The sequence below is a fragment of the Haliotis rufescens genome, unplaced genomic scaffold (assembly GCF_023055435.1).
Source record: "Haliotis rufescens isolate VD_foot unplaced genomic scaffold, xgHalRufe1.0.p SCAF_20, whole genome shotgun sequence".
NCBI classification, from domain to species: domain Eukaryota; kingdom Metazoa; phylum Mollusca; class Gastropoda; order Lepetellida; family Haliotidae; genus Haliotis; species Haliotis rufescens.
The window spans coordinates 20288678-20358027 of NW_025963891.1; the positions used below are offsets into that span (position 1 = coordinate 20288678).

At 38.7% G+C, this 69350-nt stretch overlaps 4 protein-coding genes, 1 long non-coding RNA gene and 2 pseudogenes across 6 annotated transcripts; 1 reads left to right on the forward strand and 6 right to left on the reverse strand.

Annotated features, from left to right (window-relative positions):
* Positions 1 to 9802: 9802 nt before the first annotated feature.
* LOC124137468 lies at positions 9803 to 21158 on the reverse strand (annotated as a pseudogene).
* LOC124137483 (astacin-like metalloprotease toxin 1) lies at positions 20691 to 32493 on the reverse strand. Of its 2 annotated transcripts, none has more exons than XM_048400926.1 (7): positions 32370 to 32493; positions 31955 to 31970; positions 31263 to 31286; positions 30730 to 30776; positions 22361 to 22439; positions 21973 to 22108; positions 20691 to 20828 (listed from the first exon to the last, which is right to left on the reverse strand). In XM_048400926.1, the coding sequence occupies exons 1-6, from the start codon at positions 32475 to 32477 to the stop codon at positions 21987 to 21989; spliced, it is 396 nt and encodes a 131-aa protein (XP_048256883.1). In that variant the 5' UTR covers positions 32478 to 32493; the 3' UTR covers positions 20691 to 20828; positions 21973 to 21986. The 2 variants fall into 2 exon arrangements, with proteins under 2 accessions (XP_048256883.1, XP_046359758.2); XM_046503802.2 differs by lacking the exons at positions 30730 to 30776; positions 31263 to 31286; positions 31955 to 31970; positions 32370 to 32493 and adding exons at positions 22581 to 22627; positions 23101 to 23124; positions 23793 to 23808; positions 24209 to 24293.
* Positions 32494 to 37014: 4521 nt separating this feature from the next.
* LOC125382685 lies at positions 37015 to 38898 on the reverse strand. The gene is made up of 3 exons (XR_007222543.1): positions 38817 to 38898; positions 38380 to 38515; positions 37015 to 37053 (listed from the first exon to the last, which is right to left on the reverse strand). It is a non-coding gene; the product is annotated as an uncharacterized LOC125382685 (long non-coding RNA).
* Positions 38899 to 42778: 3880 nt separating this feature from the next.
* On the reverse strand, positions 42779 to 49899 carry LOC124137456 (hatching enzyme 1.2-like). The gene is made up of 11 exons (XM_046503751.2): positions 49823 to 49899; positions 49377 to 49392; positions 48702 to 48725; positions 48160 to 48206; positions 47940 to 48018; positions 47501 to 47636; positions 45919 to 46094; positions 45004 to 45258; positions 44265 to 44399; positions 43470 to 43717; positions 42779 to 42953 (listed from the first exon to the last, which is right to left on the reverse strand). The coding sequence occupies exons 1-11, from the start codon at positions 49880 to 49882 to the stop codon at positions 42861 to 42863; spliced, it is 1269 nt and encodes a 422-aa protein (XP_046359707.2). The 5' UTR covers positions 49883 to 49899; the 3' UTR covers positions 42779 to 42860.
* A 915-nt stretch (positions 49900 to 50814) lies between these two features.
* Positions 50815 to 52719, forward strand: LOC124140225 (annotated as a pseudogene).
* Positions 52720 to 55159: 2440 nt separating this feature from the next.
* On the reverse strand, positions 55160 to 57658 carry LOC124137515. The gene is made up of 5 exons (XM_048400927.1): positions 57047 to 57658; positions 56687 to 56839; positions 56250 to 56288; positions 55797 to 55887; positions 55160 to 55397 (listed from the first exon to the last, which is right to left on the reverse strand). The coding sequence occupies exons 2-5, from the start codon at positions 56805 to 56807 to the stop codon at positions 55358 to 55360; spliced, it is 291 nt and encodes a 96-aa protein (XP_048256884.1). The 5' UTR covers positions 56808 to 56839; positions 57047 to 57658; the 3' UTR covers positions 55160 to 55357.
* A 5281-nt stretch (positions 57659 to 62939) lies between these two features.
* On the reverse strand, positions 62940 to 69344 carry LOC125382684 (astacin-like). Its single transcript, XM_048400925.1, has 11 exons — positions 69213 to 69344; positions 68781 to 68796; positions 68185 to 68208; positions 67901 to 67947; positions 67680 to 67758; positions 67245 to 67380; positions 66050 to 66225; positions 65179 to 65433; positions 64369 to 64503; positions 63572 to 63819; positions 62940 to 63114 (listed from the first exon to the last, which is right to left on the reverse strand). Exons 1-11 carry the CDS (start codon positions 69300 to 69302, stop codon positions 63022 to 63024), a joined length of 1299 nt encoding a protein of 432 aa, XP_048256882.1. The 5' UTR covers positions 69303 to 69344; the 3' UTR covers positions 62940 to 63021.
* Positions 69345 to 69350: the final 6 nt, after the last annotated feature.

A 69350-nucleotide genomic window follows, 5' to 3' on the forward strand; every position in this document is an offset into this window, starting at 1 on the left:
ACGGCGGCTACAGCACTGGGACACAGGATCAGTCGACAGACCGTCTACAGGAGACTACGGCAGTATGGTATCCGGCCACGTCATCCCTACCGCGGACCGCTCCTGACGCCTCGACACCGGAACAACAGACTGATCTGGGCCAGGCGAGTTCGACGTTGGCAACGGCGGGACTGGGCACGTGTTATGTTCTCTGATGAGAGCAGATTCCTCATCTTCAGAAACGATGGACGGCAGCTTGTATACCGACGATTTGGTGAACGTTTGGCGCCTAACTGTATCCAACAGGTGCGGCCGTTTGGAGGTGGAGGGTTAATGGTTTGGGGTGGCATATGTGGTGACGTCAAAACTATGCTTGTCGTAATTCGTGGAAACCTGAATGCACAGCGTTATCTTGATGACATCCTACGGCCTGTTGTGGTGCCCTTTATTCAGCAACAGCCTCGTGGACTCCTTTTCCAACATGACAATGCAAGGCCACACACAGCAAGATTGACACAGAACGTCCTTGCCAACGCCAACGTACAGGTTTTGCCATGGCCCGCATGTTCACCGGACATGAATCCCATCGAGCACTTATGGGACCACCTCGATCGGCAAATCCGACGTCGCCGTGTGCCTCAAGTCAACGTCCAGGACTTGGAACGATGTCTCCTCGAGGAATGGCAACGCATCACTCCCAATGTCATCAGACGTTTGACGTCATCAGTCCGTAGGAGTGGTCTGGCATGTATTGATGCTCACGGTGGACATACCCGCTACTGACTTGACTTTGAGACGTGTGGTGTGACATTTCCCGTTGTTTCTGTGATCAGTGCTCTAACGAAATGTTCATTTTTCGACCCCACCCATCTTTAAAGGCTTGTCATATTGGTTGTACAGATTTTATTGAAATGAAATTTTTGTACAGATGTTGTGAAAGGATTTCTCAAAAGCATAACACCAATCCTAAACTTCTGCATTGTTTAGTTTTTCTTTTATGTCGTTGCAAACAGGTGGTATCGTTTCTTTTGGACACTAGTTTATATAAGACATATGGATAAGATCAAGTGTTTTGCTTGCATCTTTTATTTTATGCCAGGTGTGAATATATATTTTGCTAACATATATATTGTATTCATATTTGAAAAAATACGTACTTTGGTAAAAGGTTTTATGTAGGCTAACTATAAATTATTAGTACTGAGGGTACATACACACTTGCGGAATCGACAAACAGCAAGCACTGAACGCTTAAAGAGATAGAAACGAATTGAAATCACCAAATCACAAATACATAGAACGTTTTCTTTTAATGATATCGCACAATCTGTTCGCATTTCGCGTGTAACACGAGTGTTTTTTCGATTGTTGGGATTGGCTATAGTGGCTGGAATGACAGAATCTCCTTCCCAACGTGTGCTCAGATTTCCTTATCCGGACAGGTGTAGGAGGGGACATCAGACAGTTTGGAGCCTGACATATCTAGGTTGTTATGCTTACGTGACACATATATTAGTATTGAGTCCAGTGTCTTGTTGATAATTGACTTCGACTCTGATGTACTCTTCTCCCTAATATATTGCTGTTTATGCGGAGGTTACCCCACCATATGCCACAATTAAACGTTGGGTGAAGGAATATCAGCGTGGGGGAGAGTTTTGAAGATGATCCCTGCACTGTTCAACCCACCGCCAGCATCACAAAGAAAACTCTGATGCCGTCCACAGCCTGGAACTCAACAATAGGCGCATTACATTCTAGATGGTTTAAGGCGGTCGGGTATATCGGTATATATATGTACTAAGAGCGAGGTCACAATGTCATCAAACGTCTGCCGGCGGGGCTAACGCAACAGGGTATTGCTGAGGCCATGATTGTGGACCGGGTGACCTGGTTGTGGATGCTCAGGACAGGATGACTCCTGCAACTTATATCATATTCTATATTATATTCCATTACCTTTGTGACACACTTTCATTTAGGCGGCATACATTATCTTCATGAGGTCAGAATCCGTACTTAGTCTCCTTGAGTGAAGATAATTCATGGGAGCGAACAGATGTTGAACAACATTTAATGATTCATCCCATTATTCGAGTAAAGTCACGATATGAGACTTCCATGTTTTATCTGATTTGTGTGAATGTGTTTTATTCGTGACTGTACATGGCCTTTTTGTTTTTGTGTCTTTTAAGAGGAGATACTGTTTGATGAAAGTCAATAGTGACTTTTGCCATGACACTAGAGGCCCAAAGTGAAACCTTATAATAGTAAATAAGAGCGACAAAACCTTTTCCATATTCATCAGAAATCTCTGCCAAAAGGCAGAGTAGGTTGTACGATTCCGACTATATCATGAGCATGTGTTTATGAATCACTATCGAATAGTGATGATGCCAGGTGTTCGCGAAAGGTAAGCGCATCCTGCGCAAATGGTGGCAACCGTCACAAACACATGCAAAGGCACGTCAATTGTGAACCTTGGGAAAAAAACACGGGAACATATGGTAGAAGTCACAATATGGAACAGCATCGGACATCACGTTTTCACTAGATAGGCAAATATGGAAATGTCCCTTACATGTCAACCATAATAAATGTTGAATGCTTTACTGGGGCCTTGAATGTTGTAACCGTGATCAAACAACTTCTGCGCAAGAGTCGTATGACGCTCTTTGAAATTGGGGTAGATAAGCCTGCTCGACTGTACCCCAAAAGTTGTGACCCTAAGGCTGGTGCTACTGGAATACATTGCTGATTATTTGAATGTTGAAGTTATCCCTCTTGTGGATTGTTTTTGTCACTCTGGATCGTTATTTATTGATCTAAATATGAAGCAGATTAGGCTGTTTCACTGGTCTATTCTATGTCTATTGAGGTGGGTAAATCGCTGGAAGGGAACTGCCTATCTGACCATTAGGGAAGAGAATTTATGGATGTCAACTTCTTTATTATGAGGAATACAACGTTTCGGAGTATATACTTACACCTTTTATTATCAAGTGAATAGATGCTACGAAGCAGAGAAAATATATATGTACATGTGAGAACAACAAAAGTCATAAGATAACAAAGTTCAAACTTAACAAGAGAAGCCAACAGTCATTTGGCGCTGAAAGGTGATTAGCAATGGACATGGAAGCCAGGACTTAAATTATCACAGCATCGGACATCGGGAGACGGGGTAATTAGCACTGATGGTGTCCTCCCAAAACGCCTACATGCCAAAACACATACAGCTTATAACAACAAAGTTCACAGTTGAATGCACACCTAATCCCCTGCCTGTTACCTTTGTCATTTTAGAGAATATTTATATACATTTTATTGTACTAATCAGTCAGATGATAATCACAATAAGTCACGAGTCAAGTTTCAATAGATGACCAACAGCATCCAAGTATGGGATGGATGTTGTTAATCCCTGGGCCAAATGTTCTTTTAAGCGGCACAAGCGATTCTCTACCCCGCGTTAGACTCGTTAGTCTCGTTTTCTACTCCTGGGCCCACTTGCACAAAGCGATCTTAGCGCTAAGATGATCGTAACTCCCATACCTTAACATAGGCTTACAATAGTCGTAGCGCTAAGATCGCTTTGTGCAAGTGGGCCCTGAGGGCAGCACCAAAGTCGATCTGCGAAATCTTGGCTCGATCAGCATGTTCTTCCTTCTTGATGACTTCAGTGAAGTGGCAGATGTTGGCCAGCTGGATAATTAGCACAGACTGGTGTCTCCTAATGTCGGTGGCTTCTTGTAGTTTTCTTTGCCGCCAGTTGTTGTTGGTGGACTGGACTTTGGTGGCTTCCCACAAGATGTAATGGTCTTGGTTCTCGAGAATGTGTTGGGAAATAGCTGATTTCAGGTCTAGTTTGTTCTAGGTCTGATGTTCATTTCCGAACACATCCGCAAGAACCAAGACAATACCATCACGTGGGACACTGCGGGTCTTCATTAACCCATGCTTGCCGTAAGAGGCGACTATGCTAGCCGTAAGAGGCGACTAACGGGATTGGGTGGTCAGGCTCGCTGACTTGGTGTAATGCATCTCATCGTATTCCAATTGCGTAGATCAATGATCATGAGATCAATCACTTGATTGTCTGGTCCAGGTTGATTATTTACAGACATATATAGTTTGAATAGTGCTGAGTGCGGCGTTAAACAACAAACATACGAACTTACGATTGAAAACTATGCCATTTAGCATTTAGCACCACTCGTCCGCTCCGTAATCTACAAGATCCCAAGAAGGAAATAAGGAAATAATGTGCCGATAATTTGCGAACGGCTATAGGCATCATACGTTAAATTCGCGAGTACGCAATGACAGCCTATGGGGTATTTGTTTTTTGGAGGATATGTGAGGTGTGGAAGTAGTACTGTAGGGATAACTACACTGGCGTCATGAGGATGAGTCAGATTTGAATCATATCTGCGTAGGTAGGTGTCTTGGGGACAGTTTCCTCTAGCCAACGTTTCCGTCTCCAACCCACTTCTTCCTGCTCTCGACATTTTTGTGTGAAAAATTACTGCACCTGAACCTTGACAAATACATTTATATGTATGAGTAAGGGATAACCACACACACACACACACACACATACACACACATGCACGCACGCACGCACGCACGCACGCACGCACGCACACACACACACACACACGCACACCTACACATGCAGTACTTAGCCACACTGGTAATTATAACCTAACTGGTTCATGCCAAAATATGTTCCACAGCAGATAGTTCTCGGAACGGCAAATTTTAATGCTTTCTTGATACATGTATGTCAATCCTCATTAATATGCCTGATACAGTTCATCCCTGTGCAAAATAATTAAAATTACTGAATCGAATAATTTTTGAAAATAATATACGCATTTCTAGATATCTGCATTCTCATTAATATGCCTAATAAAGTTCATCCCAGTGCAAAATAAATTAAAATTACTGAATCGAATGAATAAAATATACACATTTCTGGAGACATGCTTTCCATTAATATGCCTAATAAAGTTCATCCCAGTGCAAAATAATTAAAGTTATTGAATCGATTAAATATTTTAGATGGATGTTTATTAGATGCCATTTATAAACCCTTTGGACCAATGTAAGTTGAAACCTGAATTTTTTTTATTTCATTAACTGGCGTTTATCACAAAGTATGCACCACCGCATGCCATCTGTAGTAAAAACGTATTGAAAACTCTCAACATAACTCGTCTCTTGGATTATCAAAAGACATAGCGTGTAAAGCTGATAGACCACTGAGAGGAGCTTATGCACGCCCGCTGCCTGTTGCTAACCTGACATCAGATGACAGTGCTTCCTTGGCGTATCGTCCAACAGAAGCCCACAAGCATACAGACTCACAGGCATTACATATTACCAAGCAAGTAGATCTCAGTGAGAAGTCTTACACGATGTACTGCGGTTATTGTGACATAACTATGTATTATTATTATCGCGTATGGCAAATATATGAGTTTGGTGTGTACATGTAACCTAAAGGTAATACTTTCCCTCGCTTATGGCATCTGTATAAAAAAATGCGCATTGCTGTAGTGTCTGAATTTGCTTTATCAAATGACACCCCTTTTCAAGGACGCCAGAAAGATGTGCAAATGCCCACCAATACATTGTGTCCTGGGGATTGTAACATCAATTTGACGCCAGGGATGCTGATGTTTCTGGGGCACTTCTCAAACGTAAACGTCAGTGATTTAATTTAAAAGTGCTTTCCCCAAGTGTGTTACATAAACGGGTTATTCTTTCTATTCTTATAAACAGCAGAATCTCTGCAGTTGTAAACAGCAGACGTAATTCAAATTAATATATCATTTTAAATTTCCACAAAACAGTTACACTGTATTTTCTGATCCATTTACAGGCCGCCGTCGCATGGCAGGAGTACTGCTGTACGAGGTCAGGCAACAAATGAATGCAGTAAAGTACGGTGATAACGAACTCAAAGGGACTACTAATTTTAGTTCGTTATAACCATAGTTCGTTATAAGCATATATACAATAAACTTCAGCAAATAGTCGGGGAAAAAAGAGTAAGTTCGTTATATCCGTAAGTTCGTTATAAGCGTGTTCGTTATAACCGTAGTTTACTGTACTTTGTCATACAAAGTGTGTGAGTGGCGAGTGCTAGGGCAGGGCAGGGCAGGGCAGGGCAGGGCAGGGCAGGGCAGGGCATGTTTACACTTTTTGCGAACCTCTGGTGTCATCACTGATTTTCAGTATTTTTACGCATAATTAAATCTGTTGCGGTGGAAAATCGATACTGTTCATTCTCTGGCGTTGACGTTTTATATTCTAAAAAACTACTAGCCTTGAATTTATGTCATTCTCATCGTACCGTACCGCCGGAATGAATGCCGTTTTACTTTACAACGTAGACCGACAGTGTGGTTTCCTACTCAGGACGTTACGAACTGTTGAAGCTTATTATTTCAAATCTTTGAAAGACATTTTAGAAATGATACACATGAGGAAGAGAATATATGGATGTCAACTTCTTTATTATGAGGAAACACAACGTTTCGGAGTATATGCTTACTCCTTCATCAGGTGAATGAATGCTATGAGACAGAGAGCATATATATGTACATGTAAGGACAACAAAGGTAATAAGATAACAAAAGGTGGAAACTAACAAGGGAGACCAACAGATAACTGCCGCTGATGGGCCATCAACAAAAGACAATAGAAGCCAACACTTTACAGTAATTAGCGCTGATGGTTATGGACAGCTGGAAGCTAGCCCTTATATTATCATTGATTGGTAATTATTTCACTAATACAACGACATACATGCATGTGGATGTGTGGCTGCTTGTCTTTACTAGACCGGACGTATGCCTGTTTTATACCTGTGCTAGAACACTGAGATACCAGACTTTACCATGGATATCCATTCTACGAGGTTCGAGCAGACCATTCCTTGTTTTATCCTCTTATTGTCCAGGCAGGGTAACAAACTTTAAACATCGTTTAGTATGACGTTCCTAGGGACCGTCCCTCCGGCTCAGGTCCGACGCTCTATTCAATACACGGAGGCGGTTGGTTGGTGAGGGAAGATGCATTACGTCGAACTATGTACTTGCCATTTTGGATCGTGAAGTGATGATGAAGTACGTTCCTCTCAATGCTACAATGTGAGTTTAAAAAGGTCATTCTTCAGAGCTGGCTTGCGAGAAAACTAAGTTTGAACTTTGTAATAACAGCAAAAGAGTGGTTTTAACATAACAGAATGCCAACCAATATGTCGCATCCGAGACACTGGCTTTAAATTCAGTGATTTATGGGAATGGTAATGAAACAAAATCTGTCAATTTAGATATTTTGAACTCGGTCCATATGTACATCCTGCGTTCTGGTAGATTTGCACTGATGTAATAACTTAAGACTTAATTCATATTTTAATATAGGTACTAAGATTTGCTTTTCTTAGTAATTGAACATTTTTCCATCATCTGCACCAAGCTGTTGACCACTCGTGTTTGTTCGGTTTTAATGTATATGTATAACCTGTACAACTAAATGTATGTATACTCAAACACAAAAGATACGAAAGTGGTTTTAAGCAAATAGGTAACAAACACGGAACCATAAATTGATACGAGTTTTAGCATGTAGGAAGCCCGAGTAAAAACGCAACATAAAAAACGAATCGCCAAAACGCACCATTTCAATGAATATGTGGGTATCATGCACCCATTTCTCGCGAAATCGAAAATGCACGAACTGTCACGAACTGTAGTGGGTATAAACTGTGGCCGATTCTTGGACCTACCACTCCTTGGTCAATAATGCCACGCCTAACTCAAATTCAGAGAAACTAGGCTTTCGGACGTTTGGAAGCTGGGGAGTCTGTCCAAGATGTTGCCCGTCATTTCAACATTAACATAACAACAATTTACAGTCTCCTGCATCGATACAATGCTACACAGACCACAGATCGCCTTCCTCGGAGCGGTCGTCCTAGGGTCACCATACCTCGACAAGATCGGCAGATTACCCGTCAACATCAGCGACATCCGTACCTAACTGCAAGTGATAGTGCTCGACAGACCATAGGAACACATAATCCGACGTCTCCGTTCCAACAACCTCGGATGTCGCCGACCAGCACGTCGTCCTGTTCTCCAACCACGGCATCAACAAGCACGATTTCAGTGGGCACAGGGTCATCACAATTGGCGTCATCGTGAGTGGAGGCGTGTCATCTTCTCTGATGAAAGTCGCTTTTGTGTCTCCTATGCAGACGGAAGAGTCAGAATTTGGCGGCGTCGAGGTGATCGTTTCGCTGACAGAAACGTTGTGGAAAGGGATCCATGGGGTGGACCTAGCGTCATGATTGGACTTCATGCGAGACTTGGACCCATGTGCTTTCTTAATGTTGGTCAAGGTCGGGGACACGGCGTCACTGCTCAGCGGTATATCGACCAAGTGATCAGACCCCACGTTGTTCCATTTTTTGCACAACATCAACAACACATTTTCCAGCAGGACAACGCTCGTCCCCATGTTGCCAGGGCTACCATGGCATTTCTGCAACAACACTACCGTGGCCAGCCCTCAGCCTTGATCTGAACCCCATCGAACACTTGTGGGATGAGGTTCAAAGGTGTCTGCACAATGTGCGCCCAGTCCCTACAAGTGCCGATGAACTACGCACTGCTGTTCTGGATGTGTGCAGGAGGAGCCTTCGCAAATCGTCTGATCCACTCAATGTACAGGAGATGTGTGGCAGTGATCAATGCTAATGGTGGTCACACCAGGTATTGACTGACATTTTGGGTATTGACCCGAAACTGTGTAAGCCCTTTAAAAAAAAACAATTACGTCATCTGCCTTTTAATCCATTAATCTGTCTTCAGTCACATTTTTGTCAATCTTGCCCTATTAGTATTTCTTGTCTTTACTGTTGAAAATAAATAGCATGTATACTGCATACTCGACTTGCGGTTTTTTTGCGTGTGAGTATATTAGTTTGTACGGAGCTGTGTTAACATAAGTCAGATGACTTGTTTACCAATCTAGAATCTTGAATAAATATATGTTTTAATCAAGACAATGGCTTCCTGAAAAGACTCCAAAATGCTTTGGTGTTGGACATGCCTGATACCTTGTCCAAGTGTCTAATTTATCCGCACAACACAAGAGGACCATCTCCACCACACACCTGCCCAAACCCAAACCAACCAGATCAGAATCCGCCCCAATCACAATCACCCTCCCCTTCATTGTAAAGAACTTTTATCAAATCAGCAGATTACTTTAGCACCAACCCCCCCCCCCCCCCCCCCCTCATCCCTTAGGATTATCCTCAAAGCTAATTGCCGCACCCCCACCCCCACCTCCACCCTCTCGATTGTACATTTGGCTTCATCCAATTATCTGCTTGTTTTATATATACCTGTCATCACTTGGTTGCTCCAGCTTCATAACGGTGTAAGAATCTACATCAAAAAGTGGCTGTATGCATCAAACCAGAAGTTGTTATCCATTTATCCATAAAGTTTTTCTTGTCAAATTTATGTTTGTGCTTGAATATTGATTCGATGCGATTTAAAGGCTTGTTCCAGCGGGTAGATTATCCTGCCCGATGTCTATAGCGAGGTACTATTTATACCTGGTACATGAATATTTATTCTCTTTGCAACACATGTCCAACTTTTCACTCGCTTCGCAATCTGATGGCAACAGGCACAAATTGAGTTAATCTGGTGAACTAAATATTTTTTCACATAAGTTCATCAGGAATTCTTGGATAAACAATTTATGAGAAACAAAATGAAATAATAACGCTAACTGTATATCATTACAGTTTATTGACATTCCATGAAATAAGAATCATATCTTAATGAAGTCACGCTCGTCAGCTAGTAACTCTACTATAGTGAAGAACAGTCGCCTTTGGTAACAGTCAGATCATCAATGGCAATGTCACTTCTGTGGGCGCTGCCAATGTCGCCTTCTATTTTAACCTTAAACAAGGAAGATCGGCGTTACACATGAAGCAATAATACAAATGGTTAACGGTCAACTGGAGTGTCCATCCGCAAGACACATTACAGGGTGGCACAGGTGGCACCCGTCACAAACACATGACAAAAGACAAGTCAATTTCAAAGACAGCAAGACTGCATTTGTGATACGGTTTTCATGTTTGGCTCTTGGTATGGCTGTAACAGATCTCACGCATATCTCATCTCACTAAACAATTCAGTTTGAATTTTGAACCTGACAATTCAGCATTTGCAATCTGTTTGAGTGATATAGCATTGGTTCCATATCCTGTTAGGGACGTACCACGTCTAGCAGTTAACTCACCTTGAAGTCCCCAGTTTTAACTTCGAGGTTGGTCATGTAGTGATGCCACCCGTGACCCTGATCACCAGACACAGTGTGCAAGTTCGTATCATGGCCTCCTGTTTGCAACCCTACTTTCAGACTTCCTTCGTCGTGGCCATACATGCTGTAGTAGACGCTCAGACAGTAGTGGCCTGCAGCGAATGTCTCGGACAAGAGGTAGCCTTTCTTGTGTTCATTACTCGATGCTTCAAGGTAGGCATAGTAACCTGAAAGGTAATACATAATAAAGGGTTCTGTGCGTTTTCATAACTATATGTAATGAAAAGGCATTCATGGTCAGAATAAAATTCCACGGAAATAATAAATATTATTATTGCTTTGGGGTTTGTTTTCGTTTTTCAACTCGCCTAGATGTATTGTTTACTTATCGACTCCGGTGTAGAGTTTTTGTACTAAGCATCTGCTCGCTGAATCACTTCAAGAAACAAATCATAAATGTCACGATTTCCATAGCGTATAAGTATTACCTAACAAAACAAGAAATATTCGTCATTGGACAATAAATTGAATCATTGAATAGGTGAGTCTGGACGTGCTGCCCCAAAGGTGATATACTGCAGACAACCCACCTTTGTCTGGCTACCGTCAGCCAGGAAGCCTGGCTTCCTATGTATTTCTGTTTGGCATAACAAAATATCATTAAATCATATGACACAGCTTATATTCGTTAATTCGGAAATGTCCTTATGTGGAAGATTTTACGGGGTTTCAGAGTGTACCAATGGCACGCTAGTAACACCCCCCATCACTAACCGCTTGATGACCCGGAGTGATCAGTCGTGGGTCCTGTGTGTGAGGTCGGAGTGCTTCCTCTGGTACGGATCCAGTTAATGTCTCCACCATTCTGCCATTTGCAGAGATCAGTTTGGAAATTGCATGTTTCAGAGGCTACATGAAAAGATCAAAACACGCACAAATGATCGAATGTCCAAAGTTTCAAGGTTTCTTAATGGATACTAAAAGTAAAATTATGTTTGAGGATTATTGATGCGATTGCTCAGTAATATATTTCAGCTGTTGTGTTACACCGACCAAATGGGGATCGGTTGGTTCATATGCATAACTTGGCCGTGGGTAATCGCATCACGACGACGACATGCTAGAATTTTTCACAACATGTTTATCTTGGCCATTTTTTTAGACCACCTGAGATAAGGCACGTATGTTGGTAATGTTATTGTATTTAAAGATCACGAACGCTTTTGATATGGATATCAAACTTACACGTAGAAGGATTTGAGGTGTGTGTCCCCGAATGAGTTGCACAGTCGTAGTAGATTTGTATTTCCTTAATATCCCCAGGGCTAAGGTGGGTTCTCTGTCCAATCGTCACCCCTGTCTTTTTGACAATGATCGTTGGCTTCGAGCGGTCTATAGCGAAGCCATAGGCGCTGTAATGCATCACAGACTCGTAGTCATAAGGCATCCCATATGTGTCGGCTTCTACAGAGCTTTTACGGTCAAAGTTGTGTTCATGGCCTGAATCAATAAAAATCATTTGAAGTTTTGGTGAAGTGGTACGCTGAATTGAAGCTTTTGCCTTTTGATATTCATTGTATTGACACCGCCAAAGAGGTTTATTAAAAAGTATATATTAACTAATGAATCAGTTCATTTTAACGAAACATTTATGTTATTATCTAAAGATGAACTACAGTGAACTACGTTTTTTAACGAACACACTTATAATGAAGTGACGGATATAGCGAATTGTTGTTTGGATACCGGCCATTTGCGGTATCCTTTAGTTGAAACGCTTTTAACGAACTACGGTTATAACGAACAAAAAATATTGGTCCGTTTGAGTTCGTTATAACCGAAGTTTACTGTTATCGTGTTACATACATTAGCAGAAAACTAAAAAAAATGAAAGACGTTACCCACGTCATGTTGACTGAATTGAACAAAATAATTTGCAAAACGACCTTTCATTTTTGGACTTTTCTCTATAATGGGTTCGCGAGGTAACCGGATCTTTGTGCTGTTCCCAATAAACTTGTCACATAAAAATAACAAATTGAAGTCGCAATATCAAAATTGTAGCAGCAATTCGGATCTATCCCCTTACGGGGTGTTATATAAGAAAACATGTACCTTCCTTGATGTTGCTCCAAACAATAGTGATGTAATTATCTCTGTCGGGACGACTCTGCTCGTGCCAGAACCCCAGGGAGTGCATGGTCTCGTGCATGACGGTTCCTAACCTCATGCATCCACTGCCGAGAGTCACGACATCCAAGCCACTGTGACGTCCTACAGGAGTATGGCACCTGCACCAACATACATTTTATGGACTCAATGGTATGTTTCGAAATGTCCCATTTGTTATATCGGCACCGCAGTGCATGTTGCAGTTAAATCAATTTGTGCTGGAAGAGTGAAACCTGCATTGATCGTTGGAGATGTGCGATGAAGCATACCAAACCAAACCACTCGTTGTAACAATCCGTTCCCATTCCCAAACATAGGGTGATGGAGACATATTGTCCCCTATGACTTTGCCATGCATTACCCTTGATTTGCCATTTTTATTACACCTTCAGCGCAGTTACATGAACGAAATGCAACCCCTTGTTAAAATATTTCCAAACCAACCACATGTTTGGAGAGCTTTCATATCAGTTTAACATTCATGTTATTGCTGGAAGGACACACGATCAACCATTGTAATTTATCCTTCTTATGTATAGAGTACTTTGGTTATGTTTTGCATCACCTGTCATGCATCAGCTCATATATTTGCATGTTAACACCTCCTTCATTTGTTTCGTTTGTTGATTCACACCGCACTTAGCAATATTCCAGCTGTATGACGGCGGTCCGTAAATAATCGAGTCTAGACTAGACAATCCAGTGATTAACAACACTGATTAACACAGCATCGATCCACACAATTGGAATACGACGACATGCATCACCCAAGTCGCGAGCCTGACCAATCGATCCCGATAGTCGCCTCCCACGACAAGCATGGGTTGCTGAAGACCTATTTAACCCAGATCTTCACGGGTACAATCCCTCCTTCAAGTCAAGTGACACAAGTATATGTGTACCTTCTTTCTTGTATCCTCACATTTTGTATCGGAATGATGTCAAGTAAATTGATCAGATAATGAGTATGTAGAGCTTATGAAAGTTACATGCATACCATTATGCAAGCAATTTAACTGAATAGTACAGTTTTTGTTTCAAATGCATGATGAGTACAGCTAGTTCTACAAATGGACGACATGCAAGCACACACTCGTACAAGCGATATAACTGAATAGTGTAGTTTTTGTTTCAAATGCATGATGGGTAGGGATAGTTCAACAAATGGACGATATGCAAGCATACACTCGTACAAGCGATATAACTGAATAGTACAGTTTTGGTTTCAAATGCATGATGGGTACAGCTAGTTCTACAAATGGACTATGTGGTATTTACCCCGATCCTCCCGCGTATCGTATGTAGGCATGCTCGTTTGTGCGGGGTTTGAAAGTGATGCACGCTTTGCCATTGACCTTGGTCTTCTCATGAATTGTCTGCATGGCTGTATGTATGGTACTCTCCTCAGACGATGCTACATTAGAAATACTATGTCATTCCAAACAGAGGTATGCATAGCAACGTGTGTGAAGTGCTCTCTGATTACGTTAAAATTCATCGTTGTTACGGCAGCATTCATGTAGCTGTCCTATATTCAAAACTATGTCATTGAAACATTTGAAATTTTGAAAATAACTATTTTGGAATTATTTCAAATTATAAATGTGATATTTATTGTTTCAATTTCCAATTATTGTATTTATTCATGCACATGTATTGAAATCCAAATTCATCTTTAGTTGTTTATATTTGTTCAGAACAACTTTTCATTGCTTACAGAAATGATGGGTGTCAATTTCGAAAGGAACTTCGCCATTTGGCCATCGGTAGTTTTTGTCTCTTCTCGCATTTCTGTCCTGTAAAATAGACATGTTTTGACAATTCTGAAGTTTGCATATATCACAATGATTGAAAACATTCATGTTATGACATGATACTTAAAATACTTTTCCATTTTTCTCATCTTATTTAATTATATACAAAACAAAATGCCTTACGTTGGGGTTTTGTCCTGGCATGAGAATGATATCTCCCTCGAAGAGGCCTGGCAAAAACAAATATTCATTTGATTTATATAGTAAAATACTTTTATGACAAAAATGGATGCGTGGGTGGAAAGTGAATGCCTTTTTGAAAGAAACAATGACATCATGACTTCCTTATTTGCAAAATCGTTATCGCACTGATTCAAAATAAACAATGCCAGTGAGTATGGTCGGTTTTGGTCACATGAGACCCAAGAGACAAATGGTTCCCAACCATTTGATATCATGAACAAATGTCTATCGACATAGCAAACATTTGGAACACTTTCCACAAATCATTTGACTCATTTTTCTGTGAATCTTCAAAAGTACAGATATATGTCTGTCCACTCATTATTTAGGATCATATCATGAAACAGGTGCAGTGGAGAGGTGAAATGGAGTTCAATATCGCGTTCAAAATTATTGCACTTATATAGCGACGTGATAATTATAGCGACGTGATAATTAAAAAGACTTATACAAACTTTCGAAGAAAATCTTAATAATCTTAATTATTTGTGTACCTACCAGGGTTTTCTTCTGGATACGCCTCTAGAAAAATAAAAGAAGTTTTAAAGCTTTAATTTGTTATTGATAAAATTTGAAAACCGTTGTTTTTATAATGGTACCATTGTAGTGTTAATACGGAGGTCCGTACTTATTGCAGACAATGGATAAATGAACATTATCTTCAAATTTCACAAATTAATGCAAAAATTACAAAACAATTAAATGTTCATTTATATATCAATTTCAACAAACACCTTGTCACTGAGTCTATTGTAGCATATGTGTGTCATAACTGAGACTTAAAGTGGTGGATGGTGCATGTCATGGTATCCCAATTGCGTGGATCAATGGTCATGCTCAATCACTGGATTGTCTGGTCCAGACTCGTTTATTTACAGACCGTCGCTATATAGCTGGAATATTGCTGAGTGCGACGTTAAACAACAAACAAACAAAACTGAGATGACGGTATGTCCACATATCACAAACTGGCTTTTTGCATGCATTCACTTGTGATTGCCAGTCATTAGGATAAGGTTGTGTAGCCAGGTGACGTGGTATCACACCATAGATGAATGTTGCCTTACATCAGCCAAACAGTTGATAAACAGCTTTAGAAAAAGAATGTGATTCGTTTATAAATTAACGCTTGTAAAAGCTGTTTATGTATTATATTGCACTTACCATCGAAGTCTGGAAGCTGAATAAGAGAAACAAAGATTCTTTATTTCTTTACAAATAAGGTGTGACTCAAACTTTTGTTTAATGTTTCAAATTTGATCTTTAAGCATCTGGGGTATGTCGGTCTCTTTCCGTTAAGACAATTATCCATTCATCTTAAATTCAAACTTAATCAAGTGTTTACTTTGTATGGTTTTAGAAAAGTACGAACATTTAATCAATAAAGATCTATTAAGAGAGTGAGTGAGGTTTTACACCGCCTTTAGCAATATTCAGCAATATCACGGCGGGGGACACAAGAAATGGGCTTCACACAAGTCGGGAATTGAACCCGGGTCTTCGGCGTGACGAGCGACCGCTTTAACCACTAGGCTACCCGACCGCCCCTATCGCCTATTAAGAGCGGTATGTGTAATATACTGACCTGATCTATTGGTATAGCAAGAGCATGCCCAACGAATAGGATGAGAACAACTCCTAACATGGTGCCTTCAAGAAACCGTTCTGAAATAATAGTAAGTAAAGAAGCTAGTTATACTGATGATCTCTGTTCTTGATAAGGACCGTGGGAGCGGACGTTTGGCGATTGTCAAAGTGTTACGTGTTGATTCCAAAGGTCGCAATGTATATTTAACCTCTTTAAGTGACTACAAACCCTTTGAGATAAAAGGCAAGTGATCCTCTCAAAATATAGCAGACTTTGGTAACCGAACACTACAACCATACTCAACCTCAGTGTTAATGACATCAGAAATCGGCTAGGACTTGACATTCACAAAAGCATGGGGAGAAGTTTCTGATGTTTGTGATGAGCATGCGACGTGGCTTGTGACAATATCTACATCTAACAACTGACGAGAAATCTGAATCCTGTTTCGGATAAACGGGGGCATCTGGCTTTCCATGGAATAAACGAACCTGTCTGAACCGAAGAAACTGACCTTTCCTAATCTGAATTACCCTACTGACCTGAACATTCCTGGTAGTGACCGTACTGCCTAAAATCACCTGAGTGGCCGACTAACCATCTGTCATCTGTTGCAGACTGGTGAAAATATAGCATGTCAAGGCCAGAGAATAACCAGTCTCGATTATCCGTCGAAACAAATTCCATTGGTCGTAAAAGAGCGGTGACAATTATATGAATTAATAATGACAATGAGTGATGACACTGATGTTCACCTGCCCAAACCCAAACGAACCAGATCAGAATCCGCCCCAATCACAATCACCCTCCCCTACATCGGCAAGACCTCTCATCAAATCAGCAGATTACTTTAGCACCAAACAGGTATTGATACCATCTTCACTGACTCCCCATCCCTTAGAACTATCCTCCAAGCTAATTGCCGCACACTCACCCCCAACCCCACCCCCTCGACTGTACATTTGGCTTCATTCAATTATCAGCTTGTTTTAAATATACCTCTCATCACTTGGTTGCTCAAGCTTCATAACGGTGTAAGAATCTACATCAAAACGTGGCTGTATGCATCAAACCAGAAGTTGTTATCCATTTATCCATAAAGTTTTTCTTGTCAAATTTATGTTTGTGCTTGAATATTGATTCGATGCGATTTAAAGGTTTGTTCCAGCGGGCAGATTATCGTGTCCGATGTCTTTAGCGAGGTACTATTAATACCTGGTACATGCATATGTAGGTTCATGTGTATTTATTCTCTTTGCAACACATGCCCCACGTTTCACTCGCTTCGCAATCTGATGGCAACAGACACAAATTGAATTAATCTGGTGAACTAAATATTTTATTTCATAAGGTCATCAGGAATTCTTTGATAAACAATGTATGAAAAACAAAATGAAATAATAACGCTAACTGTATAACATTACAGTTTATTGACATTCCATGAAATAAGAATCATATCTTAATGAAGTCACGCTCGTCAGCTAGTAACTCTACTATAGTGAAGAACAGTCGCCTTTGGTAACAGTCAGATCATCAATGGCAATGTCACTTCTGTGGGCGTTGCCAATGTCGCCTTCTATTTTAACCTAAAACAAGGAAGATCGGCGTAACACATGAAGCAATAGTACAAATGGTTAACGGTCAACTGGAGAGTCCATCCGCAAGACTCACATTAAAGGGTTTCCATTGAGGTTGGCAAGAAAACGACAAAATCCTTTCCCTATTCATTAGAAATCTCTGCTAAAAGCAGAGTCTCTGAAAAGATTCCGACTATGTCATGAGTATATGTTTATGAATCGCTATCGAATAGGGGTGATACCAAGTGTCCACGAAAAGGTGAGTGTATCCTCCTCCACCGGTGACACCCGTCACAAACACATGGAAAGACAAGTCAATTTCAAAGAAAGCAAGACTGCATTTGTAATACGGTTTTCATGTTTGGCTCGTGGTATGGCTTTTACATATCTCACGCATATCTCATCTCACTAAACAACTCAGTTTGAATTTTGAACCTGACAATTCAGCATTTGCAATCTGTTTGAGTGATATAGCATTGGTTCCATATCCTGTTAGGGACGTACCACGTCTAGCAGTCAACTCACCTTGAAATCCCCAGTTTTAACTTCGAGGTTGGTCATGTAGTGATGCCACCCGTGACCCTGATCACCAGACACAGTGTGCAAGTTCGTATCATGGCCTCCTGTTTGCAACCCTACTTTCAGACTTCCTTCGTCGTGGCCATGTATGCTGTAGTAGACGCTCAGACAGTAGTTGCCTGCAGCGAATGTCTCGGACAAGAGGTAGCCTTTCTTGTGTTCATTTCCCGATGCTTCAAGGTAGGCACAGTAACCTGAAAGGTAATACATAATAAAGGGTTCTGTGCGTTTTCATAACTATATGTAATAAAAAGGCATTCATGGTCAGAATAAAATTCCACAGAAATAATAAATATTATTATTGCTTTGGGGTTTTTTTCGTTTTTCAACTCGCCCAGATGTATTATTTACTTATTGACTCCGGTATAGAGTTTTTGTACTAAGCATCTGCTCGCGGAAACACTTCAAGAAACAAATCATAAATTTTACATGAATTCCATAGCGTATAAGTATTACCTAACAAACCAAGAAATATTCGTCATTGGACACTAAATTGAATCATTGAATTGGTAAATCTGGACGTGCTGCGCCATAGGTGATATACTGCAGACAACCAACCTTTGTCTGGCTACCGTCAGCCAGGAAGCCTTGCTTCTTATGTATTTCTGTTTGGCATAACAAAATATCATTAAATCATATGACATAGCTTATATGCGTTAGTTCGGAAATGTCATTACGTGGAAGATTCTACGGGGTTTCAGAGTGTACCAATGGCACGCTAGTAACACCCCCATCACTCACCGCTTGATGACCCGGAGTGATCAGTCGTGGGTCCTGTGTGTGAGGTCGGAGTGCTTCCTCTGGTACGGATCCAGTTAATGTCTCCACCATTCTGCCATTTGCAGAGATCAGTTTGGAAATTGCATGTTTCAGAGGCTACATGAAAAGATCAAAACACGTACCATTAATGATCGAATGTCCAAAGTTTCTTAATGAATACTAAAAGTAAAATTATGTTTAAGCCTTATTGATGCGATTGCTCAGTAATATATTTCAGCTGTTGTGTTAGACATGCTCACATCCGACCGAATGGGGATCGGTTGGTTCGTATTCGACGTACGAAGCGCCCATGACGCTCTCAAATTAGAAATAGGGGACTCATATTAAAATATTATTTTGGTGAAAAAGATAAATTTATTGCCCATAATTAAGGTTTCATATAACACACGAGTGCATATCATACGCGAATAAATAAGTCTTGTGAACATTGATCAATCGGAAGGATGGCTAATTGGGATTGTTCACAAGACAATATATTCGCACATATCGCCGTGGGTGCTTATTAGAGCGTGGCGCTTATTACGTCGATTACGGTAACTTGGCCGTGTATTATCGCATCACGATGGCGTCGCTGCTTCCTAGTTTTTAACAACATGTTTATCTGGGGCATTTTTCAGACCACCTCAGATAAGGCACGTATGTTGGTAATGTTACTCCATTTAAAGATCACGAACGCTTTTGATATGGATATTAAACTTACACGAAGAAGGATTTGAGGCACGTTTCCCCGAATGAGTTGCACAGTCGTAGTAGGTTTGCATTTCCTGAATGTCCCCATGGCTGAGGTGGTCTCTCTGTCCAATCGACACCCCCTTCTTTTTGACGATGATCGTTGGCTTCGAGCGGTCTATAGCGAACTCATATGCGTTGTAATGCATCACAGACTCGTAGTCATAAGGTTTCCCAAATGTGTCGGCTTCTACAGAGCTTTTACGGTCAAAGTTGTGTTCATGGCCTGAAGTAATAAAAATCATTTGAAGTATGGGTGAAGTGGCATGCTGAATTGAAGATTTCGCCTTGTGATATTCATTGTATTGACACCGCCAAAGAGGTTTATTAAAAAGTGTATATTAACTAATGAATCAGTTCATTTTAACGAAACATTTATATTACTATCTAAAGAAAAACTACAGTGAACTACGTTTATAACGAACACACTTATAATGAAGTGACGGATATAACGAACTGTTGTTTTGGATCCCGGCCATTTGCGGTATCCTTTTGTTGAAACGCTTATAACGATCTACGGTTATAACGAACAAAAATATTGGTCCCTTTCAGTTCGTTATAACCAAAGTTTACTGTTATCGTGTTACATACATTAACAGTTAACAGCAGATAGATGTAGCCCCAAAAAACTAAAAAACTGAAAGACATTATCCATGTAATTTTGACTGAATTGAACAAAATAACTTCCAAAACGACCTTTCATAATGTGACTTTTCTCTATACTGGGTTAGCTGAAGTAACCGGATCTTTGTGCTGCTCCCTATAAACTTGTCACATAAAAATAACGAACTGAAGTCGCAATATCAAAATTCTCCACAGGGAGCAGCACAGATATTCGGATCTACACCAATATCCCCTTACGTGGTTTTATATAAAAAACATGTACCCTTCCTGATGTTGCTCCATTAAATACTGATGTAATTATCTCTGTCGGGACGACTCTGCTCGTGCCAGAACCCCAGGGAGTGCATGGTCTCGTGCATGACGGTTCCTAACTTCATGCATCCACTGCCGAGAGTCACGACATCCAAGCCACTGTGACGTCCTACAGGAGTATGGCACCTGCACCAACATACATTTTATGGAATCAATGGTATGTTTCGAAATGTCCCATTTGTTATATCGGCACCGCAGTGCATGTTGCAGTTAAATCAGTTTGTGCTGGAAGGATGAAACCTGCATTGATCGTTGGAGATGTGCGATGAAGCATACCAAACCAAGCCACTCATTGTAACAATCCGTTCCAATTTCCAAACATAGGGTGACGGAGACATATTGACCCTTTGGCTTTGCCATGTATTACCCTTGAATTTGCCATTTTTATTACACCTTCAGCGCAGTTAAATGAACGAAATGCAAACCCTTGTTAAAATATTTCCAAACCAACCACATGTTTGGAGAGCTTTCATATCAGTTTAAATTTCATGTTATTGCTGGAACGACACACGATCAGCCATTGTAATTTATCCTTCTTATGTATAGAGTACTTATATTTTGCATCACCTGTCATGCATCAGCTCATATATTTGCATGTTAACACCTCCTTCATTTGTTTGTTTGTCGATTCACACCGCAATCAGCAATATTCCAGCTGTATGACGGCGGTCCGTAAATAATCGAGTCTAGACTAGACAATCCAGTGATTAACAACATGAGCATCGATCCACACAATTGGAATACGATGACATGCATCACCCAAGTCGCGAGCCTGACCAATCGATCCCGATAGTCGCCTCCCACGACAAGCATGGGTTGCTGAAGACCTATTTAACCCAGATCTTCACGGGTACAATCCCTCCTTCAAGTCAAGTGACACAAGTATATGTGTACCTTCTTTCTTGTATCCTCACATTTTGTATCGGAATGATGTCAAGTAAATTGATCAGATAATGAGTATGTAGAGCTTTTGAAAGTTACATGCATACCATTATGCAAGCAATTTAACTGAATAGTACAGTTTTTGTTTCAAATGCATGATGGGTACAGATAGTTCTACATGTGGACGACATGCAAGCACACACTCGTACAAGCGATATGACTGAATAGTACAGTTTTTGTTTCCAATGCATGATGGGTACATCTAGTTCTACAAATTGACGATATGCAAGCATACACTCGTACAAGCGATATAACTGAATAGTACAGTTTTGGTTTCAAATGCATGATGGGTACAGCTAGTTCTACAAATGGACTATGTGGTATTTACCCCGATCCTCCCGCTTATCGTATGTAGGCATGCTCGTGGGTGCGGGGTTTGAAAGTGATGCACGCTTTGCCATTGACTTTGGTCTTCTCATGAATTGTCTGCATGGCAGTATGTATGGTTCTCTCCTCAGACGATGCTACATTAGAAATACTATGTCATTCCAAACAGAGGTATGCATAGCAACGTGTGTGAAGTGCTCTCTGATATCGTTAAAATTCATTGTTGTTACGGCAGCATTCATGTAGCTGTCCTATATTCAAAACTATGTCATTGAAACATTGTTTATTGTTTCAATTTCCAATTATTGTATTTATTCATGCACATGTATTGAAATCCGAATTCATCTTTAGTTGTTTATATTTGTTCAGAACAACTTTTCATTGCTTACAGAAATGATGGGTGTCAATTTCGAAAGGAACTTCGCCATTTGGCCATCGGTAGTTTTTGTCTCTTCTCGCATTTCTGTCCTGTAAAATAGACATGTTTTGACAATTCTGAAGTTTGCATATATCACAATGATTGAAAAAATTCATGTTATGACATGATACTTTAAATACTTTTCCATTTTTCTCATCTTATTTAATTATATACAAAACAAAATGCCTTACGTTGGGTTTTTGTCCTGGCATGAGAATGATATCTCCCTCGAAGAGGCCTTGCAATAACAAATATTCATTTGATTTATATAGTAAAATACTTTTATGACAAAAATGGATGCGTGGGTGGAAAGTGAATGCCTTTTTAAAAGAAACAATGACTTCTTTCTTTGCAAAATCATTATCGCACTGATTCAAAATAAACAATGCCGGTTTTGGTCACATGAGACCCAAGAGACAAATGGTTCCCAACCATTTGATATCATGAACAAATGTCTATCGACATAGCAAACATTTGGAACACTTTCCACAAATCATTTGACTCATTTTTCTGTGAATCTTCAAAAGTACAGATATATGTCTGTCCACTCATTATTTAGGATCATATCATGAAACAGGTGCAGTGGTGAGGTGAAATGGAGTTCAATATCGCGTTCAAAATTATTGCACTTATATAGCGACGTGATAATTAAAAAGACTTATACAAACTTTCGAAGAAAATCATAAAAATCTTAATTATTTGTGAACCTACCAGGGTTTTCTTCCGGATACGCCTCTAGAAAAATAAAAGAAGAATTAAGTTTTAAAGCTTTAATTTGATATTGACATAAATTTGAAAGTCGTGGTTTTTATTATGGTACCATTGTAGTGTTGATACGGAGGTCCGTACTTAATTGCAGACAATGAATAAATGAACATTATCTTCAAATTTCACAAATTAATGCAAAATTACAAAACAATTAAATGTTCATTTATATATCAATTTCAACAAACACCTTGTCACTGAGTCTATTGTAGCATATGTGTGTCATAACTGAGACTTAAAGTGGTGGATGGTGCATGTCATGGTATCCCAATTGCGTGGATCAATGGTCATGCTCAATCACTGGATTGTCTGGTCCAGACTCTTTTATTTACAGACCGTCGCTATATAGCTGGAACATTGCTGAGTGCGGCGTTCAACAACAAACAAACAAAACTGAGATGACGGTATGTCCACAAATCACAAACTGGCTGTTTGCATGCATTCACTTGTGATTGCCAGTCATTAGGATAAGGTTGTGTAGCCAGGTGACGTGGTATCACACCATACATGAATGTTGCCTTACATCAGCCAAACAATTGATCAACAGCTTTAGAAAAAGAATGTGATTCGTTTATAAATAAACGCTTGTAAAAGCGCTTACCTCAAAGCTATATGTTTATGCATCATATTGCACTTACCATCGAAGTCTGGAAGCTGAATAAGAGAAACAAAGATTTTTTATTTCTTCACAAATAAGGTGTGACTCAAACTTTTGTTTAATGTTTCAAATTTGAAGGGGTATGTCGGTCTCTTTCCGATAAGACAATTATCAATTAATCTTAAATTCAAACTTAATCAAGCGTTTACTTTGTATGGTTTTAATCAATAGTGACATGAAACAAATCGCCAATTAAGTGAGTGAGTGAGGTTTTACGCCGCTTTTAGCAATATTCCAGCAATATCACGGCGGGGGGACACATTAAATGGGCTTCACACATTGTACCCATGTCGGGAATCGAACCCGGGTCTTCGGCGTGACGAGCGACCGCTTTAACCACTAGGCTACCCGACCGCCCCTATCGCCTATTAAGAGCGGTATGTGTAATATACTGACATGATCTATTGGTATAGCAAGAGCATGCCCAACGAATAGGATGAGAACAACCCCTAACATGGTGCCTTCAAGAAACCGTTCTGAAATAATAGTAAGTAAAGAAGCCATTTATACTGATCTCTGTTCTTGATAAGGACCGTGGGAGCGGACGTTTGGCGATTGTCAAAGTGTTACGTATTGATTCCAAAGGTCGCAATTTATATTTAACCCCTTTAAGTGTCTACAAACCCTTTGAGATAAAAGGCAAGTGATCCTCTCAAAATATAGCAGACTTTGGTAACCGAACATACTCAACCTCAGTGTTAATGACATCAGAAGTCGGCTAGGACTTGACATTCACAAAAGCATGGGGAGAAGTTTCTGATGTTTGTGATGAGTATTCGACGTGGCTTGTGACAATATCTACATCTAACATCTGACGAGAAATCTGAATCCTGTTTCGGATAAACGGGGGCATCTGGCTTTCCATGGAATAAACGATCTGACTTTCTTGGATTCGAACCTGTCTGAACCGAAGAAACTGACCTTTCCTAATCTGAATTACCCTACTGACCTGACCTGAAAGTACCCTGACCATTCCTGGTAGTGAATGTACTGCCTAAAATCACCTGAGTGGCCGAGTAACCATCTGTCATCTGTTGCAGACTGGTGAAAGTATAACATGTCAAGGCCAGAGAATAACCAGTCTCGATTATCCGCCAAAACAAATTCCATTGGCCGCAAAAGAGCGGTGACAATTATATGAATTAATAATGACAATGAGTAATGACACTGATGTTCGAGAAAAGGGGAAGCATGTCTTGTCCTGATCTACCCTCAAAAAAAGTCGTAAACACAGCATGAACATACTGCTTGAAACCTTCCTCCAAAATCAGTCATCAAAGTATTGGCCTACATCCTTCCATCAAACAAAGCCTCCTTTTCTTGATCAAAATCCACACAAACATCCTCACATCATTTTTGTGTAAGTGTAAGAGGAAAAGTTTCGTTATTGAAAAGGAGGGACTAATCTGACATTTCTTGTCACATCAAAGTAATTTTCTTGATGTTGAGAGGCATTTTTTTTGTTTACAAATACAATTCCTTTAATTTAAAATCTGTCTCCTCTTTCTCATTCTTTCGGAAATTCTAATTCTTTCAGTTTTGATTCTTTCTGAAATTCCATTTCCAGCCTTTTTAATTCAAAGCTTTCTGATTTTACCCCAAACAACGCCAACGCCAAAGCTGAATCGCCTCAAAGTACCTCCATAAACATATGTTTTAATCAAGACAATGGCTTCCTGTAAAGCCTCCAAAATGCATTGATGTTGGACATGCCTGTTGACCCCTCGTGTTTGTTCGGTTTTAATATGTTTTAATCAAGACAATGGCTTCCTGAAAAGCCTCCAAAATGCATTGATGTTGGACATGCCTGTTGACCCCTCGTGTTTGACCCCTCGTGTTTGTTCGGTACTACTAAATATATATATAATGAAGTCCACGTTAGTCCATCATCTTCTTTATATCAGTTTCAGACATATTACTCTCGCTGTCTCATGACAGCTCTTCAGTGTAACTGACAATGACATATAATATGACGTCATACTTATGATGACGTCATAAATTACAACTGTGACGTCATAATGTATTTACACACTCCAGCGACGACACCAAGTAATTTAACAATTAAAAAACACAGTGAAGACTTCTCTTGAGATCTACACCCTAAAGAAAAAGACTACTTAAGAAACTGTGACCCGCAGACGGCTAATTTCTACGGACTACCCAAGATCCATAAAAGTAAATTGAAAAATAACGCTATTGCCGAACAGAATGCGGAGTATATCGAAATTACCAGCTGTCCTGATTTCACATTCAGGCCGATTATCGGAGGACCGAACAGCCCGACTCAGCGCCTAGGTAATCTCGTCGATATCATTTTAAAACCATTAACAAAGCACGTACCGAGTTTTGTAAGAGACGATGTAGACTTTCTTACCCACCTGCCCGATGCCGTACCTATTGATGCGACTCTAGCCACCTTTGATGTGAAGAGTTTATTTACCAACTTACCCCATGATCTGGGATTGGAAGCAGTTCAATTTTGGCTGAGAAAACATCCTGAGGCTACTGACACTGAATTTTCGGAAAGCTTCATCGTGGAATCTTTAAGATTAGTCTTAGAAAATAATACCTTCTGGTTCAACGGAAAATTCTATCATCAAAGAAAGGGAACGGCCATGGGAACGAAAGTCGCTCCAACATACGCTACACTTGTGTTTGGTTATATAGAGGATTTTCTTAACAGGAAGGTACATGATTCCATGTCAGAATCCATTGCCAAACATGTGCGCGAAACTTGGAAGCGATTCTTGGACGATTGTTTTTTAGTTTGGCTCTCAACTCGTGAAAATTTAGACATTTTTCCGGATATTATTAATACGCTCCATCCTTCCATCAGTTTTACTATGGAGTTTAGCGATAGCGAAATTCCATTTCTGGACGTCCTTGTAGTTAAGGAAGATACTAAATTGAAAACTGATATCTACTACAAACCAACGGACACCCATCAATACTTACAATTCGTTTCATGTCACCCCAGGCATACAAGAACTAACATCCCTTATTCACTTGCACGGAGAGTATGTACCATCGTGTCGGAAACGGATAAAAGAGACTTAAGATTGAAAGAATTGATGGGGTATCTCAGGAAGCTAGGATATCCGCTTCGCGTCATAAATGACTCTATAGAAAAGTCGTTAAAAATTCCAAGACATACTCTCCTGAAACCTAATGAAAAATCTGTGGGCGATCAAATTATACCGTTTGTGTCCACCTTCAATCCTAATAACTGTGATATCATGCCAGTCATAAGGGACAACCTCCCAATTCCACAGCAAAGCGATAAAATGAAACAAGGACTGAATAAATTTAAAATTATAAAAAGTACCAGGCAACCAAAAAATCTCAAGCAAATTCCTTGCCCATCCAAATATTCTTGTACAGAGAGTGTACCATGTGTAAGTAGATGTAACACACCAAGATGCGGCACGTGTAACATCATAAGTGAAGGTACTACTTTCCTTTTTGCAAATGGCAAGGGTTTCAATGTGAAAGCCGACATGAACTGCCGCAGCAAAGATGTGGTGTATGTTATGAGATGTTTGGGATGCGGCGAAAACTACATCGGTGAAACCGGCATGGAATTAAAAGATAGAGTCACTGTACACAAACAGCAGATTAGAGACCCTGATGTTCGATGCTTAGGTGTCAGCAAACACATTGATGATTGCGGAAACGGGAAATTTAGTATTTTTCCGTTTTATAAATTGTATACAAGTAACAAGCAGCTGAGACTGGAAAAAGAACAAATGTTTATCCAATTGATGAAACCCAAATTGAACTCGAGAATGTATTAATAGATTTGTCATTTCAATCGTAAATGTTACACTGTTACTTTACAAATACTGTATATTTTATAGAGAATCTCACCAGAGTGTCTTTTGATATCAAATATATCAACACGAGTTGATAAAAGTGGAAAGATTCCGACGCTTGCCGAGGAGTTTTGCCACTTTTATCAACGAGTGTTGATATATTTGATATCAAAAGGCACGAGGGTTAAATTTTATTAATCATCCAACATCATTCTTTCAACTTTTTGAATGAGAGATAATGTTTGTGAGAGAGGGAAAGCGATTTTCAAGCACAGAATTAAAGAATGACATTATATGATAAAGAGGTTATCACGCTTGTGTGTTTGGGGATGGTTAATATCCTGTATTAGGAATAAACACTATGTATTTAGCTCGCAGAGTGTAGCAATGACACGCTAGTAACACCCCCTTCACTCACCGCTTGATGATCCAGAGTCTATAGCGAAGCCATAGGCGCTGTAATGCATCACAGACTCGTAGTCATCAGACATCCCATATGTGTCGGCTTCTGCAGAGCTTTTACGGTCAAAGTTGTGTTCAGTGCCTGAATTAATAAAAATCATTTGTAGTATGGGTGAAGTGGTGATATTCATTGTATTGCCACCGCCAAAGAGGTTTATTATTATCTAAAGATGAACTACAGTGAACTACGTGTATAACGAACACACTTATAATGAAGTGACGGATATAACGAATTGTTGTTTGGATACCGGCCATTTGTGGTATCCTTTAGTTGAAACGCTTTTAACGAACTACGGTTATAACGAACAAAAAAAATTATTGGTCCCTTTGAGTTTGTTATAACCGAAGTTTTCCTGTTATCGTGTTACATACATTAACAGTTAGCAACAGATAGATGTAGCCCCAGAAAACTAAAAAAAGGAAAGACGTTACCCACGTCATGTTGACTGAATTGAACAAAATAATTTGCAAAACGACCTTTTATTTTGTGACTTTTCTCAAAACTCGGTTCGCGAAGTAACCGTATATTTGGGCTGTTCCCAATAAACTTGTCCCATGAAAATAACAAATTGAAGTCGCAATATCAAAAATGTCCACAGTGAGCAGCACAGATTTTCGGATCTATCCTCTTACGTGGTGTTATATAAGAAAACATGTACCTTCCTTGATGTTGCTCCATTCAATAGTGATGTAATTATCTCTGTCGGGACGACTCTGCTCGTGCCAGAACCCCAGGGAGTGCATGGTCTCGTGCATGACGGTTCCTAACTTCATGCATCCACTGCCGAGAGTCACGACATCCAAGCCACTGTGACGTCCTACAGGAGTATGGCACCTGCACCAACATACATTTTATGGACTCAATGGTATGTTTCGAAATGTCCAATTTGTTATATCGGCACCGCAGTGCATGTTGCAGTTAAATCAGTTTGTGCTGGAAGGATGAAACCTGCATTGATCGTTGGAGATGTGCGATGAAGCATACCAAACCAAGCCACTCATTGTAACAATCCGTTCCCATTCCCAAACATAGGGTGATGGAGACATATTGTCCCCTATGACTTTGCCATGCATTACCCATGAATTTGCCATTTTTATTACTCCTTCAGCGCAGTTACATGAACGAAATGCAACCCCTTGTTAAAATATTTCCAAACCAACCACATGTTTGGAGAGCTTTCATATCAGTTTAACATTCATGTTATTGCTGGAAGGACACACGATCAGCCATTGTAATTTATCCTTCTTATGTATAGAGTACTTTGGTTATGTTTTGCATCACCTGTCATGTATCAGTTCATATATTTGCATGTTAACACCTCCTTCATTGGGTTGTTTGTTGAATCACACCGCACTCGGCAATATTCCAGCTGTCTGACGGCGGTCCGTAAATAATCGAGTCTAGACTAGACAATCCAGTGATTAACAACACAAGCATCGATCCACGCAATTGGAATACGATGACATGCATCACCCAAGTCGCGAGCCTGACCAATCGATCCCGATAGTCGCATCCTACGACAAGCATGGGTTGCTGAAGACCTATTCTAACCCGGATCTTCACGGGTACAACCCCTCCTTCAAGTCAAGTGACACAAGTATATGTGTACCTTCTTTCTTGTATCCTCACATTTTGTATCGGAATGATGTCAAGTAAATTGATCAGATAATGAGTATGTAGAGCTTATGAAAGTTACATGCATACTATTATGCAAGCACTTTAACTGAATAGTACAGTTTTTGTTTCAAATGCATGATGGGTACAGATAGTTCTACAAATGGACGACATGCAAGCACACACTGGTACAAGCGATATAACTGAAAAGTACAGTTTTTGTTTCCAATGCATGATGGGTACATCTAGTTCTACAAATGAACGACATGAAAGTACACACTCGTACAAGCGATATAACTGAATAGTACAGTTTTTGTTTCAAATGCATGATGGGTACAGCTAGTTCTACAAATGAACAATGTGGTATTTACCCCGATCCTCCCGCGTATCGTATGTAGGCATGCTCGTGTGTGCGGGGTTTGAAAGTGATGCACGCTTTACCATTGACCTTGGTCTTCTCATGAATTGTCTGCATGGCTGTATGTATGGTTCTCTCCTCAGACGATGCTACATTAGAAATACTGTCACTCCAAACAGAGATATGCATAGCAACGTGTGTGAAGTGCTCTCTGATTACGTTAAAATTCATTGTTGTTACGACAGCATTCATGTAGCTGTCCTATATTCAAAACTATGTCATTGAAACATTTGAAATTTTGAAAATAACTATTTTGGAATTATTTCAAATTATAAATGTGATATTTATTGTTTTAATTTCCAATTATTGTATTTATTCATGCACATGTATTGAAATCCGAATTCATCTTTAGTTGTTTATATTTGTTCAGAACAACTTTTCATTGCTTACAGAAATGATGGGTGTCAATTTCGAAAGGAACTTCGCCATTTGGCCATCGGTAGTTTTTGTCTCTTCTTGCATTTCTGTCCTGTAAAATAGACATGTTTTGACAATTCTGAAGTTTGCATATATCACAATGATTGAAAAAGTTCATGTTATGACATGATACTTTAAATACTTTTCCATTTTTCTCATCTTATTTAATTATATACAAAACAAAATGCCTTACGTTGGGGTTTTGTCCTGGCATGAGAATGATATCTCCCTCGAAGAGGCCTTGCAATAACAAATATTCATTTGGTTTATATAGTAAAATACTTTTATGATAAAAATGGATGCGTGGGTGGAAAGTGAATGCCTTTTTAAAAGAAACAATGACTTCTTTCTTTGCAAAATCATTATCGCACTGATTCAAAATAAACAATGCCGGTGAGTATGGTCGGTTTTGGTCACATGAGACCCAAGAGACAAATGGTTCCCAACCATTTGATGTCATGAACAAATGTCTATCGACATAGCAAACATTTGAAACACTTTCCACAAATCATTTGACTCATTTTTCTGTGAATCTTCAAAAGTACAGATATATGTCTGTCCACTCATTATGTAGGATCATATCATGAAACAGGTGCAGTGGTGAGGTGAAATGGAGTTCAATATCGCGTTCAAAATTATTGCACTTATATAGCGACGTGATAATTAAAAAGACTTATACAAACTTTCGAAGAAAATCATAAAAATCTTAATTATTTGTGAACCTACCAGGGTTTTCTTCCGGATACGCCTCTAGAAAAATAAAAGAAGAATTAAGTTTTAAAGCTTTAATTTGATATTGACATAAATTTGAAAGTCGTGGTTTTTATTATGGTACCATTGTAGTGTTGATACGGAGGTCCGTACTTAATTGCAGACAATGAATAAATGAACATTATCTTCAAATTTCACAAATTAATGCAAAATTACAAAACAATTAAATGTTCATTTATATATCAATTTCAACAAACACCTTGTCACTGAGTCTATTGTAGCATATGTGTGTCATAACTGAGACTTAAAGTGGTTGATGATGCATGTCATGGTATCCCAATTGCGTGGATCAATGGTCATGCTCAATCACTGGATTGTCTGGTCCAGACTCTTTTATTTACAGACCGTCGCTATATAGCTGGAACATTGCTGAGTGCGGCGTTCAACAACAAACAAACAAAACTGAGATGACGGTATGTCTACATATCACAAACTGGCTGTTTGCATGCATTCACTTGTGATTGCCAGTCATTAGGATAAGGTTGTGTGGCCAGGTGACGTGGTATCACACCATACATGAATGTTGCCTTACATCAGCCAAACAATTGATCAACAGCTTTAGAAAAAGAATGTGATTCGTTTATAAATAAACGCTTGCAAAAGCGCTTACCTCAAAGCTATATGTTTATGCATCATATTGCACTTACCATCGAAGTCTGGAAGCTGAATAAGAGAAACAAAGATTTTTTATTTCTTCACAAATAAGGTGTGACTCAAACTTTTGTTTAATGTTTCAAATTTGAAGGGGTATGTCGGTCTCTTTCCGATAAGACAATTATCAATTAATCTTAAATTCAAACTTAATCAAGCGTTTACTTTGTATGGTTTTAATCAATAGTGACATGAAACAAATCGCCAATTAAGTGAGTGAGTGAGGTTTTACGCCGCTTTTAGCAATATTCCAGCAATATCACGGCGGGGGACACATTCAATGGGCTTCACACATTGTACCCATGTCGGGAATCGAACCCGGGTCTTCGGCGTGACGAGCGAGCGCTTTAACCACTGGGCTACCCGACCGCCCCTATCGCCTATTAAGAGCGGTATGTGTAATATACTGACCTGATCTATTGGTATAGCAAGAGCATGCCCAACGAATAGGATGAGAACAACCCCTAACATGGTGCCTTCAAGAAACCGTTCTGAAATAATAGTAAGTAAAGAAGCCATTTATACTGATCTCTGTTCTTGATAAGGACCGTGGGAGCGGACGTTTGGCGATTGTCAAAGTGTTACGTATTGATTCCAAAGGTCGCAATTTATATTTAACCCCTTTAAGTGTCTACAAACCCTTTGAGATAAAAGGCAAGTGATCCTCTCAAAATATAGCAGACTTTGGTAACCGAACATACTCAACCTCAGTGTTAATGACATCAGAAGTCGGCTAGGACTTGACATTCACAAAAGCATGGGGAGAAGTTTCTGATGTTTGTGATGAGTATTCGACGTGGCTTGTGACAATATCTACATCTAACATCTGACGAGAAATCTGAATCCTGTTTCGGATAAACGGGGGCATCTGGCTTTCCATGGAATAAACGATCTGACTTTCTTGGATTCGAACCTGTCTGAACCGAAGAAACTGACCTTTCCTAATCTGAATTACCCTACTGACCTGACCTGAAAGTACCCTGACCATTCCTGGTAGTGACTGTACTGCCTAAAATCACCTGAGTGGCCGAGTAACCATCTGTCATCTGTTGCAGACTGGTGAAAGTATAACATGTCAAGGCCAGAGAATAACCAGTCTCGATTATCCGCCCAAACAAATTTCATTGGCCGCAAAAGAGCGGTGACAATTATATGAATTAATAATGACAATGAGTAATGACACTGATGTTCGAGAAAAGGGGAAGCATGTCTTGTCCTGATCTACCCTCAAAAAAAGTCGTAAACACAGCATGAACATACTGCTTGAAACCTTCCTCCAAAATCAGTCATCGAAGTATTGGCCTACATCCTTCCATCAAACAAAGCCTCCTTTTCTTGATCAAAATCCACACAAACATCCTCACATCATTTTTGTGTAAGTGTAAGAGGAAAAGTTTCGTTATTGAAAAGGAGGGACTAATCTGACATTTCTTGTCACATCAAAGTAATTTTCTTGATGTTGAGAGGCATTTTTTTTGTTTACAAATACAATTCCTTTAATTTAAAATCTGTCTCCTCTTTCTCATTCTTTCGGAAATTCTAATTCTTTCAGTTTTGATTCTTTCTGAAATTCCATTTCCAGCCTTTTTAATTCAAAGCTTTCTGATTTTACCCCAAGCAACGCCAACGCCAAAGCTGAATCGCCTCAAAGTACCTCCATAAATATATGTTTTAATCAAGACAATGGCTTCCTGTAAAGCCTCCAAAATGCATTGATGTTGGACATGCCTGTTGACCCCTCGTGTTTGTTCGGTTTTAATATGTTTTAATCAAGACAATGGCTTCCTGAAAAGCCTCCAAAATGCATTGATGTTGGACATGCCTGTTGACCCCTCGTGTTTGTTCGGTACTACTAAATATATATATAATGAAGTCCACGTTAGTCCATCTTCTTTATATCAGTTTCAGACATATTACTCTCGCTGTCTCATGACAGCTCTTCAGTGTAACTGACAATGACATATAATATGACGTCATACTTATGATGACGTCATAAATTACAACTGTGACGTCATAATGTATTTACACACTCCAGCGACGACACCAAGTAATTTAACAATTAAAAAACACAGTGAAGACTTCTCTTGAGATCTACACCCTAAAGAAAAAGACTACTTAAGAAACTGTGACCCGCAGACGGCTAATTTCTACGGACTACCCAAGATCCATAAAAGTAAATTGAAAAATAACGCTATTGCCGAACAGAATGCGGAGTATATCGAAATTACCAGCTGTCCTGATTTCACATTCAGGCCGATTGTCGGAGGACCGAACAGCCCGACTCAGCGCCTAGGTAATCTCGTCGATATCATTTTAAAACCATTAACAAAGCACGTACCGAGTTTTGTAAGAGACGATGTAGACTTTCTTACCCACCTGCCCGATGCCGTACCTATTGATGCGACTCTAGCCACCTTTGATGTGAAGAGTTTATTTACCAACTTACCCCATGATTTGGGATTGGAAGCAGTTCAATTTTGGCTGAGAAAACATCCTGAGGCTATTGACACTGAATTTTCGGAAAGCTTCATCGTGGAATCTTTAAGATTAGTCTTAGAAAATAATACCTTCTGGTTCAACGGAAAATTCTATCATCAAAGAAAGGGAACGGCCATGGGAACGAAAGTCGCTCCAACATACGCTACACTTGTGTTTGGTTATATAGAGGATTTTCTTAACAGGAAGGTACATGATTCCATGTCAGAATCCATTGCCAAACATGTGCGCGAAACTTGGAAGCGATTCTTGGACGATTGTTTTTTAGTTTGGCTCTCAACTCGTGAAAATTTAGACATTTTTCTGGATATTATTAATACGCTCCATCCTTCCATCAGTTTTACTATGGAGTTTAGCGATAGCGAAATTCCATTTCTGGACGTCCTTGTAGTTAAGGAAGATACTAAATTGAAAACTGATATCTACTACAAACCAACGGACACCCATCAATACTTACAATTCGTTTCATGTCACCCCAGGCATACAAGAACTAACATCCCTTATTCACTTGCACGGAGAGTATGTACCATCGTGTCGGAAACGGATAAAAGAGACTTAAGATTGAAAGAATTGATGGGGTATCTCAGGGAGCTAGGATATCCGCTTCGCGTCATAAATGACTCTATAGAAAAGTCGTTAAAAATTCCAAGACATACTCTCCTGAAACCTAATGAAAAATCTGTGGGCGATCAAATTATACCGTTTGTGTCCACCTTCAATCCTAATAACTGTGATATCACGCCAGTCATAAGGGACAACCTCCCAATTCCACAGCAAAGCGATAAAATGAAACAAGGACTGAATAAATTTAAAATTATAAAAAAGTACCAGGCAACCAAAAAATCTCAAGCAAATTCCTTGCCCATCCAAATATTCTTGTACAGAGAGTGTACCATGTGTAAGTAGATGTAACACACCAAGATGCGGCACGTGTAACATCATAAGTGAAGGTACTACTTTCCTTTTTGCAAATGGCAAGGGTTTCAATGTGAAAGCCGACATGAACTGCCGCAGCAAAGATGTGGTGTATATTATGAGATGTTTGGGATGCGGCGAAAACTACATCGGTGAAACCGGCATGGAATTAAAAGATAGAGTCACTGTACACAAACAGCAGATTAGAGACCCTGATGTTCGATGCATAGGTGTCAGCAAACACATTGATGATTGCGGAAAAGGGAAATTTAGTATTTTTCCGTTTTATAAATTGTATACAAGTAACAAGCAGCTGAGACTGGAAAAAGAACAAATGTTTATCCAATTGATGAAACCCAAATTGAACTCGAGAATGTAATATTAATTTCAATCGTAAATGTTACACTGTTACTTTACAAATACTGTATATTTTATAGAGAATCTCACCAGAGTGTCTTTTGATATCAAATATATCAACACGAGTTGATAAAAGTGGAAAGATTCCGACGCTTGCCGAGGAGTTTTGCCACTTTTATCAACGAGTGTTGATATATTTGATATCAAAAGGCACGAGGGTTAAATTTTATTAATCATCCAACATCATTCTTTCAACTTTTTGAATGAGAGATAATGTTTGTGAGAGAGGGAAAGCGATTTTCAAGCACAGAATTAAAGAATGACATTATATGATAAAGAGGTTATCACGCTTGTGTGTTTGGGGATGGTTAATATCCTGTATTAGGAATAAACACTATGTATTTAGCTCGCAGAGTGTACCAATGACACGCTAGTAACACCCCCTTCACTCACCGCTTGATGATCCAGAGTCTATAGCAAAGCCATAGGCGCTGTAATGCATTACAGACTCGTAGTCATCAGGCATCCCATATGTGTCGGCTTCTGCAGAGCTTTTACGGTCAGTTGTGTTCAGTGCCTGAATTAATAAAAATCATTTGTAGTATGGGTGAAGTGGTGATATTCATTGTATTGCCACCGCCAAAGAGGTTTATTATTATCTAAAGATGAACTACAGTGAACTACGTGTATAACGAACACACTTATAATGAAGTGACGGATATAACAAATTGTTGTTTGGATACCGGCCATTTGTGGTATCCTTTAGTTGAAACGCTTTTAACGAACTACGGTTATAACGAACAAAAAAAAATATTGGTCCCTTTGAGATTGTTATAACCGAAGTTTTCCTGTTATCGTGTTACATACATTAACAGTTAGCAACAGATAGATGTAGCCCCAGAAAACTAAAAAAAGGAAAGACGTTACCCACGTCATGTTTACTGAATTGAACAAAATAATTTGCAAAACGACCTTTTATGTTGTGACTTTTCTCAAAACCCGGTTCGCGAAGTAACCGGATCTTTGGGCTGTTCCCAATAAACTTGTCCCATGAAAATAACAAATTGAAGTCGCAATATCAAAAATGTCCACAGTGAGCAGCACAGATTTTCGGATCTATCCTCTTACGTGGTGTTATATAAGAAAACATGTACCTTCCTTGATGTTGCTCCAAACAATAGTGATGTAATTATCTCTGTCGGGACGACTCTGCTCGTGCCAGAAGCCCAGGGAGTGCATGGTCTCGTGCATGACGGTTCCTAACTTCATGCATCCACTGCCGAGAGTCACATCCAAGCCTCTGTGACGTCCTACAGGAGTATGGCACCTGCACCAACATACATTTTATGGACTCAATGGTATGTCCAATTTGTTATATCGGCACCGCAGTGCATGTTGCAGTTAAATCAGTTTGTGCTGGAAGGATGAAACCTGCATTGATCGTTGGAGATGTGCGATGAAGCATACCAAACCAAGCCACTCATTGTAACAATCCGTTCCCATTCCCAAACATAGGGTGATGGAGACATATTGTCCTATGACTTTGCCATGCATTACCCTTGAATTTGCCATTTTATTACTCCTTCAGCGCAGTTACATGAACGAAATGCAACCCCTTGTTAAAATATTTCCAAACCAACCACATGTTTGGAGAGCTTTCATATCAGTTTAACATTCATGTTATTGCTGGAAGGACACACGATCAGCCATTGTAATTTATCCTTCTTATGTATAGAGTACTTTGGTTATGTTTTGCATCACCTGTCATGTATCAGTTCATATATTTGCATGTTAACACCTCCTTCATTGGGTTGTTTGTTGAATCACACCGCACTCAGCAATATTCCAGCTGTCTGACGGCGGTCCGTAAATAATCGAGTCTAGACTAGACAATCCAGTGATTAACAACACAAGCATCGATCCACGCAATTGGAATACGATGACATGCATCACCCAAGTCGCGAGCCTGACCAATCGATCCCGATAGTCGCATCCTACGACAAGCATGGGTTGCTGAAGACCTATTCTAACCCGGATCTTCACGGGTACAACCCCTCCTTCAAGTCAAGTGACACAAGTATATGTGTACCTTCTTTCTTGTATCCTCACATTTTGTATCGGAATGATGTCAAGTAAATTGATCAGATAATGAGTATGTAGAGCTTATGAAAGTTACATGCATACTATTATGCAAGCAATTTAACTGAATAGTACAGTTTTTGTTTCAAATGCATGATGGGTACAGATAATTCTACAAATGGACGACATGCAAGCACACACTCGTGCAAGCGATATAACTGAATAGTACAGTTTTTGTTTCAAATGCATGATGGGTACAGATAGTTCTACATGTGGACGACATGCAAGTACACACTCGTACAAGCGATATAACTGAATAGTACAGTTTTTGTTCCCAATGCATGATTGGTACAGATAGTTCTACAAATGGACGACATGCAAGCACACACTGGTACAAGCGATATAACTGAATAGTACAGTTTTTGTTTCCAATGCATGATGGGTACATCTAGTTCTACAAATGAACGACATGAAAGTACACACTCGTACAAGCGATATAACTGAATAGTACAGTTTTTGTTTCAAATGCATGATGGGTACAGCTAGTTCTACAAATGAACAATGTGGTATTTACCCCGATCCTCCCGCGTATCGTATGTAGGCATGCTCGTGTGTGCGGGGTTTGAAAGTGATGCACGCTTTACCATTGACCTTGGTCTTCTCATGAATTGTCTGCATGGCTGTATGTATGGTTCTCTCCTCAGACGATGCTACATTAGAAATACTGTCACTCCAAACAGAGATATGCATAGCAACGTGTGTGAAGTGCTCTCTGATTACGTTAAAATTCATTGTTGTTACGACAGCATTCATGTAGCTGTTTTATATTCAAAACTATGTCATTGAAACATTTGAAATTTTGAAAATAACTATTTTGGAATTATTTCAAATTATAAATGTGATATTTATTGTTTTAATTTCCAATTATTGTATTTATTCATGCACATGTATTGAAATCCGAATTCATCTTTAGTTGTTTATATTTGTTCAGAACAACTTTTCATTGCTTACAGAAATGATGGGTGTCAATTTCGAAAGGAACTTCGCCATTTGGCCATCGGTAGTTTTTGTCTCTTCTCGCATTTCTGTCCTGTAAAATAGACATGCTTTGACAATACTTAAGTTTGCATATATCACAATGATTGAAAAAGTTCATGTTATGACATGATACTTTAAATACTTTTCCATTTTTCTCATCTTATTTAATTATATACAAAATAAAATGCCTTATGTTGGGGTTTTGTCCTGGCATGAGAATGATATCTCCCTCGGAGAGGCCTGGCAAAAACAAATATTCATTTGGTTTATATAGTAAAATACATTTATGACAAAAATGGATGCGTGGGTGGAAAGTGAATGCCTTTTTAAAAGAAACAATGACATCATGACTTCTTTTTTTGCAAAATCGTGTTCGCACTGATTCAAAATATAAATGCCAGTGAGTAGGGTCGGTTTTGGTCACATGAGACCCAAGAGACAAATGGTTCCCAACCATTTGATATCATGAACAAATGTCTATCGACATAGCAAACATTTGGAACACTTTCCACAAATCATTTGACTCATTTTTCTGTGAATCTTCAAAAGTACAGATATATGTCTGTCCACTCATTATTTAGGATCATATCATGAAACAGGTGCAGTGGTTAGGTGAAATGGAGTTCAATATCGCGTTCAAAATTATTGCACTTATATAGCGACGTGATAATTATACAGACTTATACAAACTATCGAAGAAAATCTTAATAATCTTAATTATTTGTGTACCTACCAGGGTTTTCTTCCGGATACGCCTCTAGAAAAATAAAACAAGAATTAAGTTTTAAAGTCGTGGTTTTTATTATGGTACTATTCTAGTGTTGATACGGAGGTCCGTACTTATTGCAGACAATGAACATTATCTTCAAATTTCACAAATTAATGCAAAAATTACAAAACAATTAAATGTTCATTTATATTTCAATTTCAACAAACACCTTGTCACTGAGTCTATTGTAGCATTTGTGTGTCATAACTGAGACTTAAAGTGGTTGATGATGCATGTCATGGTATCCCAATTGCGTTGATCAATGGTCATGCCCAATCACTGGATTGTCTGGTCCAGACTCGTTTATTTACAGACCGCTGCTATATAGATGGAATATTGCTGAGTGCGGCGTTAAACAACAATTAAACAAAACTGAGATGACAGTATGTCCACAGATCACAAACTGGCTGTTTGCATGCATTCACTTGTGATTGCCAGTCATTAGGATAAGGTAGTGTAGCCAGGTGACGTGGTATCACACCATTCATGAATGTTGCCTTACATCAGCCAAACAATTGATCAACAGCTTTAGAAAAAGAATGTGATTCGTTTATAAATTAACGCTTGTAAAAGCGCTTACCTCAAAGCTATATGTTTATGCATTATATTGCACTTACCATCGAAGTCTGGAAGCTGAATAAGAGAAACAAAGATTTTGTATTTCTTTACAAATAAGGTGTGACTCAAACTTTTGTTTAATGTTTCAAATTTGATCTTTAAGCATCTGGGGTATGTCGTTCTCTTTCCGTTCAGACAATTATCCATTCATCTTAAATTCAAACTTAATCAAGCGTTTACTTTGTTTGGTTTTAGAAAAGTTACCAAAATTTAATCAATAGTGATCTATTAAGTGAGTGAGTGAGGTTTTACGCCACTTTTAGCAATATTCCAGCAATATCACGGCGGGGGACACAAGAAATTGGCTTCACATAAGTCGAGAATCGAATCCGGGTCTTCGGCGTGACGAGCGAGCGCTTTAACCACTAGGCTACTCGACCGCCCTTATCGCCTATTAAGAGCAGTATGTGTAATATACTGACCTGATCTATTGGTATAGCAAGAGCATGCCCAACAAATAGGATGAGAACAACCCCTAACATGGTGCCTTCAAAAAACCGTTCTGAAATAATAGTAAGTAAAGAAGCTAGTTATACTGATCTCTGTTATTGATAAGGACCGTGGGAGCGGACGTTTGGCGATTGTCGAAAAGTTACGTATTGATTCCAAAAGTCGCAATGTATATTTAACCTCTTTAAGTGATAACAAACCCTTTGAGATAAAAGGCAAGTGCTCCTCTCAAAATATAGCAGACTTTGGTAACCGAACTTACTCAACCATACTCAACCTCAGTGTTAATGACATCAGAAATCGGCTAGGACTTGACATTCACAAAAGCATGGGGAGAAGTTTCTGATGTTTGTGATGAGCATGCGACGTAGCTTGTGACAATATCTACATCTAACAACTGACGAGAAATCTGAATCCTGTTTCGGATAAACGGGGGCATCTGGCTTTCCATGGAATAAACGATCTGACTTTCTTGGATTCGAACCTGTCTGAACCGAAGAAACTGGCCTTTCCTAATCTGAATTACCCTACTGACCTGACCTGAAAGTACCCTGACCATTCCTGGTAGTGACCGTACTGCCTAAAATCACGTGAGTGGCCGAGTAACCATCTGTCATCTGTTGCAGACTGGTGAAAATATAGCATGTCAAGGCCAGAGAATAACCAGTCTCGATTATCCGCCGAAACAAATTCCATTGGCCGTGAAGGAGCGGTGACAATTATATGAATTAATAATGACAATGAGTAATGACACTGATGTTCGAGAAAAGGGGAAGCATGTCTTGTCCTGATCTACCCTCAAAATAAGTCGTAAACACAGCATGAACATACTGCTTGAAACCTTCCTCCAAAATCAGTCATCAAAGTATTGGCCTGCATCCTTCCATCAAACAAAGTCTCCTTTTCCTTATCAAAATCAACACAAACATCCTCACATCTTTTTTCACTGCCTAAATTGTTGATTGAATGTTTCGGGATCCAACTCATAAGCCTTCAAAAATTGTCCTTTTTCAATTCATCATAGTTTTAACTAACTAGTTTCAATAATAAACGCCATGAGCTTTGCCCTTTAGAACACTTTGTATTAACATCCCAGTGCTCCTGTGGCCTTTTCAAATTTGTCGCTATCTTTTCAAAGTTTACAAATACAATTCCTTTAATTTAAAATCTATCTCCTCTTTCTCATTCTTTCGGAAATTCTAATTCTTTCAGTTTTTATTCTTTCTGAAATTCCATTTCCAGCCTTTTATAATTCAAAGCTTTCTGATTTTACCCCAACGCCAAAGCTGAATCGCCTCAAAGTACCTCCATAAATATATGTTTTAATCAAGACAATTGTTTGCTGAAAAGACTCCAAAATGCATTGGTGTTGGACATGCCTGATACGTTATCAAAGTGTCCAATTTATCCGCACAACACAAGAGGACCATCTCCACCATACACCTGACCAAACCCAAAAAACCAGATCAGACTCCGCCCCCATCACAATCACCCTCCCCTACATTGGCAAGACCTCTCATCAAATCAGCAGATTACTTTACAGCCAAACAGGTATTGATACCATCTTCACTGACTACCCATCCCTTAGAATTATCCTCCAAGCTAATTGCCGCACCCCAGTCCCAACCCCCAACCCCTCGACTGTACATTTGGCTTCATCCAATTATCAGCTTGTTTTATGTATACCTCTCATCACTTGGTTGCTCAAGCTTCATAACGGTGTAAGAATCTACATCAAAACGTGGCTGTATGCATCAAACCAGAAGTTGTTATTCATTTATCCATAAAGATTTTCTTGTCAAATTTATGTTTGTGCTTGAATATTGATTCGATGAGGTTTAAAGGCTTGTTCCAGCGGGTAGATTATCGTGTCCGATGTCTTTAGCGAGGTACTATTAATACCTGGTACATGCATATGTAGGTACATGCATATTTATTCTCTTTGCAACACATGCCCAACTTTTCACTCGCTTCGCAATCTGATGGCAACAAACACAAATTGAATTAATCTGGTGAACTAAAGATTTTATCACATAAGATCATCAGGAATTCTTTGATAAACAATTTATGAGAAACAAAATGAAATAATAACGCTAACTGTATAACATTACAGTTTATTGACATTCCATGAAATAAGAATTATATCTTAATGAAGTCACGCTCGTCAGCTGGTAACTCTGCTATAGTGAAGAACAGTCGCCTTTGGTAACAGTCAGATCATCAATGGCAATGTCACTACTGTGGGCGCTGCCAATGTCGCCTTCTATTTTAACCTAAAACAAGGAAGATCGGCGTTACACATGAAGCAATAGTACAAATGGTTAACGGACAACTGTAGAGTCCATCCGCAAGACTCACATTAAAGGGTTTCCATTGAGGTTGGCAAGAAAACGACAAAATCCTTTCCCTATTCATTAGAAATTTCTGCTAAAAGCAGAGTCTCTGAAAAGATTCCGACTATGTCATGAGTATATGTTTTTGAATCGCTATCGTATAGGGGTGATACCAAGTGTCCACGAAAAGGTCAGTGTATCCTCCTCCACCGGTGACACCCGTCACAAACACATGGAAAGACAAGTCAATTTCAAAGAAAGCAAGACTGCATTTGTAATACGGTTTTCATGTTTGGCTCGTGGTATGGCTGTTACATATCTCACGCATATCTCATCTCACTAAACAATTCAGTTTGAATTTTGAACCTGACAATTCAGCATTTGCAATCTTTTTGAGTGATATAGCATTGGTTCCATATCCTTTTAGGGACGTACCACGTCTAGCAGTCAACTCACCTTGAAATCCCCAGTTTTAACTTCGAGGTTGGTCATGTAGTGATGCCACCCGTGACCCTGATCACCAGACACAGTGTGCAAATTCGTATCATGGCCTCCTGTTTGCAACCTTAGTTTCAGACTTCCTTCGTCGTGGCCATGTATGCTGTAGTAGACGCTCAGACAGTAGTGGCCTGCAGCGAATGTCTCGGACAAGAGGTAGCCTTTCTTGTGTTCATTTCCCGATGCTTCAAGGTAGGCATAGTAACCTGAAAGGTAATACATAATAAAGGGTTCTGTTCGTTTTCATAACTATATGTAATAAAAAGGCATTCATGGTCAGAATAAAATTCCACAGGAATAATAAATATTATTATTCCTTTGGGTTTTTTTTCGTTTTTCAACTCGCCCAGATGTATTATTTACTTATTGACTCCGGTATAGAGTTTTTGTACTAAGCATCTGCTCGCGGAAACACTTCAAGAAACAAATCATAAATTTTACATGATTTCCATAGCGTATAAGTATTACCTAACAAACCAAGAAATATTCGTCATTGGACAATAAATTGAATCATTGAATAAGTGAGTCTGGACGTGCTGCGCCATTGGTGATATCCTGCAGACAACCCACCTTTGTCTGGCTACCGTCAGCCAGGAAGCCTGGCTTCCTATGTATTTCCGTTTGGCATAACAAAATATCATTAAATCATATGACATAGCTAATATGCGTTAGTTCGGAAATGTCATTACGTGGAAGATTTTATGGGGTTTCAGAGTGTACCAATGGCACGCTAGAAACACCCCCATCACTCACCGCTTGATGACCCGGAGTGATCAGTCGTGGGTCCTGTGTGTGAGGTCGGAGTGCTTCCTCTGGTACGGATCCAGTTAATGTCTCCACCATTCTGCCATTTGCAGAGATCAGTTTGGAATTTGCATGTTTCAGAGGCTACATGAAAAGATCAAAACACGTACCATTAATGATCGAATGTCCAAAGTTTCTTAATGAATACTAAAAGTAAAATTATGTTTAAGCCTTATTGATGCGATTGCTCAGTAATATATTTCAGCTGTTGTGTTAGACATGCTCACATCCGACCGAATGGGGATCGGTTGGTTCGTATTCGACGTACGAAGCGCCCATGGCGCTCTCAAATTAGAAATAGGGAGCTCATATTAAAATATTATTTTGGTGAAAAAGATAAATTTATTGCCCATAATTAAGGTTGCATATAACACACGAGTGCATATCATACGCGAATAAATAAGTCTTGTGAACATTGATCAGTCGGAAGGATGGCTAATTGGGCTTGTTCACTAGACAATATATTCGCAAATATCTCCGTGGGCGCTTATTAGAGCGGGGCGCTTATTACGTCGAATACGGTAACTTGGCCGTGTATTATCGCATCACGATGGCGTCGCTTCTTGCTAGTTTTTAACAACATGTTTATCTTGGCCATTTTTCAGACCACCTCAGATAAGGCACGTATGTTGGTAATGTTACTCCATTTAAAGATCACGAACGCTTTTGATATGGATATCAAACTTACACGTAGAAGGATTTGAGGAGCGTTTCCCCGAATGAGTTGCACAGCCGTAGTAGGTTTGCATTTCCTGAATGTCCCCATGGCTGAGGTGGTCTCTCTGTCCAATCGTCACCCCATGCTTTTTGACGATGATCGTTGGCTTCGAGCGGTCTATAGCGAACTCATATGCGTTGTAATGCATCACAGACTCGTAGTCATAAGGTTTCCCAAATGTGTCGGCTTCTACAGAGCTTTTACGGTCAAAGTTGTGTTCATGGCCTGAATTAATAAAAATCATTTGAAGTATGGGTGAAGTGGCATGCTGAATTGAAGATTTCGCCTTGTGATATTCATTGTATTGACACCGCCAAAGAGGTTTATTAAAAAGTATATGTAAACTAATGAATCAGTTCATTTTAACGAAACATTTATATTACTATCTAAAGAAAAACTACAGTGAACTACGTTTATAACGAACACACTTATAATGAAGTGACGGATATAACGAACTGTTGTTTTGGATCCCGGCCATTTGCGGTATCCTTTAGTTGAAACGCTTATAACGAACTACGGTTATAACGAACAAAAATATTGGTCCCTTTCAGTTCGTTATAACCGAAGTTTACTGTTATCGAGTTACATACATTAACAGTTAACAGCAGATAGATGTAGCCCCAGAAAACTAAAAAACTGAAAGACATTACCCATGTAATGTTGACTGAATTGAACAAAATAACTTTCAAAACGACCTACCATAATTTGACTTTTCTCTATACTGGATTAGCTGAGGTAACCGGATCTTTGTGCTGCTCCCTATAAACTTGTCACATAAAAATAACAAATTGAAGTCGCAATATCAAAATTGTCCACAGGGAGCAGCAAAGATATTCGGATCTACACCAATATCCCCTTACGTGGTGTTATATAAAAAACATGTACCCTTCCTGATGTTGCTCCATTCAATAGTGATGTAATTATCTCTGTCGGGACGACTCTGCTCGTGCCAGAACCCCAGGGAGTGCATGGTCTCGTGCATGACGGTTCCTAACTTCATGCATCCACTGCCGAGAGTCACGACATCCAAGCCACTGTGACGTCCTACAGGAGTATGGCACCTGCACCAACATACATTTTATGGACTCATTGGTATGTTTCGAAATGTCCCATTGGTTATATGGACACCGCAGTGCATGGTGCAGTTAAATCAGTTTGTGCTTGAAGGATGAAACCTGCATTGATCGTGGGAGGTGTGCGATGAAGCCACTCATTGAAACAATCCGTTCCTATTTCCAAACATAGGGGGATGGAGACATATTGTGTCCCCTATGACTTTGCCATGCATTACCCTTGAATTTGCCATTTTAATTACACATTCAGTGCAGTTACATGAACGAAATGCAACCCCTTGTTAAAATATTTCCAAACCAACCATATGTTTGGAGAGCTTTCATATCAGTTTAACATTCACGTTATTGCTGGAACGACACACGATCAGCCATTGTAATTTATCCTTCTTATGTATAGAGTACTTATGTTTTGCATCACCTGTCATGCATCAGTTCATATATTTGCAGGATTAACCCCTCTTTCATTTGTTTGTTTGTTGATTCACACCGCAATAAGCAAGTCTAGACTAGACAATCCAGTGATTAACAACATGAGCATCGATCCACGCAATTGGAATACGATGACATGCACCACCCAAGTCGCGAGCCTTACCAATCGATCCCGATAGTCGCCTCCAACGACAAGCATGGGTTGCTGAAGACCAATTCTAACCCGGATCTTCACGGGTACAATCCCTCCTTCAAGTCAAGTGACACAAGTATATGTGTACCTTCTTTCTTGTATCCTCACATTTTGTATCGGAATTATGTCAAGTAAATTGATCAGATAATGAGTATGTAGAGATACAGAGGGTACAGATAGTTCAACAAATTGATGATACGCAAGCATACACTCGTGCAAGCGATTTAACTGAATAGGACAGTTTTTGTTTCCAATGCATGATGGGTACAGCTAGTTCTACGAATTGACGACATGCAAGCACACACTCGAACAAGCGATATAACTGAATAGTACAGTTTTTGTTTCAAATGCATGATGGGTACAGATAGTTCAACAAATGGACGATATGCAAGCATTCACTCGTGCAAGCAATATGACTGAATAGTACAGTTTTTGTTTCCAATGCATGATGGGTACAGATAGTTCAACAAATGGATGATACGCAAGCATACACTCGTGCAAGCGATATAACTGAATAGTACAGTTTTTGTTTCAAATGCATGATGGGTACAGCTAGTTCTACAAATGAATGACATGCAAGCACACACTCGTACAAGCGATATAACTGAATAGTGTATTTTTTGTTTCAAATGCATGATGGGTACGGTTAGTTCAACAAATAGACGATATGCAAGCATACACTCGTACAAGCGATATAACTGAATAGTACAGTTTTTGTTTCAAATGCATGATGGGTACAGCTAGTTCTACAAATGAACTATGTGGTATTTACCCCGATCCTCCCGCGTATCGTATGTAGGCATGCTCGTGTGTGCGGGGTTTGAAAGTGATGCACGCTTTGCCATTGACCTTGGTCTTCTCATGAATTGTCTGCATGGCAGTATGTATGGTTCTCTCCTCAGACGATGCTACATTAGAAAAACTATGTCATTCCAAACAGAGATATGCATAGCAACGTATGTGAAGTGCTCTCTGATTATATTAAAATTCATTGTTGTTACGGCAGCATTCATGTAGCTGTCCTATATTCAAAACTATGTCATTGAAACATTTGAAATTTTGAAAATAACTATTTTGGAATTATTTCAAATTATAAATGTGATATTTATTGTTTCAATTTCCAATTATTGTATTTATTCATGCACATGTTTTGAAATCCAAATTCATCTTTAGTTGTTTATATTTGTTCAGAACAACTTTTCATTGCTTACAGAAATGATGGGTGTCAATTTCGAAAGGAACTTCGCCATTTGGCCATCGGTAGTTTTTGTCTCTTCTCGCATTTCTGTCCTGTAAAATAGACATGTTTTGACAATACTTAAGTTTGCATATATCACAATGATTGAAAAAGTTCATGCTATGACATGATACTTTAAATACTTTTCCATTTTTCTCATCTTATTTAATTATATACAAAACAAAATGCCTTACGTTGGGGTTTTGTCCTGGCATGAGAATGATATCTCCCTCGAAGAGGCCTGGCAAAAATAATTATTCATTTGGTTTATATAGTAAAATACTTTTTTATGACAAAAATGGATGCGTGGGTGGAAAGTGAATGCCTTTTTAAAAGAAACAATGACATCATGACTTCTTTTTTTGCAAAATCGTGTTCGCACTGATTCAAAATATAAATGCCAGTGAGTAGGGTCGGTTTTGGTCACATGAGACCCAAGAGACAAATGGTTCCCAACCATTTGATATCATGAACAAATGTCTATCGACATGGCAAACATTTGGAACACTTTCCACAAATCATTTGACTCATTTTTCTGTGAATCTTCAAAAGTACAGATATATGTCTGTCCACTCATTATTTAGGATCATATCATGAAACAGGTGCACTGGTGAAGTGAAATGGAGTTCAATATCGCGTTCAAAATTATTGCACTTATATAGCGATGTGATAATTAAAAAGACTTATACAAACTATCGAAGAAAATCTTAATAATCTTAATTATTTGTGAACCTACCAGGGTTTTCTTCCGGATACGCCTCTAGAAAAATAAAACAAGAATTTAGTTTTAAAGCTTTAATTTGATATTGACATAAATTTGAAAATCGTGGTTTTTATTATGGTACTATTGTAGTGTTGATACGCAGACAATGAATAAATGAACATTATCTTCAAATTTCACAAATTAATGCAAAAATTACAAAACAATTAAATGTTCATTTATATATCAATTTCAACAAACACCTTGTCATTGAGTCTATTGTAGCATATGTGTGTCATAACTGAGACTTAAAGTGGTTGATGATGCATGTCATGGTATCCCAATTGCGTGGATCAATGGTCATGCTCAATCACTGGATTGTCTGGTCCAGACTCGTTTATTTACATACCGCTGCTATATAGCTGGAATATTGCTGAGTGCGGCGTTAAACAACAATTAAACAAAACTGAGATGACGGTTTGTCCACATATCACAAACTGGCTGTTTGCATGCATTCACTTGTGATTGCCAGTCATTAGGATAAGGTAGTGTAGCAAGGTGACGTGGTATCACACCATACATGAATGTTGCCTTACATCAACCAAACAGTTGATAAACAGCTTTAGAAAAAGAATGTGATTCGTTTATAAATTAACGCTTGTAAAAGCGCTTACCTCAAAGCTATATGTTTATGCATTATATTGCACTTACCATCGAAGTCTGGAAGCTGAATAAGAGAAACAAAGATTTTGTATTTCTTTACAAATAAGGTGTGACTCAAACTTTTGTTTAATGTTTCAAATTTGATCTTTAAGCATCTTGGGTATGTCGGTCTCTTTCCGATAAGACAATTATCTATTAATCTTAAATTCAAACTTAATCAAGCGTTTACTTTGTATGGTTTTAGAAAAGTTACGAAAATTTAATCAATAGTGACCTTAAACAAATCGCCAATTAAGTGAGTGAGTGAGGTTTTACACCGCTTTTAGCAATATTCCAGCAATATTACGGCGGGGGACACAAGAAATGGGCTTCACACATTGTACCCATGTCGAGAATCGAACCCGGGTCTTCGGCGTGACGAGCGAGCGCTTTAACCACTAGGCTGCCCGACCGCCCTTTTCGCCTATTAAGAGCGGTATGTGTAATATACTGACCTGATCTATTGGTACAGCAAGAGCATGCCCAACGAATAAGATGAGGACAACCCCTAACATGGTGCCTTCAAGAAACCGTTCTGAAATAATAGTAAGTAAAGAAGCTATTTATACTGATCTCTGCTCTTGATAAGGACCGTGGGAGCGGACGTTTGGCGATTGTCAAAGTGTTACGTATTGATTCCAAAGGTCGCAAGGTATATTTAACCTCTTTAAGTGACTATAAACCCTTTGAGATAAAAGGCAAGTGCGCCTCTCAAAATATAGCAGACTTTGGTAACCGAACATACTCAACCTCAGTGTTAATAACATCAGAAATCGGCTAGGACTTGACATTCACAAAAGCATGGGGAGAAGTTTCTGATGTTTGTGATGAGTATGGGGCGTGGCTTGTGACAATATCTACATCTAACAACTGACGAGAAATCTGAATCTGAAACGGGGGCATCTGACTTTCCATGGAATGAACGATCTGCCTTTCTAGCTTTCGAACCTGTCTGAACAGAAGAAACTGACCTTTCCTAATCTGAATTACCCTACTGACCTGACCTGAAAGTACCCTGACCATTCCTGGTAGTGACCGTACTGCCTAAAATCACGTGAGTGGCCGAGTAACCATCTGTCATCTGTTGCAGACTGGTAAAAATATAGCATGTCAAGGCCAGAGAATAACCAGCCTCGATTATCCGCCGAAACAAATTTCATTGGCCGTAAAAGAGCGGTGACAATTATATGAATTAATAATGATAATGAGTGATGACACTGATGTTCGAGAAAAGGGGAAGCATGTCTTGTCCAGGCCCCGAGGTTATAAAACTTCCCTGAGTACGATTTCATGCTCAAATCCGGTTTCGTGCTCAACTCAAAACTCAGACTCAATAAACGGAGGTTATAAATAATCTGAGTACGTTTTCGTGCTCAACTTGAGCATGAAATACGTAGAATCTCAAGTACGCTTTGGACCGTGCTCAACGCTGAGTTCGATAACAGCAATGGCAGCTGATCTGCGACAGACTCGACAAGCGAGGCGGAAAACCCGTGTTCCGAGAGTGTTTCGAGATCGTTCAAACCCGCTGGAAGATTTAGATGTGGAAGAAGTTTTTGAACGTTATAGATTTAGGCCAAATACTATAAATTATTTACTTGGTCTACTCGATCTAACCAGAGAGACAGCTCGTAACTGTGCGGTTCCACCACTGTTACAGTTGCTGGTATGCCTTCGCTTTTTGGCGACAGGCGCTATGCATCTGCTGGTTGGGGACAGCCTAAACATTTCCCGATCTACAGCTGGCAGATGCATACGCGCAGTTTCGTTGCAAAGCGCTAAACTGTCAGGAAGGTTCATTAAATTCCCAGTTGTAGGGGACGCTGTACGAGCAACATTGCAGGTACGTACATGGGATTTTCCCAATGTAAACAAAATAAATGATTTCATTGGTGTGATTTGTGTCAGTGCCATTTTGATTGGTCAGTAAAAAGAATATGGGTCAGAGGTCGAGCTCATGTATATAAATCAAATCAAATTATAATCAAGCGGTAGATTTTAGGATGGGCTGTAAATGAAAACTATTAAACGCTGCCCAGTACAGTGTGCTATCTATTGTGACACCATGACACGTTTTACTTTCAGGATTCCCTAACGTAGTAGGGTGTATTGATGGAACGTTTATCAGGATACAGCGGCCTACCGCTAACGAGGGAGACTTCGTGAACCGGAAAGGTTACCATTCCCTGAATGTACAGGTAAATAGGCATAATTTTACTCCTTAAGTATTCGTTATAATGTATGTGTTGGTTTAGGGGTGGCGAGATGAGTGACATTTGTAAGTCTTATGTATATATTGTAAGTTGGAGTTTAAATTTCTGATTTGCTATCCCACAGATGTGCTGTGATGCAATTTTTTACATCACAAGTTGCAACGCCAGCTGGCCGGGATCGGTACATGACAGCCGCATTTTCCGGACGTCAGCACTGTGCAGGCAATCTGAAAATGGTAAGACACGTTTTTAGAACAATTTGGTGAAAGTATTCTGCAAGTGAACAAGCATATATTTTATCCTGTTACAAATAATATATAATCATTTCTGTTATTGTAATTATTAGTTAAGATGTCAAGAAGTAGCAAGTTAATCAGTTAGTAAATTTAAATCAATATACAGATATTTTTGTATGACGTCTCATTGAATTGAAGTGACATACAAATGGCAATTGCTTTGGAACCCTGGATATGACACTGTATAAAATCTCAGAATCTTCATACCCATTTTAATTAATAAATTAGATTGGATTCATATCCTCATTTTCAATTATTTTTTTCTCACAAGTTATCTTTTAACTAAACAGTTCCATTAATTAGGATGAATGTATTTGTTCCTGGAGAAAGGTTTATTCCATTCATCATGTTCAAGATAAATATTGAAATATTGTAATTCTTGATGAGACAAATTTTATTCATTCATTATATGTACTTTTTACCAGTATTCAAATCATAAAACAATCTGTTATTCTTTTAATAATAAATAACCTTATTTTATTATGTTTAAGTACAGTACAAAGGTTTTCTGCTGGGGGACTCTGGCTACCCATGTCGTTGGTTGCTCCTGACGCCTGTACTGAACCCCACCAACCGTGCAGAGAACGTTACAATGGGTCATTGTGCAGGACAAGAGTGCTCATTGAACAGACCTTTGGTGTCCTGAAACGGCGGTTTCAGTGCCTGCACAATGAGCTCAGGGCGACCCCAAGACAGGCTGTGACCTATGTTGCGGCATGTGTTGTGTTGCATAATCTAGTGCCTCCATCATCAAATGTGAATAATTATGTGCCACCTGTTACATGTCAAAATGATGGAGCTGATGTGAGACGGCACATTATTCAGACATTTTTTAGGCGATAAACATAGGAACATTTATTCACTACAATTTAATCTGAATTTGTGATTTCAAATGTATATCATCTTAATTAATGATTGTGTGAGTGGTATTGCTCAGTAAGTCAGATATGTCATGACAGTTAGACTTGAATACAGAATCAATTTGGTCATTCGATGTTTTATTCAGATACAAGCAGTGCACAAAATGGAACAATATTTGATTTGTATAGTCTGACCATGCCAACAGTGCCGATTTATTTGTTGTTTAACTCCTCACTCAGCAATATTATTCCAGCTATATGACGGAGGACTGTAAAGTAATTGTGTCTGGGCCAGACAATCCAGTGATTGATATTATGAGCATCGATCCAAGTGTAGTAGGTGTTAATTCTGCAGCTTGTAAATATGTATGTATTTTTAGTGTAGATAAGGTATCATGTCTTTTCTATTTCAGCTTGTTGATTCAACAGAGGGTTGTGTCATTTCCTGGTTTCTATCTATCATTAGTTGTGTCCTTATCAGTATTTGCTACTGATAACTTTCTACTGGGTCAAAGGTCAATGGTCCAGTCTATTTTACTTCCAAGGGTGTTTTGTTCTATTGTTTGCTCGTCATTAGGTTTACCTGTTGTTACCCAATTAGTATACCTTTCAATTCAAATCCCTTTCTCACCTGCCATTGCTAATCTTATGCTCACACACCCACCTGCACTGCACAGCAATGGATTGAGCATCAAGTTATCAAGGTTAGTAATCATAATTAATCTGTATCAATCTAAACATTATAATTTCAATCATTAATATAAATAAAGTAATAAATAATAAAATAGGTTTTAAATAACTTGTAAACATAAACAAACGATAGGTTGAGTGAATGAGGTGAGTGTGATGAGATTAGGGTCTGATTCATGAGTATTGCTTATCTATACATATATTTTATATATATTTTTTATTTGGTTATTTGGTATTTTGTGTATTTTTGGTATTTGATGCATATTTGCTATTATTTAGTAAATCTGGTGTATTTCTAGACTTTGTACATATCTCTCTAGATGTATGCATGTATTTATTGATAGTTGTATGAATGAATGACTGAAGTTGTATTTCAGTGATGCATGTATATGCCGTGATTATATGTTTTATTTACAATATTATAATTATATTGTATCTGTATTTAGTTTCATGTGACTGTCGAATGAGATGACTGGCAGAAGGCATGTTACACTCTCGTGTCACACACAGGGTATGTTTTGTATATAGTTTATCTATATAATATGTTCATGTTGTGCATTCATTATGCATAATATGATTATGTGATGATTTAATTATTTCCTCAGTTATGCGTTTAATAATGTGTAATTATATTGTCTTTTGTATATGAAGGTACATCTGCACTGATAAGTTATCGAGGCAGAAATATACTTGTGTATCTGCTGTAACGATGTAATGAGTTATGAAGAAGCAGATCGATACTTTACATTTAATGTGTTATTGTACATTTATTCTGAAACACGTGACATATTGTGATTTTAAATTGTTTCAGGAGTGTCTTCTTTATGCCTTCAACTGAATAAACTGATATTCTCACAAACCCGTGGACTGTAATCTCTTGCGACTAAGGATTACACATAAGGTCTACAACACAAGTACTTGTGATCGATGACATGTATCAACCAAGTCAGCGAGCCTGACCACCCGATCCCATTTGTCACCTTTTACGGCAAGTAAAGTGCAGAATATTGGATAATATAGGGCACATACTACGGTAGAAACTAACATTTTTAGTCTACAAGTCCTTACAATGATAACATATAGCAAAAACCTGAAAAATGGCAAATGTCTACAAGTTCTTTCATACATTGTCAATTGGACACTTTGGCACGAACTGCAGGACTAGTTCAAGTTTCTTACATTGCACATTGTGACAGAGACATTCAATCCATATTTGTTTCTTAATTTCTAAATTTGAACAAGATAAAGAGTTAGCTGGAATAAAATGTTGTCATTTGTTGTGAGTAAAGATACAGAACTTATGCATGTTAGGATATTCTTAATAGTCTGTATGAAGGACAAATATCTTGACCTAATGTTAATATCAGCTGGACAAATGAAAAGTGCATGGTATTCATCATCTAAGTCTCTACAAATTGCATAAAGTTTAAGTAAAGTCATGATCACTAGACATTCTATATTACAATGTTAGAGTTAAATGCTTTAAAATGATCTTACTTAAGAGCACATAACAAAAAATCAGGATTTTTGGAGCAATTGCATATGTAATGAATAGTGATAAAACAATACAGATAGAGTTGATATTGTGTAACAATATTTCTTTCAATTATCATTAACTAATGTATCTGTCGAATTCAGCTGATCATGTCCAAGCAAATCAGTAAATGTTGTTGTCATTCATATTGCATTTCTACATAACTGTCTTTAGTAATTTTGATTATAAATATTCTTCAGTTGGACATGATTCGACAAGAGAAACACCAAATTCCGCATTCATTTTTAGTTGGTAGTAGACTGATTTACACTGCAGCATTTGAATTTCAATGTCTAATTTCTTTTGATTTTTTTCTAATAATTCAATTTCCAGTTTCAGCTTCCTTTGTTCAAGTTTGATCCTTTCTGTGTCCTGTATCGTGTTGTCATAGATTGCCTCAGCTTTTGTTCTTATTCGTTTGCGCCCGGTCTTTTTGTCTGTAATTATAATGAGACTGACTTGTCACATTTTAGAAACATGAATTGTGTACTCTGCGTCATCTTTGGGAGTATAGTATTGTTGATAGCACTATGCGTGTTAGTGTGACTGAAATTTAATTCGAATATATTTCCGGTCTCTTAGTATTTTCAGCTTATGACAAGACAGTGAATGTATTGTTTGGGGTAATACATGTATTAGCATCTTGCTATGAGTGTTTTCATTTCTATGCTTTCAGTAAATCATACAAAGGTCATAGTTTATTAGTAGTATAATACTAGTATTATAGAAGGATTATGCAAACATAAATTTGATCTGTAACTGCAATCTTGAATATACTGAAATAATCTCTAAAAATCTTCATTATTTAGTATAGTAATATGTTCTACAGATATTACTCAGATCCTTCTGATGTACCCTCTGCTGTGTTGTCTTGCTCATCAATGTGCACATCAACATGACCAATGTGTTGTGCTTCACCTTGCAGACCTGTAAATAAGGGGATACAATTTTTTACATTGAAAAAATGCAAAATATTATTGTATCATTTTCAGACATTTATATATTTAAGCATTCAATAAAGTCACAAAATAAAGTTATACTTTTATGTTATTAATTGAGAATAATTACATTGATTGTATACAATGTGTCAGCTCAGACAATAATGTTATGACAGGAATAGCAAACTATGCTCCACAATACATGTTGGAAATTTTGGTATTATGTTCAAGACATGACCTATATAAGAGAGACAACCCACAGAGTAATTGGATATATGTCCCATGTTATAGATGTGATTATGTATAATAATACATGTTAATAGTATTCAGACATATGATGATATGTATTACCTTCTGGTGCAGCGGCAGCTACATCGCCATCATGAATGACTGAAGTGAACAGAATATTAAAATACAGTAATGCAGCTATTTTACAAATTTTCGGGTTAGAATTGACAAAAATAATTGCATTTGTGACTGAAATTGTGATGAGTAATTAATTTGATTATCTGACAAATATTAATTATTATTTTAATGATTTTGTACCAGCGCAATTCACAACAAATGTATTCATTACTTTGATCACAGGCATATAAAGTTGGTGTCTGAAATTGTTTTTGTTTCCTTAGTCTTTTGGCAGTACTTGATTTGTTTGTACTATATTTGATATGTATTTTTGTCATCCAAATACATTGTCCCAGGTGATAGGTCTCACCATAACCAACATTAATGAGAAATAGTTGGCTTTAAAATTTACATCAATCTTTTACATATTGAACTGCCCATACCATCAGTGTCAATGCCATGTTCTAGGCCATGAATACCTGGCCTCCCCTCCAAAGACTGAGAAAGGACCTCGTCCGCGTTGGACAGTGCTGGGAGTGGAGGCCCTCCTCCAGTTGTAGCCATTGACCTTTTGAGGCCGTCGATCTTGCTTTTAGCTACAATACAAGTTTGCAGTTTAGTTTCAGTAACAATAACATATATATTGAAATATTAAATTTGGGTTTCATTGACACGTGTTCATGTGTTATTGAGGGATAAACATGTGTTTCATCAATTATATAATAACCATTTAATACATTATGATGGAGTAACAATGTTGACACAATATGCCTCTTGGTATTTTTCTAATATAAAAAGAGTACCTCTTTGTTTCAAATTGAAGTACTTCTTTTTCACTTCCAAAGCCTCCCTTTTGGCATTGATGTGTCTTCTGAAAGTATATAAAAGAAGAGATATAATTTGAAAATTAATATACAGAACATGTTTTCTTCTTCACTGTCAAGGAATTGTGGAGGGGAAAGCCCATGAAAATACATGTCTTCCGCCCTTACTTTTTTAACTCGTTATGACAGGTACTTTGTTTTACCGAACACAGTAAATAAAACCAGCATCGATCAATCCTGTGTCATAAAAGTTGAATGAACACTTTGCGCAAGACGTATTTATAACTTAACTATCGCGATAATATAGCGTACCATGCTGCAAATGATATTAAACAACGATAACATATGAACAACTTACGTGTTGAGGATGTCCGTGATACTTTGCCATCCATCGGTCCGCTGTCGATGGATGGACTTCACACCGCTTCCCTTTGTTTCACCGAACAACAGTTGCTCTCGCTGAACAACTTCCTGGATTAGACAAACCTCCTCCGCTTCTGACCACCCCTTACCCCGCCTTCTCGATTCGGTCACGCCCTCCGTTGCCATTGTAAATAAGCAGACGACAACATCCGGGTTGTTTTCTTACCATTCTCGACGGAGAGAGTTCCAAATTGCCGCTTATATCATAAACAAAGAGTCATTTGAGCATGCTCAAGCCGAGCGTGAGTTGTTCTCAGCTGAGAACAGACTCAAGATGTTTTATAACCTCTGCTTGAGTACAAATCTCAACTGAGTACGAAGTTGAGCATGAGCATGTATTTGAGCATGAAACTGAGTTGAGCACGAAAATATTTTTATAACCTCGGGGCCTGATCTACCCTCAAAATAAGTCGTAAACACAGCATGAACATACTGCTTGAAACCTTCCTCCCAAATCAGTCATCAAAGTATTGGCCTACATCCTTCCCTCAAAAAAAGTCGTCTTTTCGTGATCAAAATCCACACAAACATCCTCACATCTTTTTTGTGTAAGTGTAAGAAGAAAGTTTCGTTATTGAAAAGGAGGGACTAATCTGACATTTCCATTTCCAGCCCTTTTAATTCAAAGCTTTCTGATTTACCCCAAGCAACGCCAACGTCAAAGCTGAATCGTCTCAAGGTACCTCCATAAATATATGTTTTAATCAAGACAATGGCTTCCTGTAAAGACTCCAAAATGCATTGATGTTGGACATGCCTGTTGACCCCTCGTGTTTGCCCCCTCGTGTTTGTTCGGTACTACTACTATATATATATATATATATATATATATATATATATATATATAATAAAATAATAAAGTCCACGTTAGTCCATCATCTTCTTTATATCAGTTTCAGACATAGTACTCTCGCTGTCTCATGACAGCTCTTCAGTGTAACTGACAATGACATATAATATGACGTCATACTTATGATGATGTCATAAATTACAACTGTGACGTCATAATGTATTTACACACTCCAGCGACGACACCAAGTAATTCAACAATTAAAAAACATAGTGAAGACTTCTCTGGAGATCTACACCCTAAAGAAAAAGACTACTTAATAAACTGTGACCCGCAGACGGCTAATTTCTACGGACTACCCAAGATCCATAAAAGTAAATTGATAAATAACGCTATTGCCGAACAGAATGCGGAGTATATCGAGATTACCAGCTGTCCTGATTTGACATTCAGGCCGATTGTCGGAGGACCGAACATCCCGACTCAGCGCCTAGGTCATCTCATCGATATCATTTTAAAACCATTAACAAAGCATGTACCGAGTTTTGTAAGAGACGATGTAGACTTTCTTACCCACCTGCCCGATGCCGTACCTATTGATGCGACTCTAGCCACCTTTGATGTGAAGAGTTTATTTACCAACATACCCCATGATCTGGGATTGGAGGCATTTCAATTTTGGCTGAGAAAACATCCTGAGGCTATTGACACTGAATTTTCGGAAAGCTTCATCGTGGAATCTTTAAGATTAGAAAATAATACCTTCTGTTTCAACGGAAAATTCTATCATCAAAGAAAGGGAACGGCCATGGGAACGAAAGTCGCTCCAACATACGCTACACTTGTGATGGGTTATATAGAGGATATTCTTTACAGGAAGGTACACGATTCCATGTCAGAATCCATTGCCAAACATGTGCGCGAAACTTGGAAGCGATTCTTGGACGATTGTTTTTTAGTTTGGCTCTCAACTCGTGAAAATTTAAACATTTTTCTGGATATTATTAATACGCTCCATCCTTCCATCAGTTTTACTATGGAATTTAGCGATAGCGAAATTCAATTTCTGGACGTCCTTGTAGTTAAGGAAGATACTAAATTGAAAACTGATATCTACTACAAACCAACGGACACTCATCAATACTTACAATTCGGTTCATGTCACCCCAGGCATACAAGAACTAACATTCCTTATTCACTTGCGCGGAGAGTATGTACCATCGTGTCGGAAACGGATTAAAGAATTGATGGGGTATCTCAGGAAGCTAGGATATCCGCTTCACGTAATAAATGACTCTATAGAAAAGTCGTTAAAAATTCCAAGACATACTCTCCTGAAACCTAATGAAAAATCTGTGGGCGATCAAATTATACCGTTTGTGTCCACCTTCAATCCTAATAACTGTCATATCACGCCAGTCATAAGGGACAACCTCCCAATTCTACAGCAAAGCGTTAAAATGAAACAAGGACTGAATAAATTTAAAATTATAAAAAGTACCAGGCAACCAAAAAATCTCAAGCAAATTCTTTGTCCATCCAAAATATTCTTGTACAGAGAGTGTACCATGTGTAAGTAGATGTAACACACCAAGATGCGGCACGTGTAACATCATAAGTGAAGGTACTACTTTGCTTTTTGCAAATGGCAAGGGTTTCAACGTGAAAGCCGACATGAACTGCCGCAGCAAAGATGTGGTGTATGTTATGAGATGTTCGGGATGCGGCGAAAACAACATCGGTGAAACCGGCATGGAATTAAAAGATAGAGTCACTGTACACAAATAGCAGATTAGAGACCCTGATGTTCGATGCTTAGGTGTCAGCAAACACATTGATGATTTAGTATTTTTCCGTTTTATAAATTGTATACAAGTAACAAGCAGCTAAGACTGGAAAAATAACAAATGTTTATCCAATTGATGAAACCCAAATTGAACTCGAGAATGTATTAATAGATTTCAATCGTAAATGTTACACTGTTACTTTACAAATACTGTATATTTTAATTCAAATGTCTCCTTACAATTGTTAAATTACTTGGTGTCGTCGCTGGAGTGTGTAAATACATTATGACGTCACAGTTGTAATTTATGACGTCATCATAAGTATGACGTCATATTATATGTCATTGTCAGTTACAATGAAGAGCTGAGTGAACACCGAGTGAACATTTACTCATTTTTGTATGTATATATATATATATATATATATATATATATATATATATATCATATAATGGGTAGGTTTCTCGACAGGATAAAGCCAACGGATAAAAACGATATCCGTTGGGGTCATATGCGGATAGAGATGCAAATATCAAAGGTCAAGTAGGGACTACTTTCACTGTTAAACAAACATGGCATCGCACTCGTCATTCGGCGATCGAGTCAGAATTAACCATCGGGAATCTGGATAAACTACAGGGATAATTGCTTTCATTATCAAAAGAACAGTCTAATATACTGAAAATCTGTGTCTAACTGTGATGTAGCTAAGGCATTTTATAAGTTTTGGCAACTTTGGAGATATAAATTTCGAAACAATTTGGCGAGGGCACGAGGCCTAGCCAAGCGGGATCAGTAGCCATATCTGTGCTTGTAGACCTCTGTGGCTTGAAACCTCCTCCATAAATTAAAATAGTTGGATTTGGCGGAAATATGTTTGAATTGTTACCTTGTTTCGTTTTGTCGCTGTGTGTACATCTGACTACACTTCTTATCGTTATGACAGGACAGACCGACTGTCAACAACATCTGACCGTTGCCGTGACGTCTCATAGACAAGGGTTAGAGTAGCTTCCCTTTCACAAAGGGCAGTTACTCTAGCGGACAGACCGATGGATTGCCGCGAAAGGCAATTAAAAACAATTGTTGTTTTGCGTATATGTTGCTTCGCCACTGAAAAAAGAAAGATATTTCAGTTGGAACTATATTGGCTACTGTCACTGTCCGACTGACACATCACTTACCCTGTGACGTAATAAATATTAATGCGCGCATGCCAGGAAAACTCGCAATGTTTCGGTAATGTTTGTGAGAGAGGGAAAGCGATTTTGAAGCACAGAATTAAAGAATGACATTATATGATAAAGAGGTTATCACTCTTGTGTGTTTGGGGATGTTAAATATCCTGTATTAGGAATAAACACTATGTATTTAGCTCGCCAAGGCTCGCTAAATACAATGTTTATTCCTAATGAGGGATATTTACCATCCCCAAACACACTCGCGTGATAACCTATATATATATATATATATATATATATATATATATAATCTCACCCTCGTGTCTTTGATATCAAATATATCAACACGAGTTGATAAAAGTGGAAAAATTCCGAGGCTTGCCGAGGATTTTTGCCACTTTTATCAACGAGTGTTGATATATTTGATATCAAAAGACACGAGGGTGAGATTTTATTTATCATCCAACATCATTCTTTCAACTTTTTCAATTTGTAGACAGTAATTAGCAGTGTCTTCAGTGTAAAAAGTATTGCAAACAGCTTCAGTAGCAGAGCCATTAGTGATGTCATTTGATTGTGACGTCATGGTAACCAGTGACGTCACAATGGTCTTCAAAGCATGTAATTTCATTGCAGAGATATCTTCAGTGTAGATATCGCTTGATCTCATCAAAGCGATATCTCCTGTCGGAGCCAGTTTTGGATGATAAATAGAGAATCTCACCCGAGTGTCTTTTGATATCAAATATATCAACACGAGTTGATAAAATAGGAAAAATTCCGAGGCTTGCCAGTTTTGGATGATAAATATATATATATATATATTAGTATTACAGGTTTTATATATATATATATATATATATATATATATATATATATATATATATATATATATATATATATATTGAATAAATATATGTTTTAATCAAGACAATGGCTTCCTGAAAATACTCCAAAATGCATTGGTGTTGGACATGCCTGATACGTTGTCAAAGTGTCCAATTTATCCGCACAATACAAAAGGACCATCTCCACCACACACCTCCCCAAACCCAAACCAACCAGATCAGAATCCGCCCCCATCACAATCACCCTCCCCTACATTTGCATGACCTCTCATCAAATCAGCAGATTACTTTACAGCCAAATAGGTATCGATACCATCTTCACTGGCTCCCCATCCCTTAGAACTATCCTCCAAGCCGCACCCCCACCTCCACTCCGACCCCCTCGACTGTACATTTGGCTTCATCCAATTATCAGCTTGTTTTATATATACCTCTCATCACTTGGTTGCTCCAGCTTCATGACGGTGTAATAATCTACATAAAAAAGTGGCTGTATTCATCAAACCAGAAGTTGTTATCCATTTATCCATAAAGATTTTCTTGTCAAATTTATGTTTGTGCTTGAATATTGATTCGATGCGATTTAAAGGCTTGTTCCAGCGGGTGGATTATCGTGTCCGATGTCTGTAGCGAGGTACTATTTATACCTGGTACATGTTTATGTAGGTACATGAATATTTATTCTCTTTGCAACACATGTCCCACTTTTCACTCGCTATGCAATCTGATGGCAACAGGCACAAATTGAATTAATCTGGTGAACTAAATATTATATCACATAAGTTCATCGGGAATTCTTTGATAAACAATTTATGAGAAACAAAATGAAATAATAAGGCTAACTGTATAACATTACAGTTTATTGACATTCCGTGAAATAAGAATCATATCTTAATGAAGTCACGCTCGTCAGGTAGTAACTCTGCTATAGTGAAGAACAGTCGCCTTTGGTAACAGTCAGATCATCAATGGCAAAGTCACTTCTGTGGGCACTGCCAATGTCGCCCACTATTTTAACCTAAAACAAGGAATATCGGCGTTACACATGAAGCAATAGTACAAATGGTTAACGGTCAACTGGAGAGTACATCCGCAAGACTCACATTAAAAGGTTTCCATTGAGGTTGGCAAGAATCCTTTCACTATTCATTAGAAATCTCTGCTAAAAGCAGAGTCTCTGAAAAGATTCCGACTATGTCATGAGTATATGTTTATGAATCACTATCGAATAGGGGTGATACCAAGTGTCCACGAAAAGGTGAGTGTATCCTGCTCCACCGGTAGCACCCGTCACAAACACATGGAAAGACAAGTCAATTTGAAAGAAAGCAATACTGCATTTGATTTTGACTTTTGAATACTGCAATTCAGTTTGAATTTTGAACCTGACAATTCAGCATTTACAATCTTTTTGAGTGATATAGCATTGGTTCCATATCCTGTTAGGGACGTACCACGTCTAGCAGTCAACTCACCTTGAAATCCCCAGTTTTAACTTCGAGGTTGGTCATGTAGTGATGCCATCCGTGACCCTGATCACCAGACACAGTGTGCAAGTTCGTATCATGGCCTCCTGTTTGCAACCCTAGTTTCAGACTTCCGTCGTCGTGGCCATGCATGCTGTAGTAGACGCTCAGACAGTAGTTGCCTGCAGCGTATGTCTCGGACAAGAGGTAGCCTTTCTTGTGTTCATTTCCCGATGCTTCAAGGTAGGCATAGTAACCTGAAAGGTAATAAATAAAAAAGGGTTCTGTGCGTTTTCATAACAATATGTAATGAAAAGGCATTCATGGTCAGAATAAAATTCCACGAAAATAATAAATATTATTATTGCTTTGGGTTTTTTTTTTCGTTTTTCAACTCGCCCAGATGTATTATTTACTTATTGACTCCGGTATAGAGTTTTTGTACTAAGCATCTGCCCGCGGAAACACTTCAAGAAACAAATCATAAATTTCACATGATTTCCATAGCGTATAAGTATTACCTAACAAACCAAGAAATATTCGTCATTGGACAATAAATTGAATCATTGAATTGGTGAGTCTGGACGTGCTGCGCCATTGGTGATATCCTGCAGACAACCCACCTTTACCTGGCTACCGTCAGTCCGGAAGCCTGGCTTCCTATGTATTTCTGTTTGGCATTACAAAATATCATTAAATCATATGACATAGCTCATATGCGTTACTTCGGAAATGTCATTATGTTGAAGATTTTATGGGGTTTCAGAGTGTACCAATGACACGCTAGAAACATCCCCATCACTCACCGCTTGATGACCCGGAGTTATCAGTCGTGGGTCCTGTGTGTGAGGTCGGAGTGCTTCCTCTGGTACGGATCCAGTTAATGTCTCCACCATTCTGCCATTTGCAGAGATCAGTTTGGAAATTGCATGTTTCAGAGGCTTCATGAAAAGATCAAAACACGTACCATTAATGATCGAATGTCCAAAGTTTCAAGGTTTCTTAATGAATACTAAAAGTAAAATTATGTTTAAGCCTTATTGATGCGATTGCTCAGTAATATATTTCAGCTGCTGTGTTAGACATGTTCACATCCGACCGAATGGGGATCGGTTGGTTCATATGCATACCGTATTCGACGTACGAAGCGCCCATGGCGCTCTCAAAATTAGAAATAGGAGGCTCTTATTAAAATATTATTTTGGTGAAAAAAAAACAGAGTGGAAAGATAAATTTCGTGTTCATGTTCAGATATATTTTTCCAGAATGTATTGCCAATAATTAAGGTTGCATATAACACACGAGTGCATATCATAGGCTAATAAATAAGTCTTGTGAACATTGATCAATCGGAAGGATGGCTAATTGGGATTGCTCACTAGACAATATATTCGCAAATATCGCCGTGGGCGCTTATTAGAGCGGGGCGCTTATTACGTCGAATGCGGTAACTTGACCGTGTATTATCGCATCACGATGGCGGCGCTCCTTGCTAGATTTTTTAACAACATGTTTATGTGGGCCATTGTTCAGACCACCTGAGATAAGGCACGTATGTTGGTAATGTTACTCCATTTAAAGATCACGAACGCTTTTGATATGGATATTAAACTTACACATAGAAGGATTTGAGTTGCGTTTCCCCGAATGAGTTGCACAGTCGTAGTAGATTTGTATTTCCTTAATGTCCCCAGGGCTAAGGTGGGTTCTCTGTCCAATCGACACCCCTGTCTTTTTGACGATGATCGTTGGCTTCGAGCGGTCTATAGCGAAGCTATAAGCGTTGTAATGCATCACGGACTCGTAGTCATAAGGAATCCCAAATGTGTCGGCTTCTACAGAGCTTTTACGGTCAAAGTTGTGTTCATGGCCTGAATTAATAAAAATCATTTGAAGTATGGATGAAGTGGTATGCTGAATTGAAGATTTCGCCTTGTGATATTCATTGTATTGACACCGCCAAAGAGGTTTATTAAAAAGTATATATTAACTAATGAATCAGTTCACTTTAACGAAACATTTATATTACTATCTAAAGATAAACTACAGTGAACTACGTTTATAACGAACACACTTATAATGAAGTGACGGATATAACGAATTGTTGTTTTGGATCCCGGCCATTTGCGGTATCCTTCAGTTGAAACGCTTATAACGAACTACGGTTATAACGAAAGAAAATATTGGTCCCTTTCAATTCGTTATAACCGAAGTTTACTGTTATCGTGTTACATACATTAACAGTTACCAGCAGATAGATGTAGCCCAAGAAAACTGAATTGAACAAAATAACTTCCAAAACGACCTTTCATAATGTGACTTTTCTCTATACAAGGTTAGCTGAGGTAACCGGATCTTTGTGCTGCTCCCTGTCACATAAAAATAACAAATTGAAGTCGCAATATCAAAGTTGTCCACAGGGAGCAGCACAGATATTCGGATCCACACCAATATCCCCTTAGGTGGTTTTATATAAAAAACATGTACCCTTCCCGATGTTGCTCCATTCAATAGTGATGTAATTATCTCTGTCGGGACGACTCTGCTCGTGCCAGAACCCAAGGGAGTGCATGGTCTCGTGCATGACGGTTCCTAACCTCATGCATCCACTGCCGAGAGTCACGACATCCAAGCCACTGTGACGTCCTACAGGAGTATGGCACCTGCACCAACATACATTTTATGGACTCAATGGTATGTTTTGAAATGACCCATTTGTTATATCGGCACCGCAGTGCATGTTGCAGTTAAAGCAGTTTGTGCTAGAAGGATGAAACCTGCATTGATCGTTGGAGATGTGCGATGAAGCATACCAAACCAAGCCACTCATTGTAACAATCCGTTCCCATTCCCAAACATAGGGTGATGGAGACATATTGTCACCTATGACTTTTCCATGCATTACTCTTGAATTTGCCATTTTGATTACACATTCAGCGCAGTTACATTGACGAAATGCAACCCCTTGTTAAAATATTTCCAAACCAACTACACGTTTGGTGAGCTTTCATTTCAGTTTAACACTCATGTTATTGCTGGAAGGACACACGATCAGTCATTGTAACTTTTCCTTCTTATGTATAGAGTACTTTGGTTATGGTTTGCATCACCTGTCATGCATCAGTTCATATGTTTGCAGGTTAATCCCTCCTTCATTGTTTGTTTGTTGTTTAACGCCGCACTATTCACACGGGTATAATCTCTCCTTCAAGTCAAGTGACACAAGCATATGTATACCTTTTTTTTGTATCTTTACATTTTGTATCAGAGTGATTTCAAGCAAATGGATCAGGTACGTATGTAGAACTTATGAAAGTTGCATGCATACTATTATCCAAGCAATTTGCTGATTAGTACAGTTTTGGTTTTGAAAGCATGATGGGTGCAGTTAGTTCTGCATATATGGACGATGTGAAAGAATACAATTATACAAGAAATAAGCTGAATAGTACAGTTTTGGTTTAAAATGAAAGATGGGTACAGTTGTACCATTGGGCGATGTGCAAGCGATATAACTGAATAGTGTAGTCTTTGTTTCAAATGCATGATGGTACGGATAGTTCTACAAATGGACGATGTGCAAGCATACACTCGTGCAAGCGATATAACTGAATAGTACAGTTTTTGTTTCCAAGGCATGATGGGTACAGCTAGTTCTACAAATGGACAATGTGGTATTTACCCCGATCCTCCCGCGTATCGTATGTAGGCATGCTCATGCGTGCGGGGTTTGAAAGTGATGCACGCTTTGCCATTGACCTTGGTCTTCTCATGAATTGTCTGCATGGCAGTATGAATGGTACTCTCCTCAGACGATGCTACATTAGAAAATCTATGTGTTAACCGAGATATGCATAGCAACGTGTGTGAAGTGCTCTCTGATATCGTTAAAATTCATTGTTGTTACGGCAGCATTCATGTAGCTGTTCTATATTCAAAACTATGTCATTGAAACATTTGAAATTTTGAAAATAACTATTTTGGAATGATTTCAAATTATAATTGTGATATTTATTGTTTTAATTTCCAATTATTGTATTTATTCATGCACATGTATTGAAATCCAAATTCATCTTTAGTTGTTTATATTTGTTCAGAACAACTTTTCATTGCTTACAGAAATGATGGGTGTCAATTTCGAAAGGAACTTCGCCATTTGGCCATCGGTAGTTTTTGTCTCTTCTCGCATTTCTGTCCTGTAAAATAGACGTGTTTTCACAATACCGAAGTTTGCATATATCGCAATGATTGAAAAATTTCATGTTATGACATGGTACTTTAAATACTTTGCCATTTTTTCTCATCTTATTTAATCATACACAAAACAAAATGCCTTACGTTGGGGTTTTGTCCTGGCATGAGAATGATATCTCCCTCGAAGAGGCCTGGCAAAAACAAATATTCATTTGGTTTATATAGTAAAATACTTTTATGACAAAAATGGATGCGTGGGTGGAAAGTGAATGCCTGGATCATATCCTTAAACAGGTGCAGTGGTGAGGTGAAATGGAGTTTAATATCGCGTTCAAAATTATTGCACTTATATAGCGACGTGATAATTAAGAAGACTTATACAAACTTTCGAAGAAAATCTTAATAATCTTCATTATTTGTGAACCTACCAGGGTTTTCTTCCGGGTACGCCTCTAGAAAAATAAAACAAGAATGGAACAATGAATACATGAACAGTCATTATCTTCAAATTTCACAAATTAATGCAAAAATTACAAAACAATTAAATGTTCATTTATATATCAATTTCAACAAACACCTTGTCACTGAGTCTATTGTAGCATATGTGTGTCATAACTGAGACTTAAATTGGTGGATGATGCATGTCATGGTATCCCAATTGCGTGGATCAATGCTCATGCTCAATCACTGGATTGTCTGGTCCAGTCTCGTTTATTTAAAGACCGCAGCTATATAGCTGGAATATTGCTGAGTGCGGCGTTAAACAACAAAAAACAAAACTGAGATGACGGTATGTCCACAGATCACAAACTGGCTGTTTGCATGCATTCACTTATGATAGCCAGTCATTAAGATAAGGTAGTGTAGCCAGGTGACGTGGTATCACACCATACATGAATGTTGCCTTACATCAGCCAAACAGTTGATAAACAGCTTTAGAAAAAGAATGTTATTCGTTTATAAATTAACGCTTGTAAAAGCGCTTACCTCAAAGCTATATGTTTATGTATCATATTGCACTTACCATCGAAGTCCGGAAGCTGAAAAAGAGAAACGAAGATTTTTTATTTCTTTACAAATAAGGTGTGAATCAAACTTTTGTTTAATGTTTCAAATTTGATCTTTAAGCATCTGGGGTATGTCGGTCTCTTTCCGTTAATACAATTATCAATTAATCTTAAATTCAAACTTAATCAAGCGTTTACTTTGTATGGTTTTAGAAAAGTTACGAAAATTTAATCAATAGTGATCTATTAAGTGAGTGAGTGAGGTTTTACGCCGCTTTTAGCAACATTCCAGCAATATCACGGCGGGGAACACAAGAAATTGGCTTCACACATTGTACCCATGTCGGGAATCGAACCCGGGTCTTCGGCATGACGAGCGAGCGCTTTAACCACTAGACTACCCGACCGCCCATATCGCCTATTAAGAGCGGTATGTGTAATATACTGACCTGATCTATTGGTACAGCAAGAGCATGCCCAACGAATAGGATGAGAACAACCCCTAACATGGTGCCTTCAAGAAGCCGTTCTGAAGACATAGTGAGTAAAGAAGCTAGTTATACTGATGATCTCTGTTCTTGATAAGG

Excerpts from the sequence above, each read along its gene's own strand:
- LOC124137483 (XM_048400926.1), bottom strand. The coding sequence starts at position 32,477 with ATGGCTTCTTTACTTACTATTATTTCAGAACGGTTTCTTGAAGGCACC. Across the intron at positions 30,777-31,262 it reads GTATCCGGAAGAAAACCCTG|GCCTCTTCGAGGGAGATATC; the intron begins GTAGGTTCACAA and ends TGTTATTGCAAG. Across the intron at positions 22,109-22,360 it reads AATTGACACCCATCATTTCT|CATCGTCTGAGGAGAGAACC; the intron begins GTAAGCAATGAA and ends TTTCTAATGTAG.
- LOC124137456 (XM_046503751.2), bottom strand. The coding sequence starts at position 49,882 with ATGTTAGGGGTTGTCCTCATCTTATTCGTTGGGCATGCTCTTGCTGTA. Across the intron at positions 48,207-48,701 it reads GTATCCGGAAGAAAACCCTG|GCCTCTTCGAGGGAGATATC; the intron begins GTAGGTTCACAA and ends TATTTTTGCCAG. Across the intron at positions 44,400-45,003 it reads CTCCTCAAATCCTTCTACGT|CCTCTGAAACATGCAAATTC; the intron begins GTAAGTTTGATA and ends CTTTTCATGTAG.
- LOC124137515 (XM_048400927.1), bottom strand. The coding sequence starts at position 56,807 with ATGGCTACAACTGGAGGAGGGCCTCCACTCCCAGCACTGTCCAACGCG. Across the intron at positions 56,289-56,686 it reads ACATGGCATTGACACTGATG|TCATTCATGATGGCGATGTA; the intron begins GTATGGGCAGTT and ends TGTTCACTTCAG. Across the intron at positions 55,888-56,249 it reads AGCTGCCGCTGCACCAGAAG|GTCTGCAAGGTGAAGCACAA; the intron begins GTAATACATATC and ends CCTTATTTACAG.
- LOC125382684 (XM_048400925.1), bottom strand. The coding sequence starts at position 69,302 with ATGTCTTCAGAACGGCTTCTTGAAGGCACCATGTTAGGGGTTGTTCTC. Across the intron at positions 65,434-66,049 it reads ATGGAGCAACATCGGGAAGG|GCCATGAACACAACTTTGAC; the intron begins GTACATGTTTTT and ends TTATTAATTCAG. Across the intron at positions 63,115-63,571 it reads TTAAAACTGGGGATTTCAAG|GTTAAAATAGTGGGCGACAT; the intron begins GTGAGTTGACTG and ends TCCTTGTTTTAG.